Source organism: Aplidium turbinatum, chromosome 16 (assembly GCF_918807975.1).
Source record: "Aplidium turbinatum chromosome 16, kaAplTurb1.1, whole genome shotgun sequence".
In the NCBI taxonomy this organism is placed as follows: Eukaryota; Metazoa; Chordata; class Ascidiacea; order Aplousobranchia; family Polyclinidae; genus Aplidium; species Aplidium turbinatum.
Genome location: NC_137487.1, coordinates 9,401,134 through 9,473,222, shown reverse-complemented (window position 1 = coordinate 9,473,222; position 72,089 = coordinate 9,401,134). Strand labels below are relative to the sequence as shown.

The following is a 72,089-nucleotide window of genomic DNA, read 5'->3' as shown; positions in this document are numbered from 1 at the left end:
GATATGCAGAGGTCTAACGAAGACCCACTTATCAAGGTTACTTTATATCATAGCTTTTCTTTGCTTTTTAAAATCATAAAAAAGATACATTTTTGAGATCCCTTGACTTGCCATTGGTCAAAATACTTTATAGATTTTTTCTAGATTCTGTTTTAATACGTTCAATTAAAATCTTATTGTTTGACTGATATTCATGGTAGTGTTATGGTGGTTCATCTATGAAAAACAGCATATTTTGTAAAGCAATTGATTGAAGTAGTACCGGTAAGTGTTTTTTGGAGAAGAAAATACAAACACATTGAATATTGATAGCTTATTGTGATCAGAAAGAAATTCCTGAAAGCCAATGTTATTTTTTTTTAATTTTCTTGTTCTACAAACCTTGTTCAATTTGTTCTTGACACCTTGTCTTCGTAAAACAACAAAGCCCACTAGATTTTAATGATCATTCAGTGATTCTAAACTTGTCAATTTTTAGATTTGCAACTTTTTTAATTTCTGTGCATTGTAACACGACAAAATGCCTTTTTTTGGGAAGAAGAAGGAGAGCACTGAGAAGGAGAAGCTACCAACAGGTAAATGAATAAATTGTAAAGTTACCATAGTTTGTAGCTTAGAAAAACCCATGCATGGCAGTTTATCATTATAATACTGTATGTGTATACTGTATAAAGCAAAAAACTTTCATGTTTTTTGCATTCTTACCATGCCACATTGCATTGGATCGTAGTATCATGTTAAAACTTTTTTTTTGTAGGCTCATACCCTACAGCTTCTTATCCCACTGCTCCCCAACCTGGTGCATCAGCATATCCAAGTCAAGGTGAAATTTGAATGAAGATGTTATGTTTTATTGGAGATGTGATATATATATTTTGCTTATGAACTGTTACGTGATGTTGTTGAACTCCTCGAAGAATTATTATTAGCAATGTATTGTATTTTCACCGTGAAATTTTAGCGCTTGTACTTTGCATATCTGTTAAATCAAGTAATTTTAATCATGCTAACTGGCTGCATAGCCAAGTGGTGAGAGCCAGGGGCGCAACTAGGGGGGCTGTCTAGTCGGCATGACAGCCCCCTTTAAGATTTGCAACTACAAGAAGAGGGACGACTAACTAGACTGGGTCATTCCATGCCAAATGAGCAAATTTTTTGGAAAATTACACCACATGTCATAAATTTAATTGAAATTTGGCATACTTGTAGATGTCGAAGAAATATAAAGAATGCAAAAAAAATTTTTGAAAAATTTCAAACATTGGTGGAGTTATGGGCATTGGAAAAATCACCATTTTTGCCTGTTCCACTTCAGTGATTTTGTCCAATTTCTTGTCATATTTCTAATTTCTTATCCTACGATCATACAATATAGCTGAAAATTGCTAAACAGACATTTTAAGATCCAAGGAATCCAAAAATGTAAACTAAAAAGTTGACAGAGAACTTCTTGATATGATAATAAAGGTTTCAGCTTGCTACATGCATTTTTCGGAGGCCAAACTTTGGGGGCCTATGTATAAAAAAAATGGGTATAAAAATTAAGAACTGAAATTCACATGTTTTATACTTATACCAATACACTTTCTTTCATACACTTTCAGGCAAAAATGGTGATTTTACTAACGACCATAACTCTACTAATATTTAAACTTTTTCAAAATTTTTTTTTGTATTCTTCATATTTCTTTGACATCTACAAGTATACCAAATTTCAAAAAAATCTATGACATGTGGTGTAACCCATTTGCTCATTTGGCATGGAATGACCCGACTGAGAGTTACGTACTACTTAACGTGTGTCAGTTTAAGCTATATTCTATACATACCGTACCAAACTTGTTTTACGCTCAAGTCGTATACTGTAAACCGCAATACCAAATATTAACAGACCATCATTTATTCACGCAATATGATGTCATAAAAACAAAATGGCTGGCTTTCCAGGGTAGTAAAACTTGAAGTGCGGGAAACCGGCTCAGCTTTACGCTTACAACGGCATGAAAAAGAAGCTTTACAAAGCCATTATTTTAACAAGTTCTCATTCTCAAGTTCAATCGTTTTCTATCGTTCAATCGTTCACATACAGACAGGAAATCTTTTTCACTTTCCGAATTTGAGAGAACATGGAATGCCTCACTGAGAAGAAAACTGAGTTTGCAGACCAACTTGAAAATTGTTGTATGAATTTTTGGCTCGTTTCAAGGATTTTAAATCTCATAAACATTTGTTTGGTATATTCTCTTCGTCATTCAACACAGACATCTGACAAAGCACCAGCTGATATCCAACTTCAATTGATTGATCTTCAAGAGAAAAACGGATTTGAAAGCAAAGTATTTATACATGAATCTTGGCGATTTTGCCGAAAACATCTCAACCAAGATGACTTTCCACATTTGAAAAAATTTATGGCTTCAAAAATGCCTCTTTGGCTCAACGTATTTGTGCGAACATTTTTTTTCTAAAATGGGCGTCATAAAATCTCCCTATCGATCGGTTCTGACCGACAAACACTTCGAAATTGGACTTCAAATTGCGAGCACTTCCAATAAAGTAAATTTGGAAAAAGCCTTCGGGAAAAGAAGCCAGCTGCAAACTTCTCACTGAACTCGTTTAAAGACTGTGTGACAATAGATTTGAATAACAGTTTTCTTCAGAAATTTATACGTCTTAACTTATTATTTCTGCAAGGAGATCCCCTAATAATACCATATGAATAACAAAAAACATACTTTTTTGTGCCTGCAACTACTAGAAATCATATGTTAGATAAACATGCGGCCCGCGGTTTCACCCAGTTATTTATATCTGGCCCTCCTGTAAAAAGGTTGCACACCCCTGGCTTAAACCGTTGGAAAAGCAACTTGGAAATATGCTGCAGCAAGGTAGTAGGCACGAAGGGCGTAACCGTCGGGCGAAGCCGGAAGGTGTGTTGTCTAAGACAACACTTCCAGCGGGGGGTCTGGGGGGCCTCCCCCAGAAACTTTTGAAAAACACTTTCAATTTGGTGCGCTCTGAGAGCATTTCAAAAACAAATCAAAAATAAAAATCTGTCGAATTGTGCTTCACCTATGTCGTTATCATACATCCATTTAATGTTTAGAAGTCATGAACAATCTTAATTTTAACGTTGCAGGACCAAAATCCAGTGTTAGACATGGAATAATAGTTGTCTAAATATTTAATTCGTCATGAATGTTCATTCTCAGATATTCAGTTAGGCCTACACTACAAAAACTAACACTTAGGCCTAAACATTACAACCATAAGCAATTTGTACAAGAAGCTGGATAAGTTTGCCTCCTGCGTATAGAATAGGGTGGGCCAAAATTGAGCGTTTTTCAAATTTATCTTTCAATCGCTTCAATAAATTGGTAAAAGTTGCCATTTTCTATATGGTTAACGATGGCAAAAAATTTTTTTTGAACAAAGAAGTTTTTAGGGTCCCACAAACGCCCCAAAGTGCTCCAATTTTGTTAAATTTTGCAAAAAAACGACTTAAAACGCCAATTATACCATCTAAATTATCGCCAATCGTTCTTATACTTGACAGATATATGGAGCAACTTGATACACAACATGTAAAAAAAATTGATTAACATGGCTGAAATACTTAGTGAGATATTCATGTTTAAAGTTTTGAAAATTTCAACCACATGGTGGCGCTATAATTTTATATTTCCTTTAATAACTGGTGACACACTGAAGCTACCGACATATACGAGGTGTCAATGAAAAGGTAATTAGCACGGCTAAGCGATTGTGCATTGAACTTGGTCATGACAATGTTTGATGACGTCATTATGATGTAATATATTGGAAATTGAGTTTATATGAACGATTCATTTGCCTTTTACAGTATATCGAATTCTTAAAGTAGGCTTCAACTTTTAATTAGTGATATTTTCTTCCCAGTTTAAAGTAACATTTTCTTTTGGATGCAGGTAATCGGAAGTACGTGGTTTGTAATTATACACTTATACAGACAGTAATTGATACTAATGCACAACACTATAAGTCAAGAAATCAGCCAAAGTTTTTTTGGTTACTCGTTCAGATGCAGTAGCTGCAGATCGTTGGAATTTTCTACCTGCATCAATCACTTTATATGTTGCTTGTAGCTGCTTTTCATTTTTTGGCTTTGTAGGACCATGAAGAGATGTTGCTATGCCAAGTGCTCTTTCGGCACAATCATTTACCACTGACAGATTCTTGACAACAGATACGGTATATTGATAGTCTGGTGATTCAGGCCATTTAAACGCTGACAGTTTTAGCAACTCTTCAAGGAAATGTAGAAGATCAAAAAGTCTATATGTGTCGGCCCCAACAAAATCTTTCAATTGCTTATTGGAGAATGAAGAGCATTGTGGCATCTCCTGACATTTTTAAAGAGGTTTTCCTTTGTATTTCAACGAAGCTGAGCGCATTGCTTCTTTGGTTGAGTTATCCACTGATGTATCGAAAAGAGCAAGACCTACCAGCCGTTCACTCAAGTACCAAGTGTCATCTTGAATCTTATCTAGAGCAGGTTGGACAATCTTTAAAAACTCATAGGGCAATATTCCTTTAGCACTGCAGATTTCCTTTAGTGCTTTGATGAAAGCCAAGTCATTTGAGGGAGCTTTGGAAGCAAACATGCATGTTAGCCACGCTTTGGCATAGTAAACGCTGTAGAATGTTGTCAAACTCCGGAGTCTATGTCATGGGCAAAATATGGCTTAAGCATTGCTAACTTCATAACGTAGAGAACTTTAGACATCCATCTTGCATGATGGTTGGCAGACGGTGTCTGCAGCTTAAATGGCACCAAGATACACGTAGCAAAGTTGGGCCATTTCTAAATAATCATGCCTTAACACTGTGTCTGCTAATTTGCATTTTTCAACCAACTTTTCAAAATTTGTTTAGCTTCTTCAATGTGGCGGAATAAAGTGCGTGAAAGTTTCTTCTTATCCAAGAGTTCGAGATTTTGTGTATCTGTATTAATATCATTCCAAGCAGAACACAGCTTCTTAAAAAGTGGTTCATAAGGTGCCGTGGTCTTCTTCTTATCTCCAGTTGTAGACAATTTTCCGAAAACGGATTCACTTGCTGCACCACAAAGCAATTCGTAAACATGATGCCGGCAGGCTAATTCCAACAGTGCATGGGATAAGGAAGTTTCCAAGCGTTTCACAATGCCAAATTTTACACCAGCATTAACTGCGGTAGTGTCAAATACGCATGCGATTATTTTGTTTAGTTCTATGCCCTTTTCTATTAGCAGATTAAGAATTTGGGAGTGCTCTTCAGCTGCAGATCCATTTTTCGCAGGTATTCTTCCGAGTAATATCTCGTCTCCCTCAGAAGTGGTTGGTAGCACGGCCACTCGCTCCTCCTTGTCAGCACAGTGAGTGAGAGCTTTGAATATTTTCCCGTCCCAGTGAAGTGTGAAAAAATCAGTAGCTGCAGCAAATTCATTAGCTAAGAGATTTCTTTCTGCTTCAGTAGAAAATTTCATCCGCTTTTGGCGTACAGTATTTACAGAGAGGATTTTGTTATTAAGACTATTTTCTGCCGTTGCGGCACTTACCATTTCAAACACTTGCCTGTTCGACAAAGAATATTTACCTGCCAGGCTGCAAACTTGGGGTGTAAGAACTTGCTTTTTCTTGGTTTCCGTTGTCTTGCTTGTTTTTGCCGACAATTCCCCTACATAGATTTGATCCAGATCTTCTCCACTTTTGTCTGAAGAAGTACTGGATTGCAACAAATCTTGCGGAAGTGGTGTATCTAAAGCATCTTCAAGTTTACGTTTTATACCTTGATCTAGTCTCGTTTTCTTTCTTTTCATTTTTATTTGGTCTTGAATATTTAAAGAACCCAAAGTGGCTTTTCGATTTTCACCCCGGATTGCTTCAAGATAATGCCAGTCCTCCATTTTCTTAGGGTTGGTAGACGTTCTCAAATCGTCTTCTACGTTTTTCTTAACAACTCATAGCGTATCTTGCAGATCATCTAAAAATTTCTTTCTGTTTCTCTTTCTTTTCCTTCTCTGGGTTTGCATTTTTTCAAATTTTCATACCGGTCTGTCAACTTCTTGACCATGTAAGTTATAGTATCTGTGGTTTTACGACCGGTTCCTGTTTTCTTCCACCATTGTTTAATATCTTCGACAACTAGAATTATTGCTTCTCGTTTCGGGGAAGTACATTTAGATTCTTCTTGCTTAATTGTGTGATAACCATGGAACTGAAGCAAGACTTCTTTCCCACATGGAGGATACTTTCCAATAAATCCAAGTCTATGGACACCAGCATTGAGATTTAGCAAAGGTGATTCGTCAATTAGCCATAGTTTTTTTGAATACATTTTATTTGATTAATCGCAGAAAGACAATTTTAAATAGTATGACGTCATAGTGACGTCATCAAATATTAGTTTGGCCAAGTTTAATACATGATCGCTTAGCCTTGCTAATTACCTTTCCCTTGATACCTTGAATGTGTCGCTAGCTTCAGTGTGTCGCCAGTTACTAAAGTAAGTATAAAACAACAGCGCCACCATGTGGTTGAAATTTTCAATATTCCAACATCTTCTCCACATGAATATCTTACAAGGTATTTGAGCCATGTTCATCAAATTTTTTTAATATGCTGCGCATCCAGTTGCTTCATACGCGTATCAAATATGAGGAAGATTGGTGGTAAGTTAGAAGGTCTTATTGGCGTTTTATGTCGTTTTTTTGCGAAATTTGACAAAACTGGGGCACTTTGAGGCGTTTGCGGGACCCTTAAAAGTTTTTCAATCAAAAATTTTTTTTTACCATTGCTAATCATATAGAAAATGGCAACTTTTACCAATTTATTGGAACGAAATTCCAAAGTCGGTTTTTTTGGCCCACCCTAGTATAGAAGCTTAACGAACTAAATATATATTGCACCCGCACCTGAACGTTCATTGGCGAAGTAACGTTATATCAACGCTGTAAAAAGGGCAAAGGCTTGACTATGAAAGCTAGTAGGCTAAAGTACATGGCGAGGAGACATCAAAAAACAGCAACGATTATTTCGGCATTATGATGCTGTGCTCTGTACCGTGACGAGAGACCATTCTGACGAGTTAGTCTAGCCGCTCCAGCGAATGTTCGCATTGACGTCACTGGGAAAGCAAAACTAACCATAACATAACACATCTGGTTGGCTAAGCAGCTGGTGACGTTTTGCAAAACGAGTGCGGATTGGATAAAACGAAGGCGTTTTTTGAAATTTTTGAATCTGGGAAAGCAAGTTTGATAGTTGCTTACCTGGAGCCTCAGTGATTGTTTTTGACAGAAGCGTTTGCGTTAATTGCTATTTATAGGCAAGACATGCGGTTTGGTGAGGACTTAGACTACTCACAAGCGTTACGAGTAATTTTCAAGTTAAAATAGACGTGATAAAAATAATAAGAAGTTAAACCTAGAATTCAGTAATTATATTTTGCATAGTTTTCGCTCAGGTAAGCACTGCTTTCCTTGCTTTCCCTCACCGATCGTCACTGAACTGTGATATATCCGCTTCTACAAATAATTGTTAGTTTTCTCTCTCGTTGCCGACCCCCTTTAATTTTTTCTAGTTGCGCCGCTGGTGAGAGCCCTTGTTTCACAATCGTCAGGGTGCCAGTTTGACACCGCTCAAGAGCAAGTGGCTGTGTCTTTGGCAGGACGCTTAAAGGCATGCCGTCGACTACGGAGTGGTGTTTCTTAGACTATAGGCTTTGATTTCTGTCATGAATATGAACAGTACGCTGCTCAAGAGAGGAGTGCTCACCGTCTCACAGCCCTACTTAGGACTATGGCCTGCTGAACTGAACTGTGGTTGACCAAGTAAATAATAATTCAAATTTATAAGTAGAAATAGCTTGGTCAAAGTGCTAATCCAGACTATGAAAGCCCAATCACTGTAGCTGCAGGTGAAAATAAAAGAAAATGCGGTAGTTTCTTGTTGAACACAAGTTGGAGCCATGCTCTTTCACAAACTCCAGATCCCCAAAATTCTTCTCGCAACAGCCCTAGATAATATGATAGGAACAGACATCACTTATGAGAGTTGCAAAGCAATCTTACTTGTGAACTGAAATAATGAGTTTTTTTGGCATCATCCAGGAGAAATGTGAATTTTTTTGATAAAGTTGCATGTAAAATGTCGGAATGGCCCGATTCGGTGAGTTCCCTATTCGGTGAGTTCCCTATTCGGTGAGAGCCCTATTCGGTAAGTTTTTTTTTAAATTATTGCGCGCCGTAGCCTAATTATCATTGCCGTTATAGGGGTTTGGGGCTAGGGGGTTGGGCTAGGGGTTTTTGGGGTTTTGGAGGTTTGGGGTTTTGGTTTGAGATTTGGGTTTTTGGGGGGTTTTGGGTTTTTTAGGAGTTTTGGGGTTTTTGGGAGTTTTGGTTTTTTTTGGGGGTTTGGGTTTTTTGGGGTTTTGGGTTTGAGGTTAGGGGGTTTGGGGTTAGGGGTTTTAATTAGGCTACGGTACCCGATAATTTTCAAAAAAAAATTCAAAAAAATCACCGAATAGGGCTCTCACCGAAAAAGGCTCTCACCGAAAAAGGCTCTCACCGAATCGGACTCACCGAATAGTAGCATACCCGTAAAATGTTACAGTTTATGGTAAAATCGAAAAAAAAATGTTTGCACAAAATGATATTTTGAAATACACATTTTGGTTTTAAATGTACATATGATTAATTTATTATTATATACGTAATTGTATACTAACTTGTATACATAGTACTGAAAGTAACTCAGCTTAGAGTAGTGTCCATTGTCCTAATCATTATACCTATTTATACACATGATGCATTATTTACATGATATCATCGTTTAAATGATGTACACTGTACAGATGCATTTCAGTCAGTCAATGTTGGAAGCAGTTGGTATTGGCACACTCTCAATCTTCCATTACATCCACTACTGGAAGGCTGTATTGCTAGTCTTTACGTCCAGTCCAAAGTTTTGAAATTAATTGTTCATTTTTCTTGTTAAGCAACCGTACCGCAGAAAGCGGCTTTTGAACGACTTTACAAATTCGCATTTACATCAAGTCAACTCAGTTTGTGTCAGATTTTGCATGAAAAGTTTTTTTTTTGAATCGCAGCACCTTCAATGCAGCCACCACCTTACACCCCACATGGAGCACCCCCACCCCCACAGCAACAGATGTACGTACAACCTGGCAATGTTTATCCTCCACAGCAACCTGGTTATGCTGGTCAACCACCTCCTCAACAAGTATGTTGCCTCCTTGTTAAAATGTATAATGTGGCGGTTTTCAAATTCAGTACAACACCTTGAGAAAAACACACAACAGCATTATTCGTACGCCCCGATAGCTCATGTCCGCCCCGATAGTGCAGTTTGTTAGCGCATGACTTTGTGAACGAAGAATCTTTAAGATCAAGCGGTGCTGGACTGCTGGTTCGACTCGTGTGCTGTGCGCTTGAGCAACGCGTTCTAAGGACTGCTCTCCATTCAGCAGTACCTATTGCAGTGGTTCCCAACCTTTTTGTTGTCACGGAGCCTTTTAGACAAATTATTAATTCTGCGGACCCCTACCTAAATTTTGCCTGAAGCTCAATTAACATACTACTGACTAAATTGTAATAATGACTATGCATACCACTCACGTATATGCTTACCGGTACATATCTACTGACCTACCAGTACAGCGTAATCTTCAATTGCAAGCAGTGTTGTCGTTCCCGCCACTATGAGTTAAACTTTGGTTGCACCGCATGCTTTCTATTACGTAATAGACGAGTCAATCCTGATTTGACTGTAATCGACATGCGTTGTGGTAGAGTTAGTTTAAGGTCAATGTACGCACCGTAAGCAGCAACATAGATTTATTTTAATGCATATCATATCAGTACAGTTTATTTTCGCGGGCATGAGCTTGACACATTTGCATTTAAAGAGAGAAATGAAAGTAAAAAGATTGCTTTTTGTTTTTTTTCTCCAAAATTCATCAAGGTAATCACGGACCCCCAAATGCTTTCTCACGGACCCCAGGTTGGGAACCACTGACCTATTGGATGGAAAGTAGTTCCCCGGCAACAACATTTCAACAATCAGAAAAACTTTACTCTGTCAGTCTCGGTGACCGGGCCTGCGTCAAAAGCCTCTACATGAATAACCTATCAAGGCTTCGTCAGTCCGAGGATAAAGATTCAAAACCAACCAACCAATATCAACAGTTAGAAAACGCCAGATGGAATTTGTAGGTCATATTCACAGACATGGGGATTTGGAAAAATTAGCATTATTGGGCATGATTCAAGTAAAAAGAAGCAGATGTCTGCAAAGATTAACTTATTTAAACAGCTTGAATCAATGGGCCACAAACACAACAATCAAAACTACCGCTTTTATAAGGATGGTAAATGGCAGAGAAGTTTGGAAGACCATGGTCGCCAACGTCTGCATCAGATCTGGCACATCATCATCATCGTTAAAATGAGGCTGGTTAACCATTGCTGCATGATTAGCAATGCATCTTGTATATACTTATTTGAATACAAATGTACTTTCAGCAATACGGCATGGCACCGGGATATGCACAGCCACGCCAACCCGCAACAGTCGTCGTTCAAGGAGGGTTTGATGCTGGTGCTAGATTCGACATTACCGGCCCATCGTTGCCTGTAAGTACAGAATGAGGCTGTTCACCAGGAATTTGATTATAAAATAATTTCTTGTGACTGCAGACTACAGAAGAACTCAAGAAATTATTTTATGATTGACTTTAAGTACTGAGTATCTACTACGTCATTAAACCCATCATACAAGCGGCTTGAAACTAAACAAAAGCATAGCATACATGTATAATCAATAGCAATTTGTAAAGATTTATGATAAAGCTACCACCAGATTCTTTTATTTTTCTACCATGTCAAGATCTTAAAAATCTAGAAAAAAACTTCTGAAATTGCGATCCCTGAGGACCCAAGGAGCGATCGACAGATGTCCCTCTTTTGTTTTCCCTTCAAACTTCTCAAACGGCTGATCTAAACCCTCGTGAACCCGATTAGTGGTTCCCTCCTTCCAACGAAGCAAGCTGGGTTTTGGCGCGGGAAATCCACTGTGGGTCTGCTCACCCTCTTGACTCGGGACATCGAGAACTGCTTTGAAGGCCATCGCTATGTTTCTATACATGTGGTGTCGTATAACAACCCATCTTTCTTTACTTGCAAGTTGCTTCGCCTGCTTCCAGGCAGACATATGGTCCATATGACTGCGAAACGTGTCAGTAATGGAAGCTTCACTCTTACAACCAACAGCTAAAGGCGAAGCTAGCTTAGACGCCTGAGAAATGTCCCACGGGATCAGTCTTGGCTCTACTTATGTTTAACATTTATACTCACGACCTGCCCGAGCATAGTGTCGTTTCGTGCGTATGTGGACGTCGATAAAATAGCATTTGTGGACGACCTGGAATTCTCCATTGCGCGATGTCGTGGCAAAATCTAGAAGACGCTCTGAGCCGGGACACAAAACTTTTCGCAGCTTATCTTCAGAAAAGGCAACAATAATTTAGCAAAACAAATTGTGACAGCAGCTTTCCAGTAACACAACCGGAAAGCTGATCGTGAGCTGAATGTGAAGACCAACGGAAAATTGCTGTCCTTCCCCGAGCCAAACTTTGTTTGGGTAACATTAGACACATTACTCACTTACCACCACTACTTGCTGTCGCTGAACAAGGAACTGTCATCACGCGCTGTGTCATTAAAGTGTTCGGCAGGTTCCTGACACATTGCGTACAGCAGCCTTAACCCTTGTCTATTTTTCAGCAGAGTGCTGTGCACCTGTTTCAGTGCCGCAGTGCTCACTGCTACAACATCTGCACTGCCATTAAGATCACCTTGCGCACTGTGACTGGATGTCTGCGTCCTACACAATTGAATAATGTCCTTACTCTTGCTGGTATCCAACCCACTGAGCGCCGCGAAGAATCCACTCTGTCTCTCGGCCGACAAACTTGAAATCACATCCACTCCAAGATCTCTGCTTCTTCGACTAAGCACCCCAGTCGACTGAAATTAAGACATCGATTCGTTCCAGCCTGCTCAGCCGCTCAACGAACAAAACATTTCTGCTGCTAATTGGGTAGACCACGTATAGAAGTCTGCATGTTTGCAAGCTCCGTTGTTGACGCCAGCCCCATTGGCCTGTCCCTGGCGAGATAGGCGTAGGTGCGCTTCAACCGTCTTTGTACTTACGTTGGGCTTTTCCGCTCAACTGTGCATAAATAAGGAATTGAATGTTCCTCTTGTGAATGTGGTACTGAGGCACAGACCGTAGACCGTATCATCAACAATTCATTTAAATGTTGAAATATACCGTTTTGTTTCGGAATGAAAGCAATTTTGTTTCATTGTCTAATCCAGGAGTCACCAAACGTTTTTCTCTGAGGGCCGGATTGCAGCGAGATTAGCAGCTGCGGCCGGATGCATATTGCGAAAAGACAATTATACAACTATTTAGAATTTCCATTGACTTGAATTGAGCACAATAAATAACAAAGTCAGCGGTGGAATAGCAAAGTTGTGATGAAATTCGAAAGGTTGCTGGAAAAGTTATCCCTTGCTGTGATACACTACAGGGCATCGTGCTCTTGAAAAAACATTACATCTTTCCAAATTTGGCCGAGGTTGTCCCCATTTGTGGTGGCCTAATGATAAAAAGAGAACACCAACATGTAGGCTAGGCTGCCTGGTGGAAAAATATACAAATTCAACATACAACAACGAACTATAAGAACGAACAATTTTAACTAAGAAGTCTCTACTACACAAAAAGGCAAAGCCAAAGACGGTTGCTAATGCCAAGGGAAGCACATGTACAGAATTGTAGTGCAGCTGTAATTTCCGCAGCACAGCACATGGCGGGCCGCATGAAATCCGTTCGCGGGCCGGTTCCGGGCCGTAGTTTGGTGACCCCTGGTCTAATCTAATGTCTATTGGAAAATTAATGTACGAAACTCCATTTTTTTCTTTTGAAGTAACACAATAGTCCCTACCCCTATTTATTGAAAGATAATTTTTTTTTAATTTTTAGCCTCCACCTCCTGGTTGCGCCCCAAATGCCAGCCAGATGGCCGCCGCGCAAGGCCACACAGTGGTGGTCACTAAACAGCCAGACAACTTCGTCACTGGTGGCTCCGATGGAGGAATGGTGATTTGGTGAAGCAATCCCAATGTGTTTTGCAATTGACTTTTTATATTTCTCGTTCATTCTGGTAATTCTTTACATAGCCGAGTCTGTTTTCGTTTAATCCTATTGTTCATCCGGCTGATTATGTCGAATTAGTTGTATATTATTCTCAATTACTGTTTTTGCACTATACGTTCATTTTCATAATCGCATAAGCCGCCAGGGTTGGGCAAATTTTTTTCTTGTCATTCAAACTTTGCAGTGTGTTTCGCCTCAAATCGAAACATAAGCTGGGAAGGTCTCCAGATAAACCCAAAGCAATTCATTGGAGCTCTAGTTATGTTCACATAGCATTTTTTTGTATTAAAATATGATCCAAAATTGCAAAAACTCTACTCACGATTCAGTAAATGCTGTTTCTAGCACTAGTTGCAACGTTCATCTGATGAAATTGAAAGTTAAAGCAACAATAAACAGGTTGGTTTATTGCTTCACTGACGTTTCGCGCACCATGACAATTCGCTCTGAGGATGCGCATTGTCATGGTGCGCGAAACGTCAGTAAAGCAATAAACCAGCTTGTTTAATGTTGCTTTTACTTTCAATTTCATCAGATGAACGTTGCAACTAGTGCTAGAAACGATAATTGTCCTGATGAACACCCAAACTTTTTAGTATTCAGCAAATGTTTCTACAGAAAGATGAACTGTTTTTAGTGGTAAATTAGAGCACTTGTTGGCTACTTTATTCTGGCTTTGTTTTTATTGAGCATTCCAACCACACATTTTCTTAATACCCCACTTTTTTCCTCATGCGTGCTTAGAGAAGAGTCCGTCATATAAAAGTTTGTCAAATATCGCCTAACCGCTTCCACTTTTGCAAAAATATTAATAGGCTACACCTACGAAAAGTAAAAATGCAGTGAATGTCAATTGTTAAGTTTGCTATTTGATAAACATTTTGAAGTTCTTTCGATTAGATAGCCTAATTTTAGAAACACTATTTTATTGATTTCATAATGAGAAACCGGTTTGTACGAATTTCGAAGTCTTAACATCTGGCGACAGTTTTATATGGCTCATCTATTTGTCAAGAAGTCTTCGCAACCTGTGCTTCTTTTAATTTTTGATTTTAGGTTGAAAATGCTCGAATGTGTACTAACTGGGTAGTGGGTATAGTAGTTTTTAAGTGAAATACGATCTTGTCTTTGATGTAGCCTACAAAAGGGTACCCATCCTAATTTGTCCACCCCTGTGCTACAGCATAGGCTATGCTTTAAATAATATTGCTGTATTATTTCTCTAATTCCTTTGTATTGTATTATCCGTCCAGTTACTGTATGTCTGTTTCGGACTTTGATTTGTGTAAATACAAACACTGAAGTAGACGACTTTCGCACGAGCAGAAAAAGAACGTTCTGATGATGCAGCTGAAACCCGGAGGCAAAGGCAGAGCTCCACGAACTCTCGCGTTTCTTAGAAAAGATGTAGTGTTTGATGTTTTAGTTTTGATAGTATCTCAGCAACCTTCTGAACGGAGTTTGCGATTTTTTCCACTTACCGTACATCATCGCTGAGCAAGGTAAATTTCGTTTTTAGGCGATCGTTTCTGATGGCATCGGATAAGCTGATCTCAGTATCAGATCGTTTCTCACCATTTGCACAGCTCACAAGGGCCTTTTCTCTGTTGGCTGCTGTAAGCAGACCCGCCTGGTCGAATCTTCGATCACGCTCAGCTTGAACCAAATCAAGGGCTTTGATGTAGGCCAGTGGTTCTCAAACTTTTTTTTGTTGCGACACCTCTGGAAAAGTTTTCTGGACTTGCGACGCACCAGCAAATAAAAGTTAATGAGGAAACTTACTATTAAAGTTTTGTTTGTTGATACAACAACAAAAAGCAATGCATATTATTTAATGTGACGTGTGGGCTTGTTTGTTTTCACAAAGTTCATTGAATTTTGGGAGAATTTTTGAAATTGCCACCCACATTTCTCTTTCACTGTTTATTCGTGATCGATATTTGCTTTTTATAACCGCCAAGGCAGAAAATTTTTCTTCACATAGGCTAAATACGACGTGGCGAATGGGATAATAATTCGCAGTGCTTTCTTTCACCAAAGCTGGATAATCGTCATTAATTAAATCCAAAAATTGCCGGATTTCCTACCACGAAAGGATTACGAATCCATTCGTAGTTTGAAATTTTTTCCGGAAAGTATTTTGCAAAGTTCGACTCGAGCTTGGACAAATGTAAATAAATGTGCTTCGCAAATTTGAAGGAAAAAACGCACTTGCAACCTCAACTCTTCACTGTTTTCAAACTGAAATAACACCAAAAAAAAAGATTCAGTTTCCAATTTTTTTTGAAGGATAGACATCCAATACTACGTTAGGGTATCAGCAGTGGCAATTTTTTTAGTTAATTGCGGTGTAATCGGCTAAGTGCATGGGACACATGTGTCCCAGCGGTCCTCAAAGTATTAACTTCATTTTTATAATCTTAAACTGAGTTCAGCCAAGAAACGGAACTATTATGCGACGCCCTTGGAAAAGTGAAACGACGCACCAGGGCGTCGCGACGCACAGTTTGAGAACTACTGATGTAGGCTATTGCCGTTTCCACGCTCCTTCCGCAGACGACACAGAATCCGGTTCCTCTGTGTTTCAAAATCTTGCTGGAGTTTTGCTCACTCGTTGATCCTTTGGCGTCTTTAGGTTATTGGCAGACGCAAAGACGTTAGCTGCTTGCATAAGCTTGGAAACGGATTCATCTTTTCTGAGATTTTTGATCCGTTCGCGGAGAATGGTGATGGACTCCAAAGCTGAAGAAGCAGAGATCTTCTTGTTTTGGAGCTGTCCTGCGACGGCTTCTGCAGGCTGAAAAATTCCCCGCTGCAGGTAATCGCAAAATAAAGCTGTATCGTGCGTGCTGGTGGCCTACAAACGAGACGAAAAAGCAATAACATATGTAAAATTGTACGGTAATGTTCAGAAGTACAGAGTGAAATGTAAATATTGCAAAATGATGTCCAATAAACGATGGACCGCCGTGTTAGTAGAGAGGGTTGCTAGTAGCCTACCGCTACTGCGAGATATAGCTTCCTGTGATCGACGACTCTTCATTGCAAATGATGAGCGTGACCACACGTAACAGGAACTCGATTCATCGTAGCAATTATTGTTCGAACAATTTTCTGAAAAATATATTTTGTACCTAAAGTTAGCAGAATTTTCTAGAGGGGGATGAAGCAATTATCAAAAATTCCAGGGGGGGGGCTGAATTAGCTCTAGGGAAAGCTGAAGCCTCTTGATCACCCTTACTTCCCGCGCCCCTGCAGTTGGCTTCAGCAGCGAAAGATAGTTTAATGTTCAGAAATATTCCTCTGATACAGAATTCTAAAATAGTGCCAATTAACGCGAATCCATTCATTCAGAGCATTGTTAGCAGAATGCAAATGAAACTTTGCGCTAATGCCTACACTGACAACGGTCAGCTACTGGTTGATATTGCTAACTTGCAAAATGCTAGAAGGAAATTGAAAAAATGCTAGAAGGAAATTTGCGTCATGGAGAAGCAGAGGTGAGAAGAAATTGTAAACGCTTTGACATTGATGAAATACCGTCAATCTAAGGATTAAGAGACTTTAGAGAAAAAGTTGAAATTGTGCCCATTGCAATAATTTGAAGTCTCTCTTGACAGCTATTTCAACTTTATCTTCTTCGACAGCAGAATGTGAACGTGGTTTCAGTGTAATGAACAATAATACCACAAGTTTAAGAGCATCTTTGCTCATTGATAATGTGAGCTGTTTGATGTTCAGTAATTGCAATGGACCACCTGTGGCTCAATTAGCGCTAAAAAAATATGTAAGATCCTGGCTGCCAAACCACCGATCAGCTGAGGATACTAGATACCAAATTTGTAAAGAAGATAAAGATGTAGATTCCTCTCGGCAGGCTGTTTGGAATGTAGGCCTATTCATAGAAAAATAAACAATTTGATACCTCTCGTCCAATTTTGATGTTGATAAGTCATGCTATGGTAGAATAAAGATTAGTATTTTGCAAGTTGTGTATTATTTATCATTTTGGCAAATCTGACAGGATACCCTGTGTTTTTTTTACGAATGCAGCTCTGGTTATTCCTGGTAGTTTCGCATCAAACTTTGTTAAGAAGTCATGTTTTTTGCTTGACTTGCAAGAAAACAAAGTTTGATGTTCAACAAACTGTTGCCTAGATATCATGTCAGGCTTTTCTGAATAAAAATTTGTTTCGAACAAGTTATAGTCTAGGCCTATACAGTGGTTCCCAACTTTTTTGTTGTCACGGACCCCTTTAGACAAATTATTAATTCTGCGGACCCCTACCTAAATTTTGCCTGAAACTCAATTAACATACTATGACTATTGTAATAATTATGCTACTCAACCACTGTAGGCCTAGGCTACTGTGTCATATTTAATGTAGCAGCCTACGCGTCAACGAAATAAATTGACGGCGTCAGCGCTAATTTCTAGCGCTATTTTAGCCAGGGTCTCAAAAAACGGAAGTATTTCAACCAAGTTTAGGCTAACAATAGCTATAAATAAATAGCAGGTTTTATGTTTTGAGACTGTATTGTTACTAGGCTAGCTGGTTTAGCTTAGGCTAGTTTTTCTTTGTAGAAACACAAGCATTTCAAAACGCTGCCTGACAATCTGCTGCGTTTGGGACGCATAATGTCCTTTCCAAGTGAAAACATGCGTTCCACAGCAGCGCTGAATGATATGGAAGCCACTTTAACAAATCGAAATTCTGCCACTAAGCTTGACTAGAATGAAGCCGCCAACCAATCATAAGCTACGGTTTAAGTGACGTAAAAAATGACGAAAAGAAGCTGATATGATAGAAAGCAAATTAAGTGATGGATTTTTTGTCAACTGGTTGGCTTAGGGGTTAGGGCTAGAAAGTAGTCATTTCATTGACGCGGGTTCGATTCCCACCACTGCTATTGCTCTTTTTCTTCTGTAATTACCAAATAAAGTTCAAAACAAGCATTAACTTTCTGGATGAGTGCTAGAAGGGTCACAATTGGACGGTAGCCTCTTATAACATGTTCTGATTGGTTGGCGGTTGCATTGTAGTCATTCGCAGTGGCAGAATTTCGACTTGTTAAAGTGGCTACCGAATGATGTTGATGTGTTGTATTTCAAAAAACAGTCTTGAAAACGTTTACTCGGAAAGGTATCACTGTTCCAAGGGTGCTGTGATAGCTTAGCATGTATTGTATAAATCTTTTAACGAAGTCCACTGCACCAACATCGCTCTTTTCAGGGGCATACAGATCTTGAAATAAAGTATCTTCAACCTCCGCAATGACGTTCATTGATTTTTCGCTTTCTGTCTCTAATCCCTCGTTCTCGATAGCCTACTACTCACGAAATGAGTGATCACCATGTGGCAAACTTCTTCTGCTTGTATTCCAAGTAGCCATTCCAACCAACAAGAAAGCGGGTAATTCGGATGAGTCGCGCTGGCCGGATACATTGTGAAACGAGGTATTCCATGAAAACAAAAAATGACGCATAGCGCTTGACGCTTAAAATCGGCAAAATGGTTGACGGCGCTATCACTTCCGTCAACTAAAAAATAAACTGACGGCGCTAGCCTCAGCGTCAACAAAAAGTTGACGCCGTCAAATGACGCCTTCAAATTGACGTCGTCAACGTACAACACTGGTCATATTGCATCGCCGCTATGACTCCTGCGGCAAATAGCAGGTTAAACAGTTGCTCAAATAAGAAAAATGAATGAATTGTTCAAGAAATGTCAGCAGTATTTAAATTTTAAGTTGACCCAAAGTGCCATGCCGAAACTTTTTCAACTTAAGCAAATTTAATGAGAAAAAAGAAAGTGTAAAGATTGCTTTTTGTTTTTTCCCAAGATTCATCAAGGTAATCACGCACCCCAAAATGTTTTCTCAAAAACCCCCAAGGGGTCCGCGGATCCCAGGTTGGCAACCACTGGACTCTATAGGTTATAATTACGGTACGATCAAAAAGTTGTGTGGCGCGATAACTCATGTGTAATTGACAAAGCGGCCCGCGACCGCAAAAAGGTTCATCACCCCTGTTGTAACCGGACATCATATTTTGTAAGAATGGATTGGGTCTATGGACCCTATTAAAACTTTATGATCTAGTTGCATATTTGCTTGGACAGCACTTCCAATGGGATAACTTGTGATCAGGGAAGAAGTCTATGATTGCACGTGGTAGCCTACTTTTGTCTTGTGATCACACACCCGCATAGTTTATAACAAAATGTTAACATCTTTTGTGTTTGTATGTTGCTGAGTGCAGTTTGTAATTAATTTCAGTCATTTAATCTTAATATTTTAGGAATATCTGTTGTTTAGTTTAAATAAATTAAATTATTTTCCTGACGAAGGCAGAAAGCTTTGCCGAAAACTTTTTTATTTTATATAGCCTATTGTTTTTGAATTATGCAATTCAATCTTATCAAGTTGTTGTCAATTATCTGTCTTTTTAAAAAATCCGTGATCACCTGATGCAATCGAGGCACTCATGAAATTTTCGATTTTTGTTTGCAAATTATTCTATCCATTTGGTGCCTCTGAATAGGAAGCAGTCCTTGAAATTGAAATGATGATGCTCACAGTGGTGCCGAAGTTAGTTGAGGATTGGGAGGGATAAATCAAAATTTTATCAAATTTTAGACAATTTTGAACATTGGGGGGTATGCATACTTTTATACACAATTTTAGTGGTTGTGGTAGGCCTATTAGGTTTATTAAACAATCACCGGACCTCGGTAAATTAGCTGCTAACAGCATAATACACAGACAAGAAATAGTGGAGATAAAAGCGCTACCTGTGCTCTTGTGAATGACTGCTGCAAGATTAAGAAACAAGCAAAGAAAAATTGGTACCTCCAGCTGGATTCGAAGCTATGACCTTCCAATGAATACTTAGTTTTTCCAAAAAAAACAACAGAAGTTATAGGCTACTTTTCTTTTTACCCTCTCCTTCACTAGAATCACTACACTTAGTGCGCTATAGGACAAAGTCACTAGTCAGGAGACTGAAAACAATCGAAGCTACAGAAGAACATTTGCAAATTTATGACAAAAATGCTAACTTTCAAACGCATCACAAGAACTTGTTACAACCAAATTGCGTTTTACGGTAGTGCTCATTGAAAATACATTAGCACTGTCATTTATGCTGATGTCATTAAGAATATTTTGGTCAATGTTGCAAACAAGCTAGCATTTAACCTTTCCTGTCCCAAAGTATTTCTCAGTCAGGTTTTCAATCTACGAAGATTGGAAAACGACCTCTCACAAGCAGCAAAGCTTACCGGGCAAAAAGAGGTTCTTAATCAGCTGGAGTATTTGAGAATAGAGAGGTTTTTTCAACTCGGACAATGCCTGGTAAGCTCTTTTGGCATCGTACAGAGATTTTGGTGCTGTTGCCTTGCTGAATGAATCAATTTGATAACTCATCGATTGTCTATTCAGCTCTGGATAATTTTTGACCATTTCAGGAACTAAGCCGGTCTTCAAAATTCGTGCAAGTTCTTTATACTTTGCCAAATCAGAATTCAGGCTACTTTCAAACCGTTCGGTCAGTTCAGACATAACTCTGTCCTAACATAACTCATAACTCATAACTCTGACATAACTCATAACTCTGTCGCGCTTTTACAAAGTAAGCAGCAAAGATTTTGCTCTCCAGGTCTAAATATATAAATTGGATTAAAGAAAAACTTAGGCCTGGAGAATAGCAAATTTTAGTCAAATTTAGAAAGGAATTTAATTGTGGTCATTTCAGTCCAAAAATTTTCGAAATCGATAAAGAATTCGCAAAGACAGAACAATTCAAAGAAACCCATATCAAGAATCCAAGTCTGCGGTTGCCGCATGTAACAAACAAGCAATTGACTCGCCAGCCTCAGCTTTGAAAGAATAGGGATGAGGAAAGTAAATTATTATCCAGTGAAGCAATTGAAGTACAGTAGGCCTACGGTAGAAAATTTATCAAACAACCATTAGTAAGCCATGTGGATTAATTGTTTTACATTGTATTGTGTAACATCTTGTTTGCTGCCCATTATCAAATCGGTTCAAAGTTTGTCCTAAAATTTTTTGTTTTAAATTCAGTTGTTTTTTAAACTTTTCTGGATTAGTGTGTTTTGTATCGGTATAAATCAATTTAATTAAACCAGCGCAAGAGTTTTTAATGATAATTTACTTAGTTTTTGACATAAAAATCGAACGTTGGCCAGCAATCAAGCCTGGTAGGCACTTTTACGTACTGCACTGCCCGAAGAGGCAACCGCAACCATGCGTATCGTATATGACATTACTGGTGTTTTAGTCACAACTTTTCTCATAAACTCCATTGTTTGCAGCCACTACGATTCTTCTTGCACTCAGTTCAGTTGAAGAAGAAAAAATAGTATTAGCAGAGGGTGGGAATCGAACCCATGCAATCGAAATTATTACTCCTCTGCCCTAATCATTAGGCAATGTTGGTTGTGGCGATGCATGCAGTTAAATTTCTTTGTATCAAAATCTTTCGATAAAGACGACCAGTTAATCACGTGTTGAGTCATGTCACGCATGATAGCGCTACCAACGTCAGCGATGTCGTATGTCACGCATGGTTGCGGTTACCTTTTCGGGCAGTGCAATACGTAAAAGTGCCTACCATCAAGCCTAGTCAGTTTTTAAGCAGGGCTGCCAGACAAGTTTGGATCAATCGCACTTAGCCTAAATCGACAAAAATGCTTTTTTTTTCTTGCTTTTATTTCAATGCGAAGTGTTTGATTTTTTTAATTGAATTTAAATTTTGTTGCTTTATGTCAGTGGAAAAGTGACAAAAATTGTTATTTTGGGCTCAAACTTTGTAATGATACGTCGTCTGGATTTGATTTTTGTTAAATTTCGTCTGAAGAAAACATTATTGACCTATTGATTGATTGATTGATTGAATCTTTATCCTCGGACTGGGAAAGCTTCTTGCAGAGCTTAATCCTGGCAGTTTCGCATACTTGTAGAGGCTTCGCATCACTGACGCAGGCCCGGTCACCGAGATTGACAGAGTGAAGTTTCCGATTGTTGAAGTCTTGTTGCCGGGGAACTATTCCATCCATTAGATGCCGCTGAATGGAGAGCAGTCCTTAACGTGCGTTGCTCAAGCGCACACCCCGAGAGTCGAACCAGCGCCGCTTGATCTTGAAGTTTCTTCGTTCCAGAAGTGACGCGCTAACCAATTGAGCTATCGGGGCGGATTATGTGTTATTCGGTGTTATTCGGTTACACTCAATTATTTCTCATTTACATTCTATTCAATTTGTTTGTCAAATTATATGGTCACATCACAGTCTCTATATTAATATAGAGACTGTGGTCACATTGCGCTAGTTTCATGCAGCCTAACAGGTACCACTGAGAGTCACTCAGCCATTTCTTTTATGACAGAACAATAGGCCTAGGCTATACCTTTTTTTTAAATTGTGATTATTTTTGTATTGTAATACTGTTACTGAAAATGTTTTTACTCCTAGCCTTGAACTATTTATTGGCTTGAACTTTTCTTGGTTGCACTGAAGTTTAAACGCCCTTGCTACAAGAGTTTATTGATTTCAAAAGTTTTTCCTATTTTTAATCACCCGGAATAAAGTTTATATTTGAATAAAACCACAGGACTTCACTTAGCCTAAGGATCGCAGCAGCACATGTTTTTTTTTTCTTTAATTAATATTACTGAACATCAGCCTATCTTGTTTCAACGTAATTTGCCGATGCTTGACATTTGTCACATTAAGAACTGGGAAGCAGCTGACTCGATGACTGGTATAGTCTTTCGCTGCTTCCTGTCTTGTGGTATTTAGATAGCTATGGTACTATTTTATTCGTATTGTTTATAATTGTACCGTACTATTGTCGCAACAGACGAAATAAAAGGTTTCTCTCTCTCTCTCTCTCTCTCTGTCCATGAACTGATTGTAAAGTATTTTATAACTTAATGCAGTTGAGTGTCTGCAGTAGCTGCCATCGAGCCTCCACCCAATCTTTCAGGGACTCTTCTTTGCCGTGGTGCTTGCAAATAAAATTAGCAGCAAATTTTTCCGGAATACCTTCAATGAAGGTCCTTCATTGTCTAGCGTCAAATCCAAGACAATTAGAACTGTGATTAAACATCCATAAAAGAAAAACAACAGCAATTCGAGATGCTTACAAACAACTAAATCGAAGTACAACTTCATAGCAACTAATTTTTTCTGAATTATTGGGGGGGATGCTGCCAAAATATTGGGGGAGATATATCCCCCCATCCCCCCCCTACTTCGGCACCACTGGTTGCTCAGCTCATACCCCAAGAGTCGAACCAGTGCCTTTTGATCTGGAAGATTCTGCGTTTGTGAAAAACGCTTAACCAGCTGAGCTGTCATTTTGAATTTGAAGTTTTTAAAACTCAGCAAACTTTCAATTTTTTTGTACTATTTTATCATGAAGAGATTGTGCTGTTTTTGAGGTCGTTTTTGAAGGTATTTGGTTTGGAAATTTCAAAAAAAATCTGGCAACTTTGAAGCTTGCAGCAATGGTTTCAAAATCTCTACAAGTATCGTATTCAGTGCTTCCACTTTGAAGGATTTTATCCCGAAAAAGAGATTTTTCAACGCTTCGAAGGATAAAAAAGGGAAATGAAGATCGGAAGGATTTTTTAGGGATTTTAACAATTTTACAAGGAAATTTTGTCTTAAAAATGGAATTGTTGTTTGTAGCAATATTAAAGAAAATTTTATTAATATTTCCATTCAAAAGTTTTAAAAACGACTGGAATAACGATGATCAGCTGGTTTCCGTCGCTACTCGCCATCCGAAACCCCCTCTCACTCTCTTTCCCATTCTCGCCTTTCCGTCACTTGATTTCTATTCTCGCCATTTTGGGAATGGGAGGAGAGTCAGTGAGTTAGTTTTCAGGGTACGAAATGAGGGTACCGTACCAAGTGTTCAGGGTACAAATTAGGTTGCACCCATAATAGAGCTAGCTAGGCTGTGTATACGACATGTATAATTGTACGGTATATTGTACACAGTCAGACTGAGTCAGTATCATGAATAGGCCTGGTATCCTAAAGTTTTTCATCAGTCTCAGATGATTGTGAAGACGTTACTAACAAGTAGAAAAAAGTGATAGCCTCGCCTTATAGAGTTGAACAAGTTTGCGCATCAAGGAAAACCGAGCTAAACACAAAAATAAATTTGTTAATCGATGGATAATTCGTTAAGTTGCACATTTACCACCTATATATTTTCAATGTTAGGGATTAGATTAAAGAGGTGCAACCTAATTCGTACCATGAACAATTCGTACCGTCAGTTCGTACCCTGAAAAGATCGAGTAAAAAATTTAAAAAAGCCGAAGTCGCTGATTGCAGTTTCCGCAAACATTTTAAAAGGGTTAGGGTATCGGAGTATCGATATCCGCAAACAAACTGAAAAGATCAAGAGAAAAAATAGAACAAAGCCGAAGTCACTGATCGCAGTTTCCGTTTTTTCTGCAGTTTTCGCAAACATTTTAAAATTTCCTGTAATGATCCCAAGAGTTTGCCGAAGTCGCTGATCGCAGTTTCCGCAAACATTTTAAAAGGGTTAGGGTTGTTCGGAGTTTCCGCAAACATTTAAAAAAGGTTAGGGATTAGGGTTGATCGGAGTTTCCGCAAACACTTTAAAATTTCTGGTAATGATCCTAAGAGTTTTTGTTTGTTTGCGGAAACTGCGATCAGCTACTTCGGCTTTTTTTAATTTTTTCTCTTGATCTTTTCAAGGTACGAACTGACGTACCGGTACTAATTGTTCATGGTACGAATTAGGTTGCATCCAGGTTAAAGAGTCCGTGTGGGAAAGATGAGAGTGGTAATTGGTAAATGATGTCCAGGACTCCAGGTGGTAAATATCCCAGAACTGACTAACTAACAAGCGGTTTTTTGGCTGGACAGTGAACAAAGGAAGTAAACGATGTTATTGTAAAATATGTGCTGTTTTTGTGTAGCCTATTGTTTTAATAAAACAATGTTGCTTCGACATACCGTTGCTACTGAAAAAAATGAAGCTAACCTTTGTAATTTATTCAGCAACTTTATGGTATCAGACTGGGTTTGTCAACTATATCAGCCATGCTACTACCTGCAAGGTTTTGTTTTTTGTAGCGATTTGAATACTGTACCACTTCTTCAATTCACTGATTTTCTGTTCTTTCAGGTTAAAACGTAACTTACCGTAGATGAGATTAAAATATCTTTAAAGTTGTATTGGCACTTTTTTTAACTTAAATAACGTCAAAAATAACCTCGCCTATGAAGGAAATTTTGAAGGATTTCCGACTGAGAAAAAAGGGATTTTTCAGGATAAAAAAGGAAACTAAAGAGGATTTATCAATTGTCAAAAGTGGAAGCACTGATCGTATTCGTTATGCGAAACTGCCAGGGGCAGGGTAGTACGCTCTGAAAGAAGCTTTCCTGTTCCGAGGATAAGGATTAAGGACTCTCTGTCAAACCAAGCAAAATCTGTCGGCTCTAGCCGACGTCGGTCGAATTGGCACAGAAAAAACTGTCGGCTATTGCTGACAGCCGAAGGGAAGTGGTTAAGAATGACTTTGACTCCAAAACCGTAACGTTTGTTGGTTCATTCTGGCCTATTGATAAATTTATGAATTATAAAGCATTTAGATAGCAGGCTAATAATGAACGGTTTCGAATACTTGTAGATATAGAGACTTGAAGCCACTGACACAGGCCGGTCACCAAGTTTTACAGAGTGAGGATCTTGACTGTCGTGTAGTGGACTGTAAATTATTCCATCCACTAGTACCGTAGTCACTGAATGTATTGTAGAGCTGTTTTGGAAATGCGTTGCTCAAGTGCATAATTACCAAGATTAGACCCTGTCTTAATTTGTCAAATTTGATCTGCTTATACCATTCTTTAATTCAAAGTAACCTGAGGTATTGAGTTACGACTTGAAAATATGGCAACAAAGGACTTATACAAAAACTTCAAAAAATATGTGACAAATTTCATCGTATTTTCCGTCCCAACAATGATAGTTGTAGCAAGATCCCGATAACAATTGAGCAATTGTTCAAACTGGAAATTGGTGTTTTCGTGTTTAAATTTCACCACAATTTACTACCAGATTGCTTCACCAACCTTTTTAAATATGTCAAAGAGGTTCACAGCCTGTCTACAAGAAACCATGATAATGATTTTCTAAACATTCCATACTTCTCAAAAACGCTTACTCAACATTCAATAGAATTCACAGGTGCGAAAACATGGAACGAATTTCCTTCTTCAATTAGAAAGTCTGATACAAAGTCACTTTTTATTCACAAACTAAAACAACATTTAAGAAAAACGGAAACACAATAGAAAGACAACGTAGAAAGGCTTTCTTGCATTCTTGTGAAGATTTTAGTGGAAATCCGAAATTATTTACAAAAGATTAGGCTTACCTAACAATAATATTGATTGCTTATGCTGTAATTTTATGTTTGTAGATATTAAAGGGATAGTAAAGGAAAAACCGGACTTGGCGATTTTCCACGTTTTTTGTGTTTAACATGCTACCATAAAACAATTTTCAATAAAATTTTGCCCCATTGCGGTCTGATCAGCATTCCGCGCCCGCTTTTGTCAGAGCTTTTAAAACGGGAATGGGCGTGAGCAGCGAAGCGTGCGACTGTACAGCTACGTCACTATAGGCGAGCAATCAGTTGATCGCGCAATAGTTGTTACTGCGGGCAATTTAACTGTAGGCTATGTATGTACAATACATCAAAACAGCAGGTTTCAACATCAAAACAACAGACAGTTTGCTCTAAACATAAGATCTGATGTTAGTGTTAACGTGGCTTTTGTTATTGCTGTCTATAGTGACGTATTCTCGAGGAGTGTTTGCACTTTTTGGTCATTTTAAAAAAAAATAAAAATAAATGAAACATTGAACTTTAGGCCTTGCCAGTGCCATTGAAAACAATTTTTTTTCGATAATTCTTTTTGAAATGTATTCTTGAATGTTCAGTTTACGCATTTTAATGCTTAATTCCTGTTTGAAAATTTCATTTACTATGCCTTTAACAGCAAATGCAATACTCCATAATCAACACGACACGTCGCAAAAGGGTATGAGAGCTTCATCAACACCATCAGGACATCATTATCTACCAGCTCATCCATTCCATCACCCACCCGGACAAGAATCAATAACTTAAACTGGATATCAAACCTCAATCGTCTTAGGCTACTGTATGATGTGCAGTCTAACCATAGAAAGAGCTCAACTGCTCTCCTGGGCCACATTGAAACGGGCTTTTGCCTGAGGATGGGTTTCTTTTATGTCCGGTTTTCTTTCTCCATCCTATTATTATTATTATTGTGACTGCTCATCCACATCAATATTGGAACTGGCAGATTCAATCCACAACACTTTTCATTAGGCTGTCATTCATTAGTACATGTGTGCTTCTCTGTTTTTGTTTTATTTTTTGCTATTTGTTTTTTTGGATTTTGTGGCCGTGCTAACTACTGATATATTGCCTACTACATAATTTTTCATTCAGGCACGTTTTAAACCTTTCAAGGTTTTGCCACCTTTTCCCGTTCGTTAACGTGCTGGTAGGTTTATATCGATTTTGTAGTTAGTATCTTTTTCGTCCCGGACGCGTTAATGACGAAAAATAAAATGATTGATTGATTGAAGTGCACTGCACATCTCCAGAGTCGACTAGCATCGCTTGATCTTGAAGTTTCTTTGTTTATCATATCAAGTCAGGTGCTTGACCAACTGAGCTATCAGGGTGGATAATTCTATGCAAAGAATTAAAGGGGACCTGAAATGAAAAATGAAAATTTTTTTGGTGATTCTCTGGTGTTTAAGCATTATCTTTTTCGAAAAAATTTTTTGATATACTTTTTTGTTTGGCAAATATAACGAAAAGAAAATCAGCCACTGGATGGCGCTATGTGCCTTATGACGTGTTTGGTTGTGCGCTCAGTTGGCAGCTTCATATGTTAACACTGGAAGCGTTGCACAAGTCGTAATTTTTAAAGATGTCTGAAATCAGAAAAGGATTTTTGTTTGAACCAAAAAGACAGCGCCTTGACAGAGAGGACTGTAATTCGGATTCGAGCTCCGATAATGCCAGCTCCGACTGCAGTCGGATGGAGAATTTGAAATGGTGTAGGTGTGGAAATTGTGCCATCATGCCAACAATGATGGAAAATAAATGTTGCCAGGAGATTGACGCTGTGGTTGCCAAAACGGACATAGCCCGCCAATGCATAAACCAGGTCGGCAGCTTTGAAAAGATGTGCCTGGATACAGAAGTGTTAGAAGCAATTATGGCTGCACTAAAGGATGTGGTCGGCGAAGATCTCCGAGATCCAATCTCAAACAGGTCAGTTTAGATAGTTGTAAAATATTATCCAAACTTTGCAGTTTTAGAACCTACATGGTGAACTTTGTTCGTATATAATGTGTGTTACACATAGTCTAGGGTAGTGTAAAAAATCCAGAGACCAGAGTTAGCTTACCGGTACCATTGTACATGCACCCTTGCCTAGGTCACAAATCCCAAGGTTTCCAACTTTCCATTCTTAGGTACTCTATGTTGTAAAGTTCTAGCCTAGGGCTTTTCTACATTGTGATTTACTGATAATGTTGCAATGAAAAAAATGATGATTTTACACTTCTCAATCAATCACATTTTCTTTTACAGGTCATACAGATATGTTGCTTATCGCAGCTTCACCTTCTGGATATATGGAAAATTGGGTCAAAAGAGGCGTAAAGTAATTCCTGCCTGTGCAGTCCTTGCAATCCGCAACAGATTTCCTGAAGAAGATGGTCAGTACGAAGGATACAAAGAAGCCATTGATGACCACTTGCCTGATGATTTTTAATTAAAGTTATCTTGCTGTTTTATTAATAAAATTATCTTGCAAGTATTATTAATAAAAATTATTTTGTAAATACAGTTTTCACCTCTCCAGAGTTTTGTTTGGGACAGTATTTATATTCAAACTGTCAGTCAAATAAATGCCTGTCATCTCTCCAAAAAATGTCAATAGAGAAATAGCAAAAATTGATGTGTGGATTAAATCCAATAAACTTTCATTAAATTATATTAAAACTACTTACCGGTATATGATCCTCTGCAACAAAAATAATGCAGCAGAAAATTTTAGTCTGTCCATCAGTGGCTGATCCATCGAAAGGAAGAAAAGTATAAACTATCTCGGTGTAACTTTGGATGAGCGATTAACATGGGATAGTCATATTATTAATCTTAGAAAGCAGCTTGCAAAGGTCTGCGGCATAGCATTTAAGCTGAGATACATTGCCCCTTCAACAATATTACAAACTTTATTATATAATATATTATGCTTTGTTTCAATCCAAGATCCAATACTCGATTATAAATTGGGGAAGAGCAAACTCTACATTGCTTGCTCCACTACAAGTGTTACAAAACAAGTTCATTCGATCCTGCTTGTTTTTGCCGAGGTCCACAAATACAACTGTTCTTATCACCAATTTAATGTGCTCAGAATTAACGATATTATTAAATTAGAGACTGCAAAATTTATGTACAAATATGTGCACAAAATGCTGCCCCGGGCCTTTGCTGGCTGCTTTATTTTTGTACACAAAATTCACCATCAAAAAACCCGTCAGAACTAAAGGAATGATTTATATTTGCCTTTTGCAACGTCAAACTCTGGTAAGAAGATGCTATGTTTTAATGGAGTGAAACTATGGAATCAAATACCATAAGAAATACAAGAAAAGTCTTATAATGTTTTCAAATTTAAATATAAAAGTTTATGAAAAAATTTGTACAATGATCACTTCCTAAAACATATCATCTGCTTATTTCTCGGCACAATTTTTATTTTTGTTGCCCTGTGTTATTCCGCTGTTAATGTATAATGTAAAGTGCTGGTATTGTAGCCTATATGTGTTAATGTTCTTAATTTTGGGTCTATTGTTTAAATGTTTGGGTGGCAGCTGACTTTGGTGACCTTTTGGTCTTTCGCTGCCATCCTTGTTTTGCGAATTATTTGTGTTTTTGTATATGTTTGTTTGTTTTTTTTCTTTCGTCTTCTTCAACAAAACAAAAATAAACTGAACTGTTGAAAGAAATTTACACCAGTCTTGTTTGACAAGGAAATAATAGTTGAAAGATTGAAATGTCCTTCCATTCGTGATGAATTCGCTATGAAACATTATGATACATGGTTAACAAACTTTTTTTAGTCGTGGGCAAAGATCAAAACGCTAATCTTATTCCTAACTCTAACCCTTATCTTAACCCTTCCTAACTTTAATCCCAACTCTGGTAATGCCTGATTGTAACCATGGCATTAAGCGTGGAAAAATAGCCACTTCCAATTGAGTATATGGTGAGGAAAAATGTGCAAACACTGATAAAATGTAACTTTAGTATAAACATTTCACTTATAACATTTAACATCATAAGGCTACGGTACATGGAATCGCCAATATTATAAGACTGTCATCATTTTTTTGGAAAATTAAACAAAGATAATGAATGCTGCTGCAACGCCGACATTGTTAGGCCTATGTGTTTCCGGTGGCTCCAGGTCCCCTGCTGCCGTGGGCAAGCATATTAACCCTTGAAAGGGGGGTGTCACGACTGCCACGTCGCTCATTGTTGCCTGGTTTCGGAGGATGTTTGAAGTTCCTTGATTGGGGTAGGATCTCTACACAAACATATAGAAAATAATGTAGTGCCGCAGTCGAGCATCTGTAGCAGACAAACCTCCACGAACAGCTGAATCAAACAACTGGGCATATTCTTCTGGTGCACAGCCTTGGATTTTATTCTTTGCAAGCAGAGCACTTTCTTATTACACTATAGTGTAAACATAGCCACAGCCTAATTATAAAGTGTAAAGACAGCATAACCCATTTAACCCACTTGAGTAAATTTCCTGTATCCAGTCTGTTAATAGGAACGAGACAAACAACATCCTTATAACTGCCATGTGCAGACTGGACTATGAATGCTAATGCTGTCTTTGCAGGTGTGCCATCTTCAGTAAGGCCAATAAATGAACCATTTGAATACTCTATTCTTTGTGCAGTATACACTTCATCGATCATTAGAGTTACTACACATTATTACCTCAGTCTTTAGCATTGTGAAAGTCCTATGTTGCATCCGATGAACATGTATTCACCCTACTACTTCTAATGCATGACATATGTCGTTGGATATGTTGCATCTGATGAAGATATATCCACCCTACTATTCCTAAAGCGTGATATGTGTTGTTGGATAGCATCCAACTTAGATGGCTTGTCCCCCTTGGCAATAGACATCTTTGCGTTTTCTGGCACTACAATAGTATCCACTTCTTCAGCCACATCTGAAAGCATAAAATAAATACATCACTTTATACTGCAGAAATGCTAAATTACAATATATGCTGGCAGTTAAATGTGTACTTGCTGTGTACATTTCCACAATGGAGTTTGGGGAGCATTTTGTGCACTCTACAAGTGCTGGGCAATGTCCCCAAAAGTTTCAAATTTGTCAACATTACAATAGACTTACTGTTTTCAAGACGATGCATAGTTACACCCATAAGCTCTTCTCGGAATGTAAAGTCCTTTGATTTGTTAACCTTTTTGACCACAAATGCTTGCCTTCCCTTGGACCATTGCAGCTTCCAGCACTTTATCCCACCCTTGGTCTCTGCTTGGTGTCGACCAACATTGCAATTGTTTTCTATAGCAGCTAGTTTTGTGCGTGCAACCATTCCCTCATAACTGAATGCCAGCCTCTTAGGTACATACTTCAGGAGTACATTGTGGAACACTTCAAGGTCACCAGTGTGAACAAATTCGGTGAGCTGGAAAACACAACTAAGTAGCATCAAATTAGTGCAAATTTCACAATTAGCAATGAGAAAAGTTAGTTTTGCTTAGTATTGTATTATTAATAAAAATTCTTTTGTAAATACAGTTTCCACCTCGCCAGTTTAAGTTTGCTTACCAGGTCCATGTCTTTCAAGATCCGTCTATCCAATACAATGGTTTGCAATGCCTTGTGAGATGCAGAGCCTGGTTTCAGCCAATCCTTATCACGTTCTTCGTCTTCAGTGAGATTATCATGCTCACAGGCTGTGTATTCACGTGCAATTTTCCACTGGTGTTTGTTTACTATGTGCCTAAGGATGGATTGCCAACGCTCCTAAAATAGCAAGCCAAAACAATAAAAAAAATGCATAATACACAATCAACATGTATAATTCTCATTTGTGAAAATGGAATTGAGTGAAAAATGACAAAATATAGCATATAATGATATATGTTCAAATTATTTTGTCATAGCACACACATTGAATGTAACAAACTTCTGTAAATCTGCATTTGTTTCAGTAAGTGAAAAATTACCTTCAATTGTATTACGCTTCCATTGCATGTATCTGCACACCACCAGAAATGATTAATAATGGACATCACCCAGGGACTGAGATCATGACATTCTGCTCTTTTGGTTGCCTTGCTGAGTTTTTTAGACACACTCTTAGCCATGTGCCAAATATCATACTGGTGTGATATCTGCGGATATTCCTCTCTCATGATTTTGGTAATCTGAGGATGTCTGTCAGTTGCCAAGGTAGTGATGTCTATATTTGATTCCTACAAATACACAAGAAGGAACTCATACAATGGTAAACTTTTACCTGCAAGTGCATAGGCTATAGCCTTTTGTTCTCCAAAGCAATAAATAAATTACATTTCAAATTATATGAATATAAATTTAAAAAAAGAAAATTGTAAAGTTCAAACATTCCCCAATGGAGATTTTTAAAGTGACCAACTAATGGATATCAAACGTACCAAATTTTTTTAGTTGTTGTGTGGCTGTGGCCTAAATACTGTTTACAGCTTCATCGTAGCAGTTGCATGAATAATAGTACCTGAGGCAAATTACTATGTGCCAATTTCATTTTATTTACCTCCAAATCTTTGATACAACGCTTCAAACCCTCCTGCTCCATACTGTAGCTGTTTTTCACCTCGGTCACTCTGACCACGTTCGTTGCAAGGACAAAATTTGTCTGCGTGTCCATTAGCGAATACGTCCCATAGATTGCCGAATGTCCAGGGCTGTCGCACCGACCATCTCCAGCAACAACCAGTTCTGTATGGGAGGTGTACTCTGAAAGTCAAAATCATGAGAACATTCATTTTAATATTTATAATATTGTTATTTCCATGGCTATCAGTTTCATTGTATAATATTAATAACATTGATTAACTTTTCTTTTGCTATAGGCCTATGTAAAACAAGTACGGTATATATAGACAATGTTGCAACATATTTTTGTAATACCTGAGAGTAGCTGTTCCTGGTGGCGATTCCACATCAAGTTGATGGACGGTAACAGCCACCTCTTTTGAATGTAGTAGAAATCCCTCTCAGAAAACATTTTCAGCTTGAAACAGTCTGAAATTTCAGCTAGTGTGGTGTAGGTGTTGCCTGTGTAGAGGGTGGAGGCTGCTAGGAAAACATTTCCCAGTGGGGTTCGATTCACTAATGGCTGAGACCGCCATATGTAGACATGGTGTTCATTGCATGTAGCCGTCACTGTGATCATGGACCCTGTATATGTTCTGACAATGTTATCCACTGGGGAGCAGCATGAAGAGATGGCGTGGCACTTTTTAAACAATACATCTAATTTATCTTCAAAAACTAACAGTTTGGTAGTCTTTGTTGGACAGACAATGTCTTCTTCATCTGTCTCATATAGGCCTTCACTGCTGCTGCAGTCAGATAGCTCATACGACTCATCGACTTCTAACGACATATCACTAAAAAATGAACAATCCAGGTTTAACGTGGTCCGAGACGTCCTCGCTGTGGAGGGACCCTGTGTGGCTACTTTTCTGGGTGTGCTGGTCCTTGGTGCCTGGCAACATGGAGCAGAGCAAAGTGGTGGCGAGGGAAGAGGGTCTGTCTGTGTGCCTATACTGCAGGTAGACAATAACTTCGTGACTACTTGCTCAGTTTCCAAAACTTCCACAGGGGTGGAAAGTTTAGGTTCTGCAGGGTTAGGTGGTTCAGGATCTGGGATTGGTGTAGATATCAATTGTTGATCCACTGCCTGATGAAGCTGCCAAAAAAATAATTGGCTTGAACTAAATAATTTACATGAAACAAAACTATGGTATGTGTTTATAGTTACGGTACCTACCCTGCCAATGTTTTACTGACCTGTTTTAAAGCTTTGTTCATTTCCCTCTTTGTTATTCGATCCGAACGCCCACTCTTACTCAGAGATTTGAACCCAGGTCGATCAAGTTTTGTGGGCACTGCAGTAACAGTGGCTTTCACATACCTCGAAAAATCAAAGACAGAGGGGACAGCTTCAGGGATGAGCAAATGTTTAGGTGTGGTGCCCTGTAGCTCTGCCCGTAGGTAACGCTGGTAATCGCTGGCCAGAAAATGGTCGCTGCACACACGGCAGTGCTTGTTGACTGGTGGGTTTTTGAGTTTCATCGCAGAGATCCATTTCTTAAGCTTGTCTTGATTATTCAGAGGTAAACGATGAAAGTGTACCCCTTTCACGTTTCTTCCGTTACTACAACCGGGAGCCATACAAAAAACCATCTCAACTCGTAAAACTCAAGTATAAAATTGTTCTCTGTATAATATGTAGCCCAATTGTTTATACCTTAACCGTAGATATCTTACTTCTATGGTTTAACCTAGAGGTTCTGAATTGTTTTGCACAACCAAACACGTCATCAAAGATTTTGACCAATCAGAATCCTTTAAATCAATATCCCTTTTGTTAGATTTTTGAGCTAATGACAAACTTAAAAAAAAAATTATTGTTGCAAATCGCTTTTTGTCATAAAGATCTATGAATACAAAAGCTATATATTTTCGTTGCAGTGCCCCTTTAAACCAGCACATGTGAATTATAGTGTTGAAACGTTTATATAATAGTTTAATTTTGATTTCAACTCATCTTAACCTTCGAAAACAATTTTACAGGCCTAGAGTGTAAAATTATAGCCTTTTATAATGAAGATAAATGATAAACATCTATCTTACATTGCTTCTTTTGGTGATTCTGCGGATCAAGAAGGCTGGCTCTTAAAAAAAGGAGAATTCAACACAAGCTACCAAAGAAGATGGTGTGTACTCAAGGGAAATTTATTTTTCTATTTTGAAAAAAAGTAAGTGAAACTGTTGCAATTTTTTTTTTTGTTAAGAACTTGTATATATTACCTGCAAAAGTATTTGAGTTAATACATGTCAATCATGAATGTACTAATCTGACTTTACATATATATATATCAATGACAAATAGCTCTTGAATCTCATCAGACTTAAGATTAGTGTTTCTAAGGTCTTTTTTTTTCAGGCTAAAAGTCAGTTTTTTTTAAAATGACATTCACAACCTATTTGTAATCTCGCTTCCCTTATAGTTCTGCAATTTCCATTTAATCTAAGGCCTTAAATTTAAGCCCCGGCTCTTGGTTGGCCAATCACTGCTTTATGTTATAAATGACAAAATTATAAGTGAGTACTGAGTATATACAAAGTTTTTCTTTTTAAAGCTGTTCACAGTTTTTGTTAATGGTTAGGCCTATGTCATTGACCAACATGGCTTTGCACTACACACAGCTGTTTAAGGATTCTTAGCTATCCAAGTTGTTGAAAATATCTTGTGCATGTTTCAGCTCATAAACTCGTAAAATGTCTCAAGAGATGTTGTCGTTCTTACACTTTATTACTGTTATCTGTAAATTTTTATTTTGGAAATCATAGAAAGTTTTGTCTGTAGTTACTAGTCAGGTTTTACTGGTTAAATTCATGTTAAACCATAGAGTTTCACTGAAACGTGATATCTATTTTCAGAAACATTACTGCAGTAATTACTTAATCAAGTAGCTAATTTCAATTATGTATTGCTACCCCTAAAGCTGAGTGATAGAAACAAAACTCACTTATTTTTTCATAGTTTCAGATTGTATGGTTAACTAAATCAGCAGTATTAGCCCACCTATCTACTCTGCTACCATAAAGAGAGGTACCGGTAGTCCAATCAAGCAACCAAACAAATTTCAAAAGTGGTTATTTGGCTTTTTCAGATCCGACCAAGAACCTCTTGGAGTAATTGTGCTTGAGAACTGCTTTGTTCAGCTTGCTGAAGGTGGTGATTCCCCGTATACATTTTCAATACAATTCAGTGGTGTAGCAACCAGGGTTTACAAGCTTACGGCTGATGATGATACCAGTTGTACTGCATGGATCAAAGCATTGTCTGTTAGCAGCTATAGGTTTGAATTATAGTACATGCTGGTTGTGTATAAATTACAGTACCGTAGTTTACAAAAAAATCTGCTGTATGGACTTTGAAAACTGATGGTAATTTTGAGGTACTGGATCTGAACTCAGATTTTTGATATGATTATCACATCAGATTTTTGAGATATAATAACAAAAATACATTATTTTAAAATACAACCACAAACATATGCAGTGCTATAGTGTAAGGTTAGTGTTAGACAGGAAAAAATAGCTTAAATAAGGTTACTGGACAAGCATTGCCACGGTACACGACAACTGGGCGAGACAAAGTGGGCGATGCCACCTTGGGCGAGACCAGGTGGGCGACGAGTCAAGTGGGCGACGGCCAAGGTGGGCGACGAGACAAGTGGGCGACGGCCAAACTGGGCGACGGCCAAAGTGGGCGACGTGCCAAGTGGACGACGGCCAAAGTGGGCGACGGCAGCGAAAGTTTAGCCGGTCGGAACGGTGGTGACATATATAATTTATGTAGTTGCTTTGTGGCGTCACGGTTTATCCTGAAGCTTAAGAGAATAAAGTCATATTTTCTGTTTTAGATCATAAAATATGACTTTTTATTTTTACTTTAAAATGCAATGATTGAACCCTAGTAACTTCCTAAATGCAGTTCAAACAGCTCCTGTAGACATTGAAATTTGATAATTTGTGGAAGAGAGGGGATGGGAGTTTCACGAAGCATGCTGTAATAGCGCTTGCTGTTTGATGTTAATTTGCATTGTGACATCATCTTGACACATTATTTTGCAACACACAAACTAGTCTCTGAGGAGTTTTTTGTTAGTTGTTCGAGTGTGTTATTGTTCAAAATACTCCCTAACCGTTATCGAAAGATGTAACTAAAAGTCTTTAAAGTCATATTTTTAAGTGGTGAAGAAAGTTGTCAAACCGATAACAGTGAAACAACGACGTTGCTACGGGGTCAATTTAAGAAGTTATAAAGTCATATTTTCTGTTTTAGTTCATAAAATATGACTTCTCATTTTAAATTTAAAATACAATGATTGAACCCTAGTAACTTCGTAAATGTAGTTCAAACAGCTCCTGTAGACATTGAACTTTGATAATTTGAGGGAGGCAATGAGAGTTCTCACGCTGAAACTGAGTTTCACGAAGCATTGGAAGCAACATTTTCATTATTTTTTGTAGCCTAGTAATAGCGCTTGCTGTTTGATGTTAATTTGCATTGTGACATCATCTTGACACATTATTTTGCAACACACAAACCAGTCTCTGAATATTATAAACACTTGCGTTAGGTCACTAGGTCACTAGTTTTGATCGCATGCGTCTGTCCCACAATCATTTGATTGGTGACCTATATATATGTAGGCCACGACATTCTGAAGAAGGTGCTCACAAATTGAAATACTTCGTATAATACATGCAAGGCAAGTCGTAGTTGTCATCACAATCGAAAGCGTCTTTCGAGTTTCGAACGATACTCAGCTACCGGTTCAAACAAGTCAGAAAAATACTTCGGTACGAACTGTCAACTGATATTTTTTAATCCGAATGTTCTAGTCTAGACGCTGCGTAGCCGCATCAGCAGTTTACGGAACACATTGTGACTGACAGTTCTTACTAGGGCCATTTTTTCATCATCATCATAATCCATCGTCGGTTTGTTCCCCACTAGTGGGGGTGGCCGATTGTTTCCGCGCAGCAATTGTTTTAATCCCTTTTCTCCATTTCACCCTGTCCCTTGCATCTTCCTCCTTCAGTCCGACTTTTTTAAATTCATCCTTCACTTGTTGTTTCCACGTTCTTCTTGGACGACCGCGTTTCCTCTTCCCATCCACCTTTAGATCTAGTGCCTTTCTAAGAAAACTTCCTTCCTCCCTCCTTATCACATGTCCATACCATCTTACTCCATTTGCCCTTGCCAGTTGGTCTATGGTCTCTCTCATCTCTAGCATATCCAACAATTCTTCAGTCCTTTTTTCCCTTCTCGTTTTCACCCCACACATTGCTCTCACCATTGACCTTTCCGTTCTTCTCAGGATTGCCAGTTCACTCTCTCTCAATATCCATGTCTCGCTACCATATAGCATTGCAGGCCGCACACAGCTCCGATATACTTTCCCTTTCATCCTTAGTGAGAATTTTCTGCCATACAACATTTCCCCACATTCCCTGAACTTTGCCCAGCCCAATCTTGCCCTTGTTGTCACCGCTGCTTCACATCCACCACTTCCATTTATCCGATCACCCAGATAACAGAAGTCTGTCACTGTTTCGATGCCATGGCAGAACTCATCATCATGGCCTTCCACTTCATTCCTTCCTTTACTGCATTTCCCACAAACAAAACACTTCGCCAATCTTGTTGCGGCTCTCTTGACATTAGCACATCTTGCATGTACCCACTTTCCACATTCCTTGCATTGCATTGAATTTCTCATCACTCTCTTGCCACATATTCCACAGGGATCTACTTTGCTCTCAACAACTGTTCCTTCTGCTCCACTCACCATCACTTTTGTTTTTTCAAGATTCACCTTCATACCCTTGGTTTCAAATGCTTCTTTCCATTTCTCAAACTTTCTCTCCAGTCCCTCCATACTATTACTTGTCAAGACCAGGTCGTCTGCATACAAAATTTCACTCAATAAGCCCTCCCTCACTCCTTCAGTTACAACGTCAACCACAATAGCAAATATCAGAGGTGACAAAACTGATCCTTGGTGTACACCAACCTTCACAAAAAACTCGTTTGAATAATTTGATCCAACTCTCACTTTTGTTCTTGCATCCTCATACATAGACATCACAGCTCTCACTAATACCTCCGGTATACCTCTTTTCCTCATTGCCCACTCCATCACTTTCCTTGGTACTCTGTCAAATGCCTTTTCTAAGTCGACGAAACACATATATAGTTTTCTCTGCTTCTCTCGGTATTCCTCCTGCATTCTTCTCAATATAAACAGAGCATCCACTGTACCTTTTCCTGGCATGAATCCAAACTGCATATCATTTAATTTCACCAATGTTCTCAACCTCTTTTCTAGTATTCGCTCCACAATTTTCATTCCATGCTCTAGTAGTTTTACACCTCTATATGCACTGCAACTTCTCACATCCCCTTTTCTCTTGAACAATGGAACAAGAGTACTATGCTTCCACTCCTCCGGCATTCCCTCTCCATCTAATACCCTTTGGCTAAGTTGTAGCATTACTTCAATTCCCAACTCTCCACTTGCTTTTATCATCTCTACGCTCACTTCTGATGGACCGGCTGCTTTACGCAGTTTCATTTGCCCCATTGCCTCCACCACTTCATCACGAGTAACCTTTCCCACTGGACCCTCCACCAGATCAACCTCTGTCATATGATCCCATACATTCTCCTTATTCATAACATTTTCCATGTGTTCCTTCCACACTTCTCCTCTGCTTTCCGGGCTGAAATGCAACTTCCCATCTCCACTCCTTATACATCTTCCCCCTACAATATCATTCCCATCCTTTTTCATTTGCTTTATGAGTCTGAATACTTTGTTTTGGCTTTCCCCCATTTTATTAAGTTCCTCCTCAGCACCATTCTTCATAGCTCTTGCAACAACCCTCTTTGCCTTCTTTTTCATACTCTTATACTTCTTTTTATTCTCTTCTGACCCATTTTTGCGCCACTGCTTGTATGCATCTCTTTTCTGTGAAATCGCATGCTTCACCTCTTCATCCCACCACCATGTGTCTCCACGATCCCTCCTCACTTTCTTTTTCCCACATACTTCATCACATGCTGCTAGGACACCTTTCTGAAATGAAGCCCACAAGTCCTGCGCACTCATGTTTACCAGCTCTTTTGCTCTTTTCATAAACTTAATTCTCGTTTCTTTTTCCTCCAGTTTCCACACATTTCTTACAAAAACTCGTTCTTTCTTCACAATTTTCTTCACTTTTTTCATATTTAAGTCTCCTACTACTAGTCTATGCTGCAACTCCCACGGAATTACTTTCACATTCTTCAAGTACTTTCTCTGTTCCTGCCCAACCACAATAAAATCAATTTCCGACTCATGTCCTCCTGAGCTGTAAGTCACCCTCCTTTTCTCTTTCTTTTTAAACCATGTGTTGGCAATACAAAGTTTCCTTTCATCACAAAATTCAAGTAGCATTCTTCCTTCCATGTTTCTCTTCCCAAAACCATATCCTCCATGAATGCCCTCGAACCCATTTGCTTGTTTTCCAACATGTCCATTAAAATCTCCTAATCCAAACACCAACTCTTTTGAACTCCGTAAATCCCATTCCTCTGCCAAAACATCATAAAAACTTTCCTTTTCTAAGTAATCCCTACCACTTTGAGGTGCATATGCACAGATTAGCCTCACTACCTCCTCTTCAAAAGCAAGTACCATTGTCATCACTCTGTCACTCCTTCTTCTAACTTCTATTACTTTCTCACACAATTCCTCTTTTACCAAGAAACCAACACCACCGATTCCTGTGTTATTTCCTGACCACCATAACTTATATCTCCTCTCATTGACACCTAAAAACCGCGCTGACTGTCCCCTCCATCTTACTTCCTCTAGGCAACATATATCCACCCTTCTTTTTCTTAGTTCTTCACATATTTCAGTTCCTTTACCACACAAACTTCCCACATTCCAGCATCCGATTCTAACACCATAATCTTTTTTCAATGTTTTTTTGTTTTCTCGGAACCCAGAGATTCTTCGCACCCCTTGCCCATCTAAGGGCTGCTGGGGACTAGGGGCCATTTTTAGCTTTTGCTGCATTTAAATAATATTTTGGAGCAAAGATTTTCCAGCCGGATGCCCTTCCTGACGCTAACCACAGTTATTGGCGGTGGGCCTAGCCTTTACTTAAAAAAGTATTTCCTGCAAGGCAGCAGGATTTCTAACAAGTTTTAGCCAACCAGTCGAGGTTGTTGCCCATGAGGTGGGACGTGGACCCACTTGTTAGTTTGGTGTGTGATCAAGACCAGTGTTCCCCGAGACCCATGGTGTAACAATCCATGGCGACTGCCCAGGGTTCAAAGGTGCTACTTGTACCTCACACCTACCTCATCTTTAATTAATTTGCATTTTGTTAATTTGCATTGTGACATCATCTTGACACATTATTTTGCAACACACAAACCAGTCTCTGAATATTATAAACACTTGCGTTAGGTCACTAGGTCAGCCAGTGCTGAGATCTTAACTACTAAGTAGCTGGTTACGTGCATTAGACATTTGAATTTTGGCAGTGATTTTCAAGAGAAACCGAAGTTTTTTGTTAGTTGTTCGAGTGTGTTATTGTTCAAAATAGGCCTACATGTAAAAACTTACATACGAATCATTAACTACGGAGATTAGCATAAATTTGATGCTCTAAAAATAAAGTCATATTTTTCAATTTTTAGGTCGTAAAAAAATTGCCCTAGTGAATAGTAATGACTTATTAACTTAACAATGACTGTTGACTTAACAAAGCCGACCAACAAACAATTTTTTAAAAGTTGTTTAGATTTTTCATTGCATTATTTTATATTGATTCAACGTCTTTGTTTGCAGTACAACGTTTAAACATAAGATTATGGTCTGGGATTACAGACATTTGTCTTTGTTTTGATCGCATGCGTCTGTCCCACAATCATTCGATTGGTGACCTATATATATGTAGGCCACGACATTCTGGAGAAGCGTGCTCACAAATTGAAATGACCTGAATACTTCGTATAAAACATGCAAGGCAAGTCGTAGTTGTCATCACAATTCACAATCGATTAGACATTTCAATTTTTGTAGTGATTTTCAAGCGAAACCGAAGTTTTTTGTTAGTTGTTCGAGTGTGTTATTGTTCAAAATAGGCCTGCATGTAAAAACTTACATACGATTCATTAACTACGGAGATTAGCATAAATTTGATGCTCTAAAGATAAAGTCATATTTTTCAATTTTTAGGTCATTTCAATTTTTATTGAAATTTGATAATTTCTGGAAGAGAGGCGATGGGAGTTTCACGATGTTAATTTGCATTGTGACATCATCTTGACACATTATTTTGCAACACACAAACCAGTCTCTGAATATTATAAACACTTGCGTTAGGTCACTAGGTCAGCCAGTGCTGAGATCTTAACTACTAAGTAGCTGGTTACGTGCATTAGACATTTGAATTTTGGCAGTGATTTTCAAGAGAAACCGAAGTTTTTTGTTAGTTGTTCGAGTGTGTTAACATCAATGCAAATTAACATCGTGAAACTCCCATCGCCTCTCTTCCACAAATTATCAAATTTCAATAAAAATTGAAAAATATGACTTTATTTTTAGAGCATCAAATTTATGCTAATCTCCGTAGTTAATGATTCGTATGTAAGTTTTTACATGTAGGCCTATTTTGAACAATAACACACTCGAACAACTAACAAAAAACTTCGGTTTCTCTTGAAAATCACTGCCAAAATTCAAATGTCTAATGCACGTAACCAGCTACTTAGTAGTTAAGATCTCAGCACTGGCTGACCTAGTGACCTAACGCAAGTGTTTATAATATTCAGAGACTGGTTTGTGTGTTGCAAAATAATGTGTCAAGATGATGTCACAATGCAAATTAACATCGTGAAACTCCCATCGCCTCTCTTCCACAAATTATCAAATTTCAATGTCTACAGGAGCTGTTTGAACTGCATTTTAAAGTAAAAATAAAAAGTCATATTTTATAATCTAAAACAGAAAATATGACTTTATTCTCTTAAGCTTCACGATAAACCGTGACGCCACAAAGCAACTACATAAATTATATATGTCACCACCGTTCCGACCGGCTAAACTTTCGCTGCCGTCGCCCACTTTGGCCGTCGTCCACTTTACACGTCGCCCACTTTGGCCGTCGCCCAGTTTGGCCGTCGCCCACTTGTCTCGTCGCCCACCTTGGCCGTCGCCCACTTGACTCGTTGCCCACCTGGTCTCGCCCAAGGTGGCATCGCCCACTTTGTCTCGCCCAGTTGTCGTGTACCGCATTGCCATAGGCCTGCCTAAATCTCTGTAATTTCATATAAAATAAGAACAGGAGGGTGGTCACTGGTCAGTTATACTTTTAGCTTTTCTATTAGCTTGTTATTACTGCTTTTGTTAATAATGTTACTTTAAAAACATATTGGTATCAAAATTGTAGTTTATGGGTGTATTTTAGCTATTTATGCTCCACATAGCCTAGATTTCTGGATATAGTACAATGTGTAATGAACGCAACGTCAGATCTTTCACTTTTGACAAAAGCAACAATTTGTTATATATATATCTCAAACTTGACGTGATGGATAAATCTGAGGTCAGATTCGGATTCAGCACCCCAAATTTCTCTAAATCAGTTTTCAAAGTTCATAGAGCAAAAATCGTGTAGACCAGTGTTATTTATGCTTGCTTGCTGAATGCTGAGTCAGGCCTAAAAGTTTATACCGGTATTCACTTTTCAGCATTCAGCAAGTATATGTATACTATGCTTTGTAATGTTTGTTTTTTTATCACACGATATATCATAATAATAAGTTTAACTGTTCAGTCGTACATTTGCTTTATTTAGTTATTTCATTTCTAATAAGGTGAAATTTTATAGCTTTCATTAAAAAGCAGAATTCATGCCACCAGAGCTTATATAATGAAGTAGGAAAATTTGTATGAACTTGAAGGAAACAACACAGATTCACCTTTACGAAAAGTGTAATTGTGAAAGCTTACAAATGCCGGAATGGCCCGATTCGGTGAGTCCGATTCGGTGAGTTCCCTATTCGGTGAGAGCCTTTTTTGGTGAGAGCCCTATTCGGTGAGTTTTTTTTAAAATTATTGCGCGCCGTAACCTAATTATAAATCATTGCCGTTATAGGGGTTAGGGGGTAGAGGTTGGGGGTTTTTGGGGTTTGGGGTTTTTTGGGGGTTTGGGTTTTTGGGTTAGGGGGTTAGGGGTTTTAATTAGGCTACGTTACCCGATAATTTTCAAAAAAAAATTCAAAAAAATCATCGAATAGGGCTCTCACCGAAAAAGGCTCTCACCGAATCGGACTCACCGAATAGTAGCAGACCCTACAAATGCATAGGCTACACACTTGTAGAAGCTTGGAATTGGTCATGCAAGCTCTAATGCCGAGGTTGAAAAGTTTTTTTGTTCTGACTTTGAATGTTGTTTCCTGCAAACAATTTCATGTATTCTGACAAAGTAGTTTACACCTACGCCACTCTTTATGAGTTTATTTCCGTGTGCTGCCTGTTGATCAGAACTGGAGTCTACAGCACGATGAATGTTGTCATTGACGTTTTTTTTTTTTTTTATTCTAGGTACTTACAGGCTTTGGTAGATGGTTTAGAAAATGAACTTGGGAACGTAAAACCAACCAAACATGTGCTGAATGATATTAACCAAACCGACAACGATGAAAAACCATTAACTTTTGATCCATCAACCTCAATGAGTACCAAAACGAAGCTTTTTGACATTCCCTTATTTTCATCAATTGTAAAAGCATGCTCTATGGACAACATCCTAGATGGCGAAGAGAACTATGAAAACCAAAGTGACGACTTTTTGACTTTTGATGTTTTTTCTTCGACAAAATCAAACGTTTCCAAATCTAAAAAGACAAACCTGTCACGATCAAAATCTTCTAGCGAGCTCCATAATTTGGCTTCAAAGTTGTCAAAAACTGAATCACTTGCGATCAAAAAGCAGAAAAGCCCTTCACGCAAGCAAAGACCTGCTGTTCTAAAGAAACTCAATCCAAGAATTGGGAAGAAGCGTGTGGCTTCAGCAAAAGCGCAAGAGGATCGCTTACCTGGAGGCACCCTTAAAGTTGGGAAATCAATCTCTGCTTCGCGGAAAAAGGTTTCTTCGTCCAATGATGCATGCGGTTTTTTAGAGATGCATGAAAAATTTCGAAGTGATATTGAAAATTTTATTGCTGTTGTTTAAGATTTGCTTGTTTTTTGTTTTCTAGTTGTCTGCATGATTTGTTTGTTCATTTGCTTCAGTTGTGCCTGTTAGATCTATATCTGTTGAACTTCCTATTGTAATGAGTAGGCAGTCAACACACTGAATGTTCGAAATAAGCAATTTTTCATATTGCTTATTTCAAGGTTGCACAACCTGAGCAATGTTTGTATGACATTTAAGAAAAGCTTGCAGTACAGTAGAGTGTAGGCTTTTTTCATCTATGCAGATTTGCTTAAAATCAAAAGTATTAATAACAATGAACTTACTGTATTTGCATAAATGCATTAACAGTGACTAACTTCAAGAAACGTTTTGATCAATAGTGTCGATTGTACTTGTTGCAGCTTATTAAAATAGCAATGTCCTTCCTGTGTATATTTTCATTAAGTAAATCTTAGGTTTCAACATGAACGGCCTTAACACCGTGGACTTTTTTTGTACATGAACTAATATTGCAGCACATTTCAAGTTATTTCTGTTTCATTTACGAAGAAAAATAATCTAATCACTGTCCACAGTGACCACTGTCCATGTTTTAATCAGTTGCTAAAACCGCTCTTTCAGTGATCACATTGATGTTCTTTTGGCTAAATATTATGCATATTACTATGGTTAGACGGACACAATTACACTGTATCATATATACTCGGAATGGCCCGTTTCGGTGAGTCCGATTTGGTGAGTTCCCTATTCGGTGAGAGCCTTTTTCGGAGAGTTCCCTATTCGGTGATTTTTTTTTGTAAATTATCGGGTACCGTAGCCTAATTATCATTGCCGATTCAGGGTTAGGGTCTTATTTCAACGTTTAGCGACGTTAAAACGATGTAAAAGCGGCAATCATAATTAGGCTACAGTACCCGATAATTTTCAAAAAAAATATTCAAAAAATCACCGAATAGGGAACTCTCCGAAAAAGGCTCTCACCGAATAGTAGCAGACCCGTATATACTATATAAGTTTGATGTTTCGAGATGCAGACCAGACTTCTTTGAAGTAGAAATGCAGAATGGATGACGATATAAATTTAAATCGAAAAAGCCTTGAATAAAAAAAGATATATAACCTACAGGTATAGGCCATGCAGGTTACATCTATTTACATTGCGATATAGTGAGAGCATAATTTTAAACAAGGACTTGAAACTGCATAAATTGGTTTATGTTAAGTTTCACTCGTGTGTTGTTAACATATGAGAATGTGCTATCCCAGCGTGTTGTGCCCCGACCCCAGATATATGCATTTCGTCACATTGGCTGCTATTTCAATGCTTTCTGTGCAGTTTATTTATCATCTTCACGCATGGGCTGTTTCTGTCAGAACATATTTTCCTCCCCTGCATGACGCCTTGTCGTTTTGTTTCAAAGCGTCTTCAAATAATAGTCATAAATTTTGTACACTAATGTAGATACGTTTCTTTGTTTTTTTGCTGCTGCTCGCTTTCTGCTACCTTGGTCTACTGCATTGCAAAATAGTTGCTTGCAGATGTGGCTTTTTATTTCATCTGTATGTAACGGACACTGCTTAAGTTTGTGTTGACTGTCGAGTGTGCATGTTTGCATCTTGTAGTGTGTAAATGTTACAGTATTTTATGTTCATTGCTAAGGCAATGATGGTATATGGCAATATGTTTTGTAGCTGAAATTATGTCTTTTGAACAATGCAGGATATGAAATGACTAGCCACCTTATGTTTCTGCAATAACCTACTTGTCAGACGTGAAGTAAGTTGCAAATTTTCTTTTTTGTTTGAATTTTTATATGCAGTCAGTGTTTTCCAAACGTTTTCATGTTGATTGTAACAATTTTTTTGATACATTAAATTTTATTCCACTTGTCTTGCCTTAAATCACTGCAATCTTTATTAAAGTAACCACTTTTTTAAACTACTGTATTATTATCGTGTGATATTGCAAGTTACCCTACTTCGTACTTGTTATCCAAATACCACTAACTGTATTTTTGTATATTTTGATATTTTCTCAACACTTACTGAACTAACATGTAACGGTAACGTATAGACCTACTTTCAAGCTTAGAGGTTTACCACCCCTTACTGGTCCTGTAAAAATAGCACTGACGTCATCCGACCAAATGATGCATCATGTGAAGGTTCTTAGCTGTTTTTTCGTCGTGTATACAACTTTTACAATGTCAAAAAATATAATTTTATCAGTAGTTTTATCTTTTTCGAATCTAAAGTGCTTTTGTAGCCTACGTTGCTGACAATTTTGGTTTCCTTTAAAAGTTTAAAGAAATAAACGACTCAGTCAGCTGCCAATCTTGCCACAATTGTATATGTGTTAGCTGATTTTGCTTGACTAACTTACTTTGTACGGTATCCTTCTGTTATCCGATTTGAGCACGTTATTGCAATAGGCCCACTTTTTTTATTATTCTAACCATATGAAAACGTATTTCACCGTTATACTACCCCAAGAAGTGCATCACATACTGTAGTAATTTTAATGACAGGGCAAATATATTCTTCAAAATCGGTACTTTTCCGAATATCTTACCGTGTGTTTTTGTGCTAAAAGTTTGAATTTTAGATGATTTGTTTTTGTTTGCAACCCTCCACAATCCACATACATGACTCAGTTAAGTTTACATCTACCGACATCATAGAAAAGTAAATGGCCGGCAAAAGTTGATTTATACCTGTTTTTTTCATCAAATGTTTCTTTTTAACTTAAAATATAGTTTGCTTGCAGATCACGAATCACAGACTAAATACAATGATGCGGATATCTTACACAACTTGAGCATACATGTATGGTGTCATGGAATGAATAGTCGACTTCCGATTTGTTCACAAAAACATTGCGCGCAGTTTGAGCAATTACACTTTGTCAGCAATATTTATCAACGTATTTTGTTTGAGGATTTTATATATACCCAGCCAGCAAGAGCTTTAAAGGCATACTAAAGGAAAATTTCAAACCGGAATTAAGCATTAAAATGAGTAAACTGAACATTCAAGAATACATTTCAACAACAATTACCCAAAAAAATTTGTTTTCAATGGCGCTGGCAAGGCCCAAAGTCCAGTGTTTCATTTATTTTCATTTTTTTTCAAAATGACCAAAACGTGCACACACAGCTCAAGAATACGTCATAAAGTCCAGCAATAACAAAAGCCACGTTACCAATCTGATGTTTTGAGCAAACTGTCTGCTGTTTTGATGTTAAAATGTGCTGTTTTGATGTAAATACATACATAGCCTACAGTCAAATCGCCCGCAGTAACAATTATTGCGTGATCGGTTGATTGCTAGACTTTATGACGTAGACTTTATGACGTTCTTTACAGTCGCACGCTTCGTTGCTCAGGCCAATCTCGTTTTGAAAGCTCTGACAAAAGCACGCGCACAATGGTGGTCAGACCGCAATGGGGCAAAATTTTATTGAAAATCGTTTTATGGTAGCATGTTAAACACAAAGAACGTGGAAAATCGCCAAGTCAGGTTTTTCCTTTAATACCCCTTTAATGTCGGTTTGCGTTGAAAATGCAACAAACCAAATGCTGGCTAGCAAGACTGCTTTGGCCTATTGTTATGTTTGGTTTCTCCACACATATAGCTTACATCACTAAACTTGATTTCATGATGCCAGAAAAAGACTTGCCATTGCGCACTTTTCAGTAGCCCCCCGGTAACAATTATATCATACAGTTTTACACCTTGCTTTTTAAGTTTTTTGTCACTCAAGTTTGAAAACATACCTTTGTCACTGCCAGACTCTGTTAATCATTACCCAGGTATGATTTTTAAGCATTTGTGTACTATCAATATTGCAGCATCATCCTATCAATTCAGCAGCGTTTAATTGAGGTTCCTACCTGGTGAACATCTTCATGATATTCTTTATGAAGAGCCTACTACTTAAAATTATGTAGCCTACGTTATTGATTGAGTTTCAAGAAATTATTGTACAAAGGCAACTGCGGTCATGTGAATCTCATATCACGATTTTGTGGGATATAAACCTTTTGCAGTAGCCCAGCCTGCAGTCAACAGAACACAACTTATGAGGTTAGATGCCTAGTGAGCAGTTTCATTTTACAGTTGTCTTGGTGTGTCAGCTCGTGTTTACCTTGGCAATGTAATGTGAACGGTAGGCCTACAACAAAATTGCTTACTTGAGGTGCAAAGTCGGAGAAACCATTAATTTCTTTCGCGGGCTAGGCGTATTTAGGCTACGGTACTCTGTTTCATAGAAACATTTTGCTTATGAAGAAAAAGAGCCGAAAACGTTTTTCGAGTTCACACTTTAAGTTTGCAATTTTGTTTTTCATGTCACATTGCATTCGTTGCTGCCGCGCTTAACGTTTTCTACGTTGGTTTTTGTAAGACGTAGGCCTAATCACTCCCTAAAGCGTCTTGTTTTTCACTTACAGCAATAGAAATATCTTAAAATGGCTGGAAAATGTAGGTACTTTTGGAAAATACAATCTGACATGGCGTTGAATCATATGAAGTGCAGCAGCGAATCAGAACTTTCTTTACATAAAACACCTCTAGTTTACGTTATTATTCCGGGAAATCCCGGCTGTATCCACTTTTATGAAACATTTGCTGAGACTTTGCATGCCTCAAGTAAGATACCTGTATGGGGTGTCAGTCACACTGGCCATGTTCATTCGCGGACGAACGAATTTCCCCATCCCCCAACGCTGGAGTGCGGACTTGAAAATCAAATTCAACAGAAGGTTGAATATTTGAAACAGGAAGTCTTTCCTTTTGTTGATAAAGTTATTTTAATCGGTCATTCCATTGGATGTTACATCATTCTTAAAATTATAGAACGAATGCAAGAAAGAAGCTCATCTATTCTTAAAGGTGTTTTGTTATTTCCGACCATTGAGCAAATGAGCCAAACACCCAAAGGGTTAAAGATGACTCCATTATTAACTAATGCCCGATGGCTGCTTATGTTTGGAGTTGGATTGCTAAGACTTTTGCCCGAGTCTGTTATTTCCTGGTTAGTTCCACTATTGGTCAAGGTAGGAACTATTTTTGTTGTGTACCGGTAATGGAAATGTAGGTACGCTTAGCCTATGAAGTGTTTTTGATGCCCTAAGTATTTTGAATTAACCCGTTGTTTCGTGTCGACTGTTTGCTTTTACTTTCTAAGCCTAGATGCTTTTCAAACATCATGTCATTTTTTGTCCTCCCACACCACCTGTGTTGCCAGCGTTTGTATCACTCCCAAAAGCAACATCACAAGCAACCTGCTTTTAAAACTGGCTTTAGTTCACAGACCATGCTAGTACGTCATGCAAGCTTGGCTGCTTTCAGTATCTAATTGTATTCATTTCATTCTAGTCAACAGATAAATGCATACATCAAACAATAGCAGACCATTTCAATTCCAAGGTCACCGACTGCTGCACCTACATGGGTTTACATGAGATGTACGAGGTATGTTTTTGTTTACTATCAGATAGGCCCACAGTGACATGTCTTGAGTGAAAGATTAGGCCATATTCCAATAGATCTTCATGGTAACGCAGGTTATAAGAATGCCTTTCATGCCGTTTACATTTTTTTTATTTCTTAGGTGAAAGCAAGAGATGATCGGGTTATTGAAGAAAACGTCGAGAAATTAATATTTTATTACGGCGCGAAGGATGAGTGGTGTCCGACCACCTATTTTGATGAGGTTCATAAACAGCATGGTTGGCGAGATGGGAGTCATATACAACTGTGTCAGAAGGGAATGCCGCACGCTTTTGTGTTGACCCACAGTGTAGAGATGGCGGAATTAGTATTTGAATGGACGTCAAATTTAGCGAAATAATGTTCTTTTCATCATGTGTTGCTTGTTAATACTGCAGGTTTTATTCTTCCTTAAATAGCATACTGCAAATGGATGTTAAGGTCCAATTGAATTTTGGTTGTTAAATTAATTCCAGCATGCAATCCTACACAGACGTTTGCGCATTTTTCAGAAACATATCGATCTTTTTGCAATTTTCTGGCAGGACAGAAAAGCTTCGAGCAAGTAACTCTGATGGATCAAACTAATTTATTATCGTATTTCCGTTTATTGTTAATAAAAAATGTGTTCTCCAAAGGCATTGCATAAAATACTATCAATAACAAGCACATAGTTAGCACACAATTAGGTTGGACCGAAGGGGTATTGCATTGGTAAAGCTACAAGCCAACTACTGCAACAAAGCTATCGATTTGTGCAACAATGTTAAAATAAAACAATTCATTGGACGAATGCTACACTTACTACCACGCAAGAAAGCTCATTTAAAAGTTGTTACAGCGTCAACCAAGATAGTACGCCTACAGGCTTGTAAGTGCAGTGCAAACTCTTTCAAAATTACGGGCAACTGATTGAACCAGACGTTTGGGTTCATCCAACATCAAACAACTTGGAAAAATGAGGGAGATGGTTTCGAGGAGGTATTCCCATATCGCTTGTTGAGTAAATTGGCTGTCTTGAGCCAACTGGTTGTATGATAAATTCTCGTTAGCTAATCCGGCTTCACATGAGGTATGGTGTTGATAAAAACAGCCTTGATGTTAACATAAACGCAACTCGATATAAAATCAGTAACACAATTATTACGTATTTAAACACATCTGTCTTCTAGTAGCAACAGGGAAATAAAACAGTCACTGAGATACATCTTTCGATAAGCAGCAAGGTATGTCCTGCTGATGTTCACATGCAGCTAAAATCTATTTGGGTTATGAAAGTCGCTTCAATTCTGCTTGATTTCGTGAATATGGACAAGGACAGCATACAGAATCTGTTTTTTTGCATCACCACAAGATTTGGCGACCGCAGGCAAGTTTTGTCAACTGAATACAATTGAATTATAAAATCCTAACTTAACAATTGGCACAACAGTACAATGTGGCCAAATCGCGTTACTTCGCATTTCCATTAGAATGACTGCCGTTGGTTGTCTTGTGCGCAGACGAGCTTTGCGCAGACTCCATCAACGCCTTGATGTCGTTCACCGCCTTTGTCACGGCGCCGGCAAACATCGCCGATCCAGTGTCTTGGCAACTGTGGTAGGAAGTGATGAGGAAATGCACTGTAAAAAATGTGACGCAACGTTATGCGAAGAATGCGTTTTGTTGTATCAAGCAATAACGTAATTGCGTGAAAGTGCTTGTAGTGTATTCCCGAAAATTTCAACACAGCGCTTACAAGAGTGCAAAAAATGCCACAAATACATGATATGTTACTGCAGATAGCGGTACACTGTTTCAACCTTAATGTCTCGTCAAGGCAGTGAGTGTACACTGGCTTGCCGTGAGGTGTGCACAAACAGTAATACCTTTCGGCCTCATCAGCAGCTGACTAGATGGATTCTCGCTGCTCCAAGGTAATCAGATTAAATTATTCAACACTGAGCGTACTTATAAGCTTTCCTGTATGTTTATGAATTCTAAATTATTGTGATGTAAGTTTATTATGCACCGTACTAATATAAAATCTGATTGGAAAATAAAGTTATTTCTCTCTCTCTCTCAGTGCAGTAGGCACACCAAGAAATGTCATATAGGTAGATACCCCCGGAATTTCCACTCCTCCCTCAAGTCGAAGAAATGGTTCTTCGTCAACTAATTGCATTACATAGCAAGTGTTGTGTCTGCTGACATTGCATTAAATGCAATCTCAACAAACAAGAAAAGATGAGGCGCACACTCGTACGGCACGTGACTTGCTAACCTTTATATTCGTCCATAAAGTAAGACACGCCATAGCCGTCCTCTCGCTGTGCCCCGAAGCCCCCTCCGACACAATCAGTTCGAGACAGCTTCGATATTACCGGGTCGTAGCGCAATGGGCTTTGTGAAGTGGAAAGTCGGTCGTACTCGTTGAAAGGCTGAAAAGCATTCATACAACTAAGAAATCCATCTGCGTTAAACTATTGAGTTTTTATATGTGGGCTGTTTACATCTAAATTAAATTTCGTATTGGAGGCATTTTTTTAGATGATCAAATCATAAAATGAATGAAAAACTAAAACCTGAACATATCTCGTATCCAAAGTTTGTTACATAAAAAACACTCACTTTCAATGAAAACAACTTTGGAACTGAACCGCTCAGCTTTCCAACTAAATAAATCCCTAGTAGATGGCGATCTACAGCTCTTCCGGTCATAGCGTCAAACTTGTACAAGGTTTGGTGGCGAATAGCAGCTTTCAAGTGCCGAATAATTTGGTTCTTTGGAACTGAAGGATCGTCGAATGCCTGAAGCAAGTTGCGTTGGGAAGGTTAGAAGATCGGTAAGCAACAATAATAGTTGTCTGGTTTGATGGGAGTTTGAAGTCAATCACAAAGGCGTTCAAGTTGCTAATGAATTCAATGTTTTGATCATTTTGATGGCTGCATAGCCGAGTGGTGAGAACGTCTGCGCGGCGTTCGAAAGGATGTGGGTTCGACACCGCTCCAGAGCACGCGGCTGTGTCTCGGCGAAGACACTTAATGGCAAAACAAAATAAGGGGAGCAGCTGACTCGAAGAACATATGTCACTTCGCTGCTTCCTGTCGTCTCTTGCATTGCAGCGTACTGTATGTTATCGCAATGGGCGCAAATAAAAACACGATTATTATTATTATTTGAATACATTTCAACTTGTTTTGAATAAAAGTTAGGTTGTCAACATGTTTTGATGTCATCAGGAACAAGACTATCCGATCATCCAACTTCGGTTTGTTTTCGCTACATATTAAACAAACTACGAACCTTGGTGAACGCCACAGAATGTTTCGACACAGTTCTGATGGTCTCAGTTCGCCCTTTTTTAAATAACCTGTAATTAATAAGAAGCCATTCAGATACGACTGAATGTCAACACAAATAAAAAGCCTTACACGATTAATTAAAAGTAATAAATTTAACATCTTATAGTACCGTTACTGCACCAAATGAAAACAGATTTCCCACTTAAGCTGCATTGATGTGCTGAAGGCTGAAATCACGTGATTTCCATCACGACAGCTTGATGTCCAATTTACACGAAGACATTATAACCAGGGTTGTCGGTATTTTACCCGACCCAAAAAAACCCACTTAAAAAACCCAGAGCATCATATATGTCCAATTTTTATCAGAAAATTAAAAAAATGAACCAAAGTACTAGAATGTACCTAAAACAAACTTCAAATTAGGACTAAAGGATGTGATTGTGAAGGAAATTTCCAAGGATAAATTGAAAACACAGTGAATATTTCTGTACACAAAAATCAAGTAATGCCACTTTGTACTACATTAAAACTCATTTATGCAAGAAGGCCTCATTCTTAAACAGCCCTAGTGCATTATTTTATTGAGTTATGCCAGCATGTACTGCAAGTGAGAGGCACTTCATTGGTAAAAAGTAGTATTTGAGGTGAAATAAGCATAAATCTACCTTTTTTGCATCTTTTGTAAATAAAACCTGGGTTTTTTTTAAAAACCCATGCGGGTTGGGCTTTTTTAAAAAACCCGGGTTTTTCTCCACCCTGATTATAACTTACCTGGTGGCAGCAGTTTCATAGGTTTTGGGTGTTTCCTTGTGTAGTCTGGAAAAGGCAAGCTGCAAAGCGAGCTGCATGTAACCGTCTGGGCTCAGTTTCAGCTTTTTTATGAAACTTTTTCCTTTATCGAGAATAAACACGTGGGCGTCTAAGTTCTTTTCCTGTGGAGCACAGATACGGAAATTGTACTGGCAAGCGCTTTTGCAACAATATGCCACGACTATCGCAACATGGCAAGTTATTTGTAACACACTTTAACACGATTGAATAACTTGACTAACGGTCTCTGATTGAATCGCATTGATAAATGGATATTGGTTTCAATAGCTGAAGATACATCAAAACTTTATTGCAAAATAAGACTTGCAGCAGTTCTGTTTATATTACGATTAGTTATAATACGAATCGTTGGTGCTAAATAATATCGTTGTTTAATGTTCGGCTTATATACAGTACCAGCTTACAAAGCTAGCAGGGAATTCCTCACAAAACGTCAACAGTTAGGTTTAATACATACGCTCCAGTTCATTATCATATTTTCAACAGTGAAAAAAATTTCAAGCTTATAAAAATGAAATTTGTTTACCCGTCACAATCTTCACGTCTTATCTAGCAGTAAAACACAAAGTTGTTGGCATTGTTTTGAACTCAGGTTGTATCTGTCTGCTGTTTTCAACTCACAAGCACATCCCATTCTTTCTTTAAGACAGCGATGTCATCTTCAAACTTTTCCAGTTTCCACTCCAAGAAGTGAGGAGTCGGAAGAGATTTATGCTGTGGATAATCCCGGTGGGTGGCATTTCCCTTGCAGTCATACTTGCTGTGATAGAACATGTATTCCCACATACGTCCACTCAGCTGGTAAAACATACAAACAATTAAAGGTATGAACTTATTGTTTACTGCGAAGTTCAATCCTTTCATTCTCGTTTGCTTTTTTGTCTATACAATAAGTTTACCTGGATAAGCTCTTTTCGGTTCATATTTTCTTGATGAACTCAACAACGAAATTGAACATAACGATTTAGTATGGTTCTCTCTATTTCATGAATTTATATTTATCACTCTGCGCATCCAGATCGTTAGGTTCATTGATAAATCCAATATTTTATGAAACGTTTTGTGACGAAGTCTTGGAATTTATTATGTAGTCTGTATTTCATTCCCTAGCAAATTAACTCTCTGTGGATGAAAGCAACCCCAGGTTGAGGAAGCCTTCAAATCTAGACGAAAGCCAATCACAACACCAGTAATACACAGAAGTCTCAATGAGGTAAATAAAACACTATTGGTCGTTTTTTTTTTTTGCGCAAAAGATGTCATGTTCAATGACACTGTGCAAAATAGCTTTAGATTACAAGATCAAGCGAACGTCCATCCATAATGAGGTGAAAAAATGGAACCTACAGTACAACCAGGCATGGCTGATACAAAAAAACTACAGCCAGGAGAAACACACCCAATAGAATTACCGTGGCCTCGGCTGAACAATGTTCGACGTTAATTCCCATCGCCTTGTTTTGGTAAACGATTGCCGTCATTGATTTATCGAACCAACGGTTGAATCCGTTGCCCGTCATGCACGCATGGAATTGTTCGCTGTAATCCTGACGAGAAACACAAGTTAGTTTGTGGTTCGCATGAGTGTGTAAAACAGTACAGGGACGCATACCTTTGGTTCGTCCGTGTCTATGGCAACGCAGAAGGCAGCGCTTTCAACCACGTGCAAGTTCGCCCGGTTTATCTCGTTTGCAAGCATTGCTTTTCGTATCTAGGATGTAAAAATAACGCTTCCATTATACTTCCATCACACACTTTTAAGCATTGGGTCCAATAGACTATTCCACAAGAGGCATTGATGTAGTCTTGACCGTGTAAGGCTGGACTGGATACAAAGTACAACACAGTTACCATAAAAATTAAAAACGTTTTAAAATTCCTTTGTTTCGAACCTCCGCTGGTGACGTGTAAAAACCTATGAAGTTACACCAGTGTTAATCAAGAGCAAATTAAATAAATGTTCTTCCTACTTTGGCCCATTTTGTTCGATTTGCTGTTGTAAAGATAGAAGGATTAGTAACCGGAGCCCCGCTTCTCGTCGATCGCTCATCAGCATCTTTGACAATGAAGTCCAATTGACTTTGAATTTCTTTTGGAGTTAATAAGGAGGTGTTTCCACTCGAGTCGGTTGCATAAGTGGTGACTTTGTAGATGAAACCTTTCCTGCGGAAACCAATACACAGCCGCGTTGATTTGCATGAAACTTAAATATTCTATAAAGTTCTTTGGTAATTGTGTACACCAAAATATGCAAATCATTTTTCCCTTAATTACTGTATATACATAAACAAATAAAATATACAAAACTAACAGAAATGATCCCTAAGCGGGTGCTAAACTGCAACAGTATGAAGAATTGAATGAATTTTGACACAAATACACATGTTACATTGTTACATTCAGCTCAACGTTTTGCGAAGTTTTCTGCCACAGCTCGTGCCAAGCAACTGAAAATGGAATCGATTGTGTTCTTTCTTACGCAAAGCAGTAACGTTACGTCAGATAATGGTACGAGAACGCTGTGTTTGTGATCATTACAACGGTCAACAGTTGCTTAGTGCAGAGCAAACAATAAGTCAACTATCATTTAGCTTCTACTTTTAATCGGAATTTCATTACGTCAATGCTTAATGAAAGGTAAATGTGGCCCCACACTTGATTTTTGAAAGCTTAATATTGGTGCCCAATTAAAAGAACACATGGTGACATTAACGAAATAAACTTCCAAATAAAACTACGGTATTTAATTATTAATAAATACGGTCTTCACAACGCGATTGAGACAACACATTTTAGTTAACATCGTATTTCCTTCAACTCAGTTGCGAGTTGTAGGATAAGTTTCGAGTTTTTTTAATATCAAAAATTTGTATCGAAAAGTTTTACAAGACATGGACCAAATTAAAAACTAGGGCACCATACAACCACCGACAGTGCATAATTCTTTAACGGGGATATATGAAAGTGTTTATCATGAAAACACCGACCTGAAGACAACAGCATGATCAACAGGAGAATAAGTTTTTAATTCGTCGATTCCTTCTCCAGGTATCCGGGTTGTTGAGCAAATGTATTTGTAGCGATCGCAACATATAGGTATGAAGTTTTGTATTGCCATGTTACGGAGCTGGAATTTGATATCACAAGCGTTAGTTAACCTGCCAAAGAGGCGGATATACAGTAGAGAGTGTTAAGATAAAAAACACGTTCCGTGTCCATAAATTGGTTTTAAAAACGATTAAAGATCTTTAAAGTTTACACTTTGCAATAATAACATATCGGAGATTTTCGGAGGTGACTGTTTATCAAGTCTGACACAACTATTCCAATTTTTTTGGCAAGTTTGCAAAGGTAATTGCGCAATGCGCATTCATCGACAGCAGAACAAACAACAAACCGATCCTTTTTCTATCTTGTCCTTAAATTCCATGAATCCATGGATACAATTTGCAGCCTGACTCAATTGGTTGGACTCAGGAAAGTTTTCTTTATGCTTCAAATCTCCGAGGGTTGCAAAGTTTGAGGACACTGAAAAAATTGTACATTTTTCTCGTTTGATATATAGCCTAACATATGCTGGTGGTGGTAAACTGCTTCACCCAACTAACATATGATTCAAACTAAACATTCGTTTTGAAGTTAAAAGAAGAAAGTTCGCGACTGACCGTATAGTTTTAAATTTTCTTCAAAGGGCAGTATTGCAGGACAGTCATTAAACTGGAACCATTTGCAAAACCATCATACCTGGAATCGGAGTGCGCCCTGCTAGGTAAGCATACTTGTCCCAAATCTCACTGATCCAGTTTTCTTCGCTCTCGTATCTTTAAAAAATATTTACATAGCGTGTTTTAGTAGGATGGTAATTGTCATTTTAATAAGTGTCATCACGATTAGATTTTAAATACAAATCAGATAAGTATTTTAAAGGCATGAAAAAGAAAAAAAATACGCCTAAACAAGAAGTAACAAATCCATAATACAATACACAAAAGATTACAATTATTTTATAACCAAAAGCGGAAAATGCTAACTGAAAAAGGAAGTCTGGTACTAAGGCACTTCCTCAAGTGGGCGATCTACCTTACAATCAGAAGCAATCTCAAAGAAAACAAATCAATATATAATTTTTTTTCTAAGTCTAAACCTTAAAATCATTTGTCTAGGGCAGTGGTTCCCAACTAGTGTTGGGCGATAAATCGAATTTTCTATACGATATCTTTTCAATATCGATATTTATTTCAATATCGTTCGATATTTTAGCTATTACAGCCCTAACTCGTAACTGCAAACTCCTACAAAAACGTTGCCGAGGCCAAACGGCAAAAGTTGAAATTGCCTCGGCAATTGCTGTGAACGTTTATTACGAAAAAAATTGTACCAAAACATGTAAAACAAGAAGCGAAAAATATACTAGAATAGTCTATCCCGACCGCACTGTTTCATTTGTTGTGATGTAATAATACCAAAAGTAGCGATAAAGCGAACAACGCGATACGCACGCTGTTACGGTAATTCACGTTGAATAACTCACGGGGAGGAAAAGTAAGTTAATTTTGGGTTGATTCAACGTTCGAGTCAGCACAAATCGATTTAATTTTCCCAGCGGGTTATATTGCGTAACAACAATGCCCAATAAGAAATTTACGTTTGTTTTACACTAATTCAACATCTAGCGACGTTGAATAATCATAAAATAACGTTAATTGCTCAACCAAGCACCGGTAACAAGTTAATAGCTCCCTGCGAGAAGATTGCCTCGATTTACGTATGCACTAACATAATTTCGGCACAATTGGGATACTGCGAGTAACACAAAGTCTGTTTGATGAAGAACTAGATGTCAGAATCGGAATCATCAGATGCTGTATCGGAGGAAGAGGTTGACGTGTCATCACTGGAATCGGACACATCAAGAGGTTCATCGCTTGGCTGTAAATCTACACCGTCTTCGTCGTTCGCAATGAAGCGTCCACGTTTTGCCGCTTTCGTGCTTTGGTACCCATCCACACGCCTCTTTCGCAGAGCTCCATCAGGGTGTTGACTAAGGAACAAATCTATGGCTGTGGCATAACGACTGGGAGGAATGTCTAACCCTAACCTTACAAGTGCTCGTGTGGCCTTGGCATTTTTATTGCCGACGCTAATGCGTCATTCATGCATCTGCGTCGGCAATTGCTGACACTAATTTCGAAGACTGAGAAACTCTTTTCTTAATTAAAACAAAAATATCGAAAATATCGAGTATTTTTTCAAATATTGTATCGTTTTGTTTTTTCAATATCGCCCAACACTATTCCCAACCTGGGGGTAAATTACCCCCGGGGAGTAATTTGCCTATTTTGGGGGGGTAACGAAACCCGATTTGGAAACAGTGAAGCGAGTGAAGGTTGTGAATTTTATAAAAGCGAAAGAATTGACCAGGCCGTCTTTTCAAGGAACTGTGCAAGGAGATGGGAGAAAGATACGAAGCATTACTGTACCACACAGAAGTATGATGGCTGTTTCAAGCAAAGTGATAATCCACCTGGTAGAATTTTGTGAGGCTGTCCATGTTTTTCTGATAAAAAAGCCCGACTTGGCTGAATAGTGAATACTTCACTAACCAACAGTGGATTTCCCAGCTGTGCTACCTGGCTGATATCTTTCTTTGGTGAATTGAAAATAGGCAATTCAAGGCAAGAATGTAACTGTGATCGACACCAAAGTAGCCGTAGCAGCAATTATCGCGAAGGTTAAATTGCAAGCGAGTTGGAAGAGGCACAGTTTCAGACGCTCGACAATCGACATGTACCTCGCAGGCAATGGACTTGAGTTGACAGCGGCGTTGATGAAGGACATAGCTGACCACTTAGGCCAGCTAGCCAAGAAGATTGACAACTATACTTTCCAAATTTGGACATGCACACGGCTAGTCTCCAATGGTGCATTGAGCCCTTCACATGTGATGACAGCCAGGTGGATGATAACGACTTTCCGGCCAAAGAAGAATTTATCACTCTCCGAAAGAACGAAGCGTTGAAACTTGATTTCAAGGGGAAAGGCTTGGAACCCTTCTGGATTGGCAGACTCCAGGACGCACTAACATTAGCGACACGGGCATTAAATATCCTGACATCTTTTTCAACAACGTATCGCTGTGAACAAGGATTTTCAACTGTCTTGGGAATGAAGACAAAGAAGCGCAATCGTCTGGATGCCAAAAGCGACGCAAAAATCGCCCTCAGTAAGCTACCACAAAGCCCAGGATCACAAAGCTGGCGGCTGAAGTCCAGGCCCAACCTTCGCATTGAATGTTTACCGCGCATTGTTATCTTGTATTCAGTGAAATACTTAGCAATAAACACCTTTGTTTTAGAAAATTGATCGATTGATTGATTGATTGAATCTTTATCCTCGGACTGGGAAAGCTTCTTGCAGAGCTTAATCCTGGCAGCTTCGCATACTTGTAGAGGCTTTAAATCACTGACGCAGGCCCGGTCACCGAGATTGACAGAGTGAAGTTTCCGATTGTTGAAGTCTTGTTGCCGGGGAACTATTCCATCCATTAGATGCCGCTGAATGGAGAGCAGTCCTTAACGTGCGTTGCTCAAGCGCACACCCCGAGAGTCGAACCAGCGCCGCTTGATCCCGAAGCTTCTTCGTTCCAGAAGTGACGCGCTAACCAATTGAGCTATCGGGGGTAATTGCCTCACTTCAGGGTGGAGATTAGAGTAACAACCAAAAAAAGGTTGGGAACCACTGGTCTAGGCTAGGCTATCAACCACAACAATATTTTAATAGATTTTCTTTCTTTTTTTATTGAAATACTGTTATGACTGATAGTCTAGCCAAATGATTTCAAAGTTTAAACTTAGAAAAAAACTATTGATTTTCCTCTCAATCACTTTTAAATAGAATTGTAAAACAGGTATAGTTTCCATTAAAAAGCAAATGACTGTGTAAGAATAAAAAAATAAAAAAAATGTTGTCATTCCACAGCAAGAACGATAAAATATCTTTCAATTCACCTGACTAGGCAAAGTTAAACATTATATAATTACAGCTCTTCATTCCTCAAACAAAAGTCTAGTAGTGACTGGTCTCAGTGGTCTGGTTTTGAGTTGACATGGCAAAGTTCAAAGTACAACATGCTTAATGCAGTGTCAATTAATGCAACCTTTGTATCTTGAAGATAAACATTAGCTATCAAACAGCAAACAAACCATAACCACACAATCACATTGTATGTTTAACTTATGAAAGTTAAAGATAGACAGTACCGACAATCAGACATTAATATTGGGTGTTGGATTCTACAACTATAAAATACGGTATTGACCTTCAGACTTAAGCCCTTGTAAAAGCTTTATTATAGTACCGGTAATTGACACGCTTGAAAACCTTTGAACTAGTATGCTAAGTAGTCAATGAAGTCGATATACCAATAGGCTAAAGCACATAAGCAGTAGTGTTTACACATAAATCTGCTAGTGATTGGAATGTGTTTCTACTGGTACATTGCGTCGGAGCACGTCTTTTAGATGCAAACAGTTGGGTGCCTGCCAAATAGGTAAGCGCACTGTGGCGTCAGGATATTTAGATGCGGCGCCCGGTCATTTAGGTGATATTCCCGGTAAAGTATATTTCGTTAGGTGCTTGATGGTAATACTGCAGACAGTGGCGTATGGAGGATTTTCTCAGGGGGGAGGGGGCATTCGAAATGTTTTTCCAATCGAAAACCAACTAGAAAAACGCCTATTTGCTAATTATAACCATGCACACTGATAAGTTTTAAACCGAAATTCACTTTATAACACAGCGGGGAGAACTGTCGCATACTAAAGCATTTCTGATAAATGATTATCATGAGTGTAATTTGACACACCGAGTAGCACCTAAATATCCTGACGCCACAGTGCGAGTACCTACTTGGCAGGCACCTAACCGTCTGCACCTGAAGACGTGGACCCCACTGTGTCAATCACAGGAATATACTGAATAGAAAAATTTATATAGCATGGACCATTTTATATTGAACTCAACAAAATAGAAACTAATACTTGTTTGTACCATCAGATTACAAACTTTTGAAAGAGAACATTTAAAGTTTACTAATGAGCCAAAAACTGATTTCGATATTAAATGAACAGGGAAGATGAATTGCAATGTCGTTTTGATTTTTAAATCCAAACATATTATTAAAACAATCATATTATATATACTATTAAAACTTATATATATTACTTCTAAAAATAAAGATCGTTTACGAGTTAGGAGTTAGCAAGGATAGTTTTGCAATTGCACAGACACATGTGCATTGTGCAAGTCAGCCTGGAAAGTCACCGCGGCTATAACGCGGTGCAAGTCAGCCTGGAAAAAGTTTAGAGAACTCCTCCCTATCCCCACAAGCAAGCAATTTCCTGCTGCAACAAGAGGTCAAGTTTACTCCAGTTGTGTGAGGAGTGTCATGCTGTATGGCTCTGAAACGTGGGCTACTTTAGCAAGCATCGTCAAGCGCCTACAACAGTGGTTCTTAAACCGGGAGGCGCGCCCCCTTTGGGGGCGTGTGAGGCTCACGAGGGGGGCGCAAGAAATTGAAAAACTCTGCATGAATTATGACTAAAAATGTCTTCACAACTATGCTGGACAGTCGATTGTTGAAAATGAAACTTTGTGTTACAGTGGCACAGTGTTTGTAGAGCGTGTTGTTGTCACATCTCGCATTCTTTGTGATGTTTTAAACGTTGCTAAATGTTTGCGCGACACTTTAACTCTCGTAACACAACGGCTTTCTGACACAACAGCCTCGAGCTTCATGTAATTCTTTCATCAATTCTATTGACATAAAATGAGTGGGGGAAAAGAGAAAGTATGACAATAATTATCTGAAGTTTGGCTTTATAGATAGCCTACCATAGTAAATGACCAAGTTGTACCACAATGCGTCATATGTTTTTAAAATCTGAGCAACGACGGTTTGAGACCAACTCGTTTGCAGCGTCATCTTGGAAAAAATACCTTGAACACCAAAGTAAACCTTTAGCTTCTTTCCAATGCAAGAAAGACTTTTTCTTTTTAAAATGAAGATTGCAAGTAGCGAGTGCTTTTGCCAGTCATCGTCTGTGGAAGTTGTAGAAGCGTCTTTCGGAACTTGGCATCGTCGAGTTGGCCTACCCCGTAGACATTTTCGAAGCGCTTAATAATTTAAATCTGCTCCTGCAGGGCAAGAATACTAATCGCATCAAAGACTATGAGGCCATCCATGCTTTCATAGCAAAACTGGGGCTGTGGCATCGTTGAGTTCAAAAGGGAAACACAGCTTCATTTTCCAACCTTGATACTGTCCTTGAGAAAAACCAAATGAAAAGCGAGCTTAAGTTCGAAGTGGAGTGCCACCTTCAACTTTGGAAACAAGAATTTGAACGCTATTTTCCAGACTTGGGTGACACCAAACTTCCAGAATGGCAGATGACAAGGCATCCCTTTCGTCAAAATGAGAAAATTCTTGCCGACAATTTACAAGAGGAATTCTTGAAGCTAAAATGAAATTCTATTGTAAGGGACAGCCTTGAAGCAATGCCACCAACAGATTTCTGGGAGAAATGTGTGCACATTTACAAGAGTACGGGTGCTGTGGCTATATGCACACTTCTTCCATTTTCATGCACTTAGTGCGAAAATGTTTTTTCTACTCTCGTGAACATAAAGACAAAATCTAGAAACAAACTTTAATGTGAAGCCGATCTGAGATGTATATACATCATCTGCTACTAATCCCAAAATTAAACATTTGGTATCCCCAAAAATTTAGGCTACATCCTTCGCATTAATGCAACTTACCTGAAAATGAATTGCTGTTCTGCTTAAAGTTTTTTGATTTTGAAACAAAGTGGGGCGCGAATTTTGTTAGCATTGTAAAAGGGAGGCGTGTGTCAAAAAGTTTAAGAACCACTGGCCTACAACGTAATGACAGAGCGATGGTAAGATGGACCTGCCCAGTCAAGCCTGAAGACAACATTAAGTTTGAGACTCTTCTATCAAAGCTCAAAATAAAAGACATCAGTGAAGTCCTCCGATTAGGCAGACTGAGATGGCTTGGTCACGTTGAGCGCAGTTTAAGCTGGATCTCACAGGTCAGATGTGTCAACATCGCAGCACAGCGGGGGTTAAGGAGACCAAAACTTTCTTGGGAAGAACTTGTAAAACGTGACCTTGTAGCCCTGAACATGGACTCTGCCAACCCAATAAATCGCAAGGTGTGGAGGGGAAGACTTCGTTCTCGACAGACAGGCCACACCCTCGACATGAGGATTAATTCATGGCCTGTAGTGTATAATCAAAATTGGTTGATGATGTATACTTTTGTTGGGAAATTATATATAGTTACATACAGTACACTGGTACCGGTATTACAGAAAACTCAAAACCAACAGCTGGAAAATTGAGATAAATATGAACAAGTGTGGGTCAAAAAGCTGTCACAGGGTAGGATGGTGCATATATGTATACCAGTAAGTTTTTAGTAAATTTCGCTTTGACATATAAAAATTGCCTGTTGTTTATGATGACATTTGGACAATGTACAAAAACTTCCTAGTTCTTTGATCTAAACTACAACTTTGCTTCATTGTTGGTTGGAATGGTTGCAAAGAAATAAGAAAGCTTGAATTTAACAATGACAATGTAACAATTACCGCTTTTTAAGAATCTGTTGAAGAGGTGGTCAATCATTCTTCTGCAGATCAGTCATTGCTTCAGTTACACTTTTGAAGTCCTCTTTATTCAGAAGAGGTTCTACCATATCCAGAGTCCTGTTAAATATACTCATGAAATATATAATCTCTTAATTTTTTGGTAAATATAGTGAACTGATATAGCTTTGTTGTACAGGTAGTCAGGTACCACAAACATGCAAAACCGACACTGTTGCTGCAGTTTTACTTGACTTCATTAATTTGAAATTTAGACATTGCACAAAACTATAACTCAGGTTTAAACGACACTAAAAGAAACCAATGTGCTGTTTGAGTTTCCACAGAAAAGTCTGTGAAGTTAAGTTAAAAGTAAGGTGCAGTTTTTTTTTACCTCTTGCAAGTGTCTTCGAGGTTGGGCAAGGGATATCTTGGCAAGTAGTCTTGCAATTCAAAAAGTTTACACTTTTTTGGCATCAGAGTAGACAATGCCATTCCCCATGCCTGTAAATACATGTTTATAATTCAATGTATCATAATACTTTTAAAAATAAAAGATCATTTATGAGTTAGCAAGGATAGTTATGCAGTTGCACAGACACATGTATAACTTTGTTTGACTGAACTCTCCTTGCAGCTATATATATCCAATGAGATATGCTGGGAAAGTAGTAACCAAAATTCGAATATACTGCATGATACAACAACGTCTACACTTACAGTACAACTAAATACAACTATATACAACATTTGCATTCATCACAATAATTCGACATGTTAGCATTTTCGAAGGAATCGAATCTTTTAATGTATTTATAGATTAAGAATCAATTTCCCTATAATAATAGCATCTTCAGTCACAGTGATCGCACAATCAAGCAGTAATAGCTTGCAGAAATATTTTAGTAAATAGCAGATGGTAATAGCTCGCACAGCAAGTCATAAAGATAAATCAGATAATGTGATAAAAAATGAAACAGACAAAAACATTATACAAAATTAAAATAACACAATTTAGCTGCACCTTTGTTTTGTTGCTCCTTGGATTATACATCCAATCCCTTAAATACAAATAAATTAAACAGACATATCATTTCTGAAAGAATAAAGTTAAATTTCTAGCCTATAGTAAGGGCAGGGCTGGATGACAAGTAATTTGTACAGTTATTTTGGTGTATATATAGTTTTTTTTTTAATTCTGTTGGTACTGACGAAATCGGTTAAGAGCATACCGCTTAAACGTATCTACCGTTTATTTGGATCAAAATCTGAAATCCCAAACCAAATTCTATCTAATGTTAAGTAAAACCATCGCTTAAGCGTATCTCGCTTAAAAGAATAAGTCGGACAATAGGTAATTAATATCATGCTTTTGCGTTCATTTAGGTAACGCAAATAAAGCCTTAAAAAATATTTGCAATTGTATTTAAGTGTACTGCTAACCTTCGAGTTTTATAGGCTGACGGCTGACGCTTAGCCTTTTTGCGAAACTTTTATCAGCAGTACCGTATTTCTTGTCGGCGTGTAAAAGACTTTGCCTTATTTATGAAAAGATTGCAAATGTGTCATTCCATGTCAACTCAACAGGGTGTGCAAGCTCGACCCTCTTAGATTTTCTTGAAATTCACACTAAAGTTTCATATTGATGTATGATGAATACAAAAAAAATTTCAGCTCATTATCTCAAGACATTTAGAAATTACAGCCCTTCAAAGTCACCAAGGTCCCTCAAAATGCGTTCGCATGTAAATTTTCCTCCATGTTTGGGTCTTCACAACTTTTTATGTAAAGCATTTACAAATCTGAAATTTGGTATTCTGATTAACAAGCAGCCCTAGTTTTCATATCTACCATCAAAGTGGCTAATTACAAATTAGTTTTAAATATAGAACCTTTCAAAAATTGAAATTTTTTACATTTGAAAAAACTACATCAATTTTTGATGTCCTCAAAAATGTTTTGCAGGAGTTATTTTTTCTGATAACCTCACCATTTAAAAGGGTGTCCTCAGAAAAATTCAAAACATTTTCATTTTTGCCAAGTAAGCCACACTACCTCACACCCCCGAGACTTTTGCATGTGATGGTCAAGCTCATGATTTCACAGCTGCATTTACTATTGAAGGAGTTGGGTTACATATTTGAAACTTAAACTGTTTAAATATAGCTTAGGCAAAGAAGGTTTTTCCTGAAAGTTTCAACTTCCTGAATGACTGTCGACAGGGTCAAATATTAACCACAAGATGGCGCATTTTGAGCTTTTTTGCTCGGGCTTCATCTTCGCACCCTCCAAACTTCAATAATTTCACATTTGTTTGGCGTCAGTCTCATGGGGGTTAATTACCAACTAGTATAGAATAATGATATGCAAAATGGTAGTTCTGGGACTAATTGGTTTGGGAAATAGCGGACATCAAAAATCGATATAATTTTTCAAACGTAAAAAATTTCAATTTTTGAAAGGTTCTATATTTAAAACTAATTTGTAATTAGCAACTTTGATGGTAGATATGAAAACTAGGGCTGCTTGTTAATCAGAATACCAAATTTCAGATTTGTAAATGCTTTACATGAAAAGTTGTGAAGACCCAAACATGGAGGAAAATTTACATGCGAACACATTTTGAGGGACCTTGGTGACTTTGAAGGGCTGTAATTTCTAAACGTCTTGAGATAATGAGCTGAAATTTTTTTTGTATTCATCATACATCAATATGAAACTTTAGTGTGAATTTCAAGAAAATCTAAGAGGGTCAAGCTTGCAGTTTTTCAAAAACCTGTTGAGTTGACATGGAATGACCCAAATGTGAGAAAAAAGGTTTCACAAACAAACGCAAGTGAAGAAAAAAAATTCAAATACCAAGAAAAGTGGCTTGTAGACGCCGGCGGCCATGGCCACAGGGAGCTTAGAGGCCTAAAATGTTACAGCTACTACATAAAGTTATGTTGGCAACCTTCTGCTCAAATCAATACTAATTTGCACAATGAGGCAAACAAACCTGTTTTGCAAAAGTATTCGAATGACTTCCCATCGAATCCATTGTAGTGCTGCATACCCAATTATTCCTATTAGTGAACCAATTAGTCCAGAAACAATGGCAGTATCAAAGAGTCTTTCTTTGAAGATAGTGCTGCATAACACAGCCGAAATGCTGCCAGTAATAAAAGCAGGGCCTGACAGAATGTTTCTTCCCATTGATATGAAAACCAGGATTTAACTATTTTTGTTATGTTTATGCAGACCTGTGATAAAAAAGAATCATTTAACCAATTTTTTACAACAATGAAAGTTAAACTGACTGGTGAAGGTGGGGGTTGAAAACCCTTGTGGCATGAAATAATGGTACCATACTGATGAGCCAAGCCTCATGGGCGAAACACAATGTCAATCGCTGTGAATTCTTTCTACAATTGGCTGTTGGGAAACATTTAGCCAATATTATACAACATTGATCCAAAATAGCCTCGCCTACCTAATTTTTATTTTAGAAACATAAATAACCATGCCTCAACTCCAAATGGTTTACTTGCCACAACACACTACGGTATGCCAAATAAACTCTAATAGGTATCCTCAATATGTTTTCAGCACACCCAGGTCACAGAGTACAATCCAATCAAAAACTAAATTGTCAGTATTAGCTGTCTTGTGAACTGACCTATTACCTAGCCTAGAAACATAGATTTAATTTAATAAAATCAATTTAACAAAATTAGCATAAGATACGGTATACAATTTCAAGACTGATCTAATCTGTTATAAGCTTCCCATACGGTAGTTCCCAAACCTCACCATGTGGAGGCATATCAAAATATGTACCTCAATGGTTACACGCCCGGCTCAAAATCACGCAGCGCTGGTTTGACTCTCGGGTGCTTGAGCAACGCACTTTCAGGACTGCTCTCCATTCAGCGGCACCTAGTTAATGAAATAATTCTCCGGCAACAAAATTTGGAGCTGGTATACAAGTCCCTCCCCCACCCCCGCTTGGTAACTCATCACAAAGACAGGACTCAACCAAACATACAGGGTGAAACTACTTTACCTTTGCATTACTGTTCACACACTTCAATCCACATGTTTTGGTCAATTCCTCTTTGTTATGAGTTGCCAAGAGGGGGGGGGGGGGACTTGTATACCAGCTCCCAAAATTTCAACAATCGGAAAACTTTACTCTGCCAATCTCGGTAAACGGCCCTGCGTCAAGAGCCTCAACAAGTATATATGCAAAAACTACCGTACCAGAAATAGCCTATCAAGATTTTGTCAGCCTGAGTATAAAGAATCAAAACCAACCAAACCTACGCCACTCCTAGTCTCAACCTTTATTTTGAAAGCTGAGAAGCAGTTATGTTTATTTAAGTTAGCGTCATCAAATATTCAAGTTTCGCTTTAGCTTGATCTTTGTTTGCATTTGGCAGGAAGGAAGAGCAAATGCAATTATGCAAACATTCATTCAGTTCCAAAGTCCAATTGAATTGTGCTTGACATTCTAGTGTTGCCAAACGCTTTCACATGAATTTGCAGTGGCACCATTTAAAAGATGGGCCACACAGCTGCAGTAGTGCAACGACATGTCCAGGGACGCCGGAAGCGAGGCAGGGGGGGGGGGGCAAATACCGCCCTGCCCTCAATTTTTATGTGGATGGGGGGCAATGGTGCCCTTTTAAGTTCATGTAAGCTACTGCACATTGTGCAATACTAGGCTATATAACAATTTTAGTTATTAGCTTAATTATAATCTGTCATTTCTGACTCAAAATAGGCCTAATATTCACGACACAAAATTCTCTATCACAGTAGGTAATTAGCCTACATCATCATAACGTAGCATGATGTTCTCCCGTGCCATTGTTCTTTGTATACCGTACACTTGTATCATTACTCGATGATGAGCTGATGGATGAGCATAGCCTATTTGCTATATCTTATCTTTAAACTTTAAAAAAATTTGCCATTCAGCAACAAAAGTGCCCTTTTTTTTATAATCCTGCCCCTCCAGTCAAAAACCGTTCCGGCGCCCCTTGACATGTCGACATCCCGAGTGGGGGCAATGGTAGAGATGAACAGAGAACGGCGTCTATATTCTTCGTAGTATTTTATTGCGATTGCACAAGCCAACTTGACACGAAGCAGAATAAGACTGGTCTGACGAAATTAAGCCTTGATTACGAATAGAATACAAAACTGTTTGAAATCAAACCCAACTTGTTGGTTACACACAGCACACAACAGACCAACAACGCAAATAGACACAAAATTATGTGAATGCAAGGTAATGCGAGGGAGCAAGTACGTGCTCTGTAAAGTTCCAGCCTGAGGATTTGAGCGGCTGGACTTCCTGTATGGATATTGTTTCCACTTTCAAAGAAAGGAAATTTTCCCTACTCAGCAGGTTTAGGTCCAACGGCTTTTATTACTTATTTGCATCAGACAAGAATGTCCATATTCAAATGATACAAAAAACGGCATAGGCTACAATATTAGCCTACACACGGACACGCAGCTGCGGCGCAAAAGTAATTGATGGATTGAATCTTTATCGTCGGACTGGGAAGTGGGAAAGCTTCTTGCAGAGCTTAACCCTGGCAGTTTCGCGTAGGGGAAGGGAAGGTAATTTGATACACTTTTAACATTTTCGGCTATTAACTGAAAATTACATGACACAAACTATTGATTTTAGGCTGAAATGAAAGTCTGATCCCTTACACACTTTTTAAAAACATTTTCACTTTTCTATTTTTGTTACTTTTTTTTAATTGAAAATTTAAAAACGTCACTCAAATGTATCAATTTACCTTCCGTGGAAGGTAAATTGATACACTCGGAAGGTAATTTGATACAGTAATAGCCTACTAACACACAAATCTCCTTTGACAACAAAGCAATAAATGAAAATTTAATATGTGGTTGGCGTGCTTGGGTGCAAGGATGACTGTTGAGCCTATTTGTGCGGCGAAGCTTCTGCAGCGGGATGGACATGGGAAGGATGATTGGCTGGAGTTCTTATTCAAGGGGCGTGCCTTATGCTGTTCTCGTTTTTTGACAGCAGATAGCGTGTAGGCCTACGAAAGCCTATATAATAGTTGTTTCCCAAAGTAGCAGGTCTAGTTAATAAAGAACAACTTATTTAAATCAACTAGATCAATAAAAACATTTATTACAGTCACAAAAAACAATTTAATATACTGTATCAATTTACCTTTTCCACATTATCAATTTACCTTTTTCAAAAAAAGTTATAAAATTCTGATATTTGTATGCTTGGATGCACGTTGCAGAAAAAACGTGACATGCCC

General features: G+C 38.3%; 4 protein-coding genes and 1 pseudogene across 5 annotated transcripts in view; 4 read left to right on the top strand and 1 right to left on the bottom strand.

The window, feature by feature from the left end:
* LOC145785751 (uncharacterized) overlaps nt 1–14,573 on the top strand; it is a 15,032-nt gene extending 459 nt beyond the window's left edge. Inside the window, exons 1-6 of the mRNA XM_082597459.1 lie at nt 1–264; nt 479–575; nt 758–823; nt 9,130–9,263; nt 10,565–10,675; nt 13,092–14,573. The exon at nt 1–264 is cut by the window's left edge and continues 459 nt beyond it. Of these exons, the coding sequence (XP_082453585.1) occupies nt 521–575; nt 758–823; nt 9,130–9,263; nt 10,565–10,675; nt 13,092–13,220 (495 nt within the window). The 5' untranslated portion in view covers nt 1–264; nt 479–520 and the 3' untranslated portion in view covers nt 13,221–14,573. The remainder of the gene's footprint in view (nt 265–478; nt 576–757; nt 824–9,129; nt 9,264–10,564; nt 10,676–13,091) is intronic.
* Nucleotides 14,574–28,309: 13,736 nt separating this feature from the next.
* LOC145785179 (uncharacterized) lies at nt 28,310–29,161 on the top strand. Its single transcript, XM_082596873.1, has 2 exons — nt 28,310–28,656; nt 28,978–29,161. Exons 1-2 carry the CDS (start codon nt 28,310–28,312, stop codon nt 29,159–29,161), a joined length of 531 nt encoding a protein of 176 aa, XP_082452999.1.
* Nucleotides 29,162–35,331: 6,170 nt separating this feature from the next.
* Nucleotides 35,332–48,412, top strand: LOC145785602 (uncharacterized). Its single transcript, XM_082597274.1, has 3 exons — nt 35,332–35,486; nt 36,405–36,593; nt 44,913–48,412. The coding sequence occupies exons 1-3, from the start codon at nt 35,332–35,334 to the stop codon at nt 45,541–45,543; spliced, it is 975 nt and encodes a 324-aa protein (XP_082453400.1). The 3' UTR covers nt 45,544–48,412.
* Nucleotides 48,413–49,971: 1,559 nt separating this feature from the next.
* LOC145785352 (lipid droplet-associated hydrolase-like) lies at nt 49,972–51,585 on the top strand. Its single transcript, XM_082597009.1, has 3 exons — nt 49,972–50,565; nt 50,888–50,983; nt 51,123–51,585. The coding sequence occupies exons 1-3, from the start codon at nt 49,978–49,980 to the stop codon at nt 51,360–51,362; spliced, it is 924 nt and encodes a 307-aa protein (XP_082453135.1). The 5' UTR covers nt 49,972–49,977; the 3' UTR covers nt 51,363–51,585.
* Nucleotides 51,586–51,747: 162 nt separating this feature from the next.
* On the bottom strand, nt 51,748–68,972 carry LOC145785351 (carnitine O-palmitoyltransferase 1, liver isoform-like; annotated as a pseudogene). Its single transcript, XR_014291161.1, has 16 exons — nt 68,789–68,972; nt 66,815–66,851; nt 66,185–66,294; nt 65,794–65,910; nt 58,865–58,941; nt 58,518–58,648; nt 58,108–58,247; nt 57,091–57,283; nt 56,733–56,831; nt 56,533–56,667; nt 55,742–55,918; nt 55,061–55,221; nt 54,288–54,354; nt 53,612–53,791; nt 53,265–53,421; nt 51,748–52,623 (listed from the first exon to the last, which is right to left on the bottom strand). The product of XR_014291161.1 is annotated as a carnitine O-palmitoyltransferase 1, liver isoform-like (transcript).
* Between the last annotated feature and the right edge of the window lie 3,117 nt (nt 68,973–72,089).

What these genes read in the sequence shown, in the direction of transcription:
- LOC145785179 (XM_082596873.1), top strand. Translation starts at nt 28,310, where the DNA reads ATGTCTGAAATCAGAAAAGGATTTTTGTTTGAACCAAAAAGACAGCGC. An exon ending in CGAGATCCAATCTCAAACAG is followed by an intron (nt 28,657 to 28,977) that starts GTCAGTTTAGAT and finishes TTTCTTTTACAG; the next exon opens with GTCATACAGATATGTTGCTT.
- LOC145785602 (XM_082597274.1), top strand. Translation starts at nt 35,332, where the DNA reads ATGAAGATAAATGATAAACATCTATCTTACATTGCTTCTTTTGGTGAT. An exon ending in TTTTTCTATTTTGAAAAAAA is followed by an intron (nt 35,487 to 36,404) that starts GTAAGTGAAACT and finishes TGGCTTTTTCAG; the next exon opens with ATCCGACCAAGAACCTCTTG. An exon ending in TTGTCTGTTAGCAGCTATAG is followed by an intron (nt 36,594 to 44,912) that starts GTTTGAATTATA and finishes TTTTTATTCTAG; the next exon opens with GTACTTACAGGCTTTGGTAG.
- LOC145785352 (XM_082597009.1), top strand. Translation starts at nt 49,978, where the DNA reads ATGGCTGGAAAATGTAGGTACTTTTGGAAAATACAATCTGACATGGCG. An exon ending in TAGTTCCACTATTGGTCAAG is followed by an intron (nt 50,566 to 50,887) that starts GTAGGAACTATT and finishes ATTTCATTCTAG; the next exon opens with TCAACAGATAAATGCATACA. An exon ending in GTTTACATGAGATGTACGAG is followed by an intron (nt 50,984 to 51,122) that starts GTATGTTTTTGT and finishes TTTATTTCTTAG; the next exon opens with GTGAAAGCAAGAGATGATCG.